This window comes from Gorilla gorilla, chromosome 18, assembly GCF_029281585.2.
Source record: "Gorilla gorilla gorilla isolate KB3781 chromosome 18, NHGRI_mGorGor1-v2.1_pri, whole genome shotgun sequence".
Lineage (NCBI taxonomy): Eukaryota > Metazoa > Chordata > Mammalia > Primates > Hominidae > Gorilla > Gorilla gorilla.
In genome coordinates this window covers 102,840,829-102,912,917 of record NC_073242.2, presented here as the reverse complement: position 1 = coordinate 102,912,917, position 72,089 = coordinate 102,840,829, and the positions used below count along the sequence as shown (strand labels likewise).

Below are 72,089 nucleotides of genomic sequence, written 5' to 3'. Positions count from 1 at the left end.
TCAGGCATGAATGGGTTTAAGCCACCCAGCCTGTAGCCCTGTAGCTACAGCAGCCCTGCAAACTAACATGAATGTCCTTTCCCTTTCAGGCTCCTCCTTCCCATTGCCTTCCTTGGGAGAAATTTGTCTCAGCTCCCTAACATTTCTTTCATTCTGGTCATCTGTAAACACACCCACCCTCCCTTCTTCAGGTTTTGGTACTGAGAGCCATCATTGCCTGCCTGCCTGACCCAGGTCTCTCTGGAGAAGGGGAGAGACCTGGAGTCCTGTTAAGAGTGAATCCCAAGACACTAACTATTAAGAAAGTTCTCATCCGCACACGATGTCGCATTCCACCATTTTCATTTTTCACAAAACGGTACATGTTTCAGGGAGACTTTTTGTATTTGTGCTTCTGTAGCACATTTCAGTTTACAAAGTAGTTTTGCAGATTTGACTTTGCTGAATCTTCCCACATTTCAAGTCAATGGTTTTTCAAGACACTGAGACTCAGAGAGGGTAAATAACTTGATGAAAATTACTCAGCTAGGAAGTGGCAGAGCTGGAATTTGAACCAAGGAGAAGATACATGTTGTCACTGACTCCCAGCTCAGGGTGGTTGGCGATGGCTGCTTTATGGGGTGGCTGATTTCTCTCTCCTCTGAGCTGAACTTGCGTGAACTTCCTATTGGTATGCGTCATTACCCCTGGCTTGGAGTTTGCTTGTGAATCATTATTACCCCAACTAAATTGGAAGCTCTTGGGAGGCAGGTTTTGGGCTGTGCTTGCTGTTTAGTTACAGTGTTTAGGGAACATCTGTTGATTGATTGGTTGGCTGGATGGGCTCTTTTACCAAAGGATACAGCACATCTCTTGGCATCTTGTTTTTCAAAGACACATGCAAAAATGACAGGGAGTTCAGGATGTTGATCTGGTCTTTTAGACAAAGGTTAGGAGGGGGAATGTATAAAAATAACACCATGGATTGGCATTATATTACAATAATTATAATTATTATACCCTTTATTTTTACAGCATCTCTCTCTCCCTCTCTCTAAGGGGCTCATAGTCCATTTGTAAGCAGTGGGCCTTATCCTGCTGCTAAATAGAAAATAAATTGCTTATCTCTTGGAAAAGAATTAACTCTTTCAGGGCACTGGGGTACCATTTAGTAAATTAGTAATCCTCTAAATGGCACTCTAGATATGTAACAACCCCTATATAAACCTGGAAAATGAACGTGTTCCCAGTGCTTAAAAGAAATCAGGGCATGCCAAACAGAAATCAGACAGCAAGCTTAAAATACAAATAATGTGCTTATCTCTCTTCCCTAATAAATTTGTGTTCATTCTCATGGAAATCTGTTTGTGACTAAAGATGAATCTATTTGCTAAAAGCTGGCACTTCTGATCTTTTAATCTACTAATATGAGAGCAATAAAGAGGAAGGGGCAGATGATAGGAAAACAGAGTGGTGGTGTTTATACACATGGGAGCTGCGGGAATTTGTTCAGCTAAACAGATTTTGAGAGACTGATGGATTTTTTCAAAGCCATTTGAAAGGCTGGCCATGATGGTTCCCTTAGGTCCTGAAAATGTTCATCTTCTTCCAAAATAGTGGCTGGTGAATTGGAATTAGCTGCATAGATCTCGTTGGAACCATTACTAAGGTAGGTAGAGGCAGGCACCACTATGAATCAATAGTAGCTATTTCCAACTTACAAATCCAACTCTCAATCTGTCAGAAATGAAGCTGATGAAATTAACACAAATTCGGAGCTTCTGGAGACTTTCCGTGGCAGGCATGGAGAAATGGGAATGGTTAATTGGTGCCAAATGGGTCTATTTTTCAAAAAAGCAGATTGACTACAGTTTTTCTGTCTTGTGTTCGTTTTCTGTCTCCCAAATTGATGGTCTGATCACCTCATCCCATGTAAAATTTCTGGAGTTCACCCATGGACTCAAATGCCTCTTGGACACACTCATTTGTCTAGATGTTGCTCCACTGAATTCTGATTGTAATTCAGTAACACGGTATTGATTGTTGAGACTTTCAGTTTATGTGCAATGAGATAGAATTTGGAAACTGGAGGTGTCTTATTGACTTTCTGATTTGCACTTCTGGGAAAGTCATTGGATGGTCAGATGGGGTGCTGCCAGGCAGTTTGGCAGTTCAGTAAATACTCTGTGGTTATTCCTCCGAATTGTGTACTGTTTCCATCAATGAACCCACACTTAGTTCCCATGTACTTATGAACAACACACTTGACTGCTAACAGCCATGCGTGTTCCTCCATCTCAACCCCGTGCCTACACTGTAACCTCTTTTGAAGCCTTGGCCCTTCTCCTTGTTTTTTTTTTTTTTTTTTTGTGGTTTTTTTTTTTTTTTTTTTGGCCCTCTCCCCTTCCTGCCCCACTGACAGTCAGCTGCCAGGGGCCTCCTTATACAAGCCTCAGCCTTTCAAGGCAAATATGCCGCATAAGTCCAATTTCAGCAATCCACACACCTCTGAGCCCCTCAAACTCCAAGGAGCACCCGTAAAGAGAAGAATCAGCAGGCTGCTAAAAAGAAATCAAAGCAGATCAGCAAAACGTCTTGAAAGGGGGAAGGAGGGATGACCACGTGGACTAACAGCCTCCATTTTCCAGGAGGCAATCTGACTGGCAACAAAAATAAACACTAATGAGAAAAATGTATATTCAGTCTAATTATATAATTGCAGTCTGCTTTTTATACATTACACAAGGACTGAAAGAGTGTAGCATCGGGAAGTAGCTCAGTGATTTCCCTCATGCATAGTATGCATTTCGCATTTAGTTGTTCTTTGGCACAAGTAGAGGTCCAAATAAACTGGGCTGGAGGATTCCATGTCCGTGATTCCTAAACGCACACTTCATCTCAAGATGAAGGTCAGTTGGAATAGCACGCTGAGCTCAAAGGTAGCAAACTCAGATGAACAAAGCTGGCATGAAAAAACAGAGCCACTAATCCATCTCCCAGGTGGCTCTTTTAATATTCCAAACTGTGTTTCATCATTCAGCAGCCTGTTCAACTAAGAAGCCCGGTCAGCATCACCCTTCTGCCGGCTGACTCTTCTAACTTTCTAGCAAGTAACACAGCTGATGGATTTCTCACCCCGCCTCTATTGCTGACACTAGACCCTCAGAGAGTTTTCCAGGAAAGAGAAAGCTAGATTCTATTAATTTGCTTTGGTTTAGGGAGGAAGGCAAAAACCCCCCAGGTTGTATCCTGTGATGGTCTGAGACAGATGTGCTGCTCTTGTCCAAATCTCCATCCTTTCCTTTTCGGCATTCTATCACTCACAGGTTTGCACTCTCAGTGCAATGGGAGCTGCTGGCTTCACTGCTTTGAGCCTCTGTCACCTTTGTCTCTGGTCCTGGCTGTCGCTTCTCTTGCTATTTTGTGAGTCTGATTTTCTCTCCAATGGAAAACACTGTCACTCTCTAGGTAGGTAGAAAGTTTCCAAAAAGAAAATTGTTGGGGCAATTACTACACATTTTATTCTCAAATTTTCAAGAAGATGCTGAAAATATGGAAAGAGTTTGGAGGTTCTGAAATTCTAATTTAACACAAATTTAGTAATAATAATTAAGGGTTATCATTAATGTGATTATTCCTCTACTTTATCACTATATCAAGAATTTTGCTTCATTCTTGAACTTTGTACAATCCAGAGGCAATCATAGATGCGTAATATAACTTGCATTTGATGTTTATTGTTTTTCCCTGTCAACATGGAAAAGTATTAATGCATTACAGTTCAAAATACATTTGGATGATTATTTCTTTTATCTAGTTATGTGCGTTTTGTAACTTGCTTCACATGCTCTCTCTTTCTGATTTTTGTTGCTTTGGTTCAAATGCCCAAGATTGTATTTGAGCCATTATGAGTTCATAGTGATTGATGGACTTATCCCAGTGACTGCATTATCAGCATCCACCCTTCTGCAGAGAAACATCTCTACCAGGGAAGAGCCCATTTTTGTTTTCCTCCATTTGCTGTTAATCTGACTTTGTGATAATGTCATCAAGCCTTATTCTGTACTTTTTCTTGATGAGCTGAAATTCTCTGGAGCTACGAGCTGCAGGCATGGGAGAGAGTGATAAACTGGAACCAGAGAATTAGGCAAATACACTTTTGACATTCCTCTGCCTTGGACATAAAATTGATGGACCCACATTTGCCATTTTTTTTTGGGTTTAGAGCAATCCCAGAACCACTTGACATTCAAATCAAACTCTATTAGAACACTCAACTCAAGAAAAAGATGCCAAGTAAAAAGTTGAACATTGATGTTGAAAGAGAATATCATCCTTATTATATCTGGTGTCCAGTGGCTTCAGAAAGTAGCATGATGATAAGAAAGACTACAGAAGAGTTTGCAAGGACCATTTTGGTTTGCAAATATTTTGAAAACTTAAAACGCATTCATGCTTAATGAGGAAACTTTGCAAACAGGGCAGACCTGGAAAATAGTGAGATTTGACTTTCTTTTGATTAATATTTCCCACTTGGAAACAGTTTTAGCCTCCACATACTAGTAAACATAGACTTGTTGGTGAAAATACCAATAATAATTATGTCATTTATGTAGAAATTACATACAGTAATTTTGACTATTTGGAATAAAATGTAAATGTCAAAAGTAATGGGGGGAAATGTCTCCTATAGGAAGAAAAGGATGTAACACAAAATGCACACACTAATACTGATGAGGTAAAAATCTTTGGGGGAGTCTCATTCACTGTATCTTAGGAATATTTCATTGAAAATATTTAAAAGAAAAATAATGCTTTGAGGCATGAAGGGATACGCTTCAATTTCCCACCACAATAACATATGAAAACCCCTTATTCCAATGTCAGATAAAAAGGCATGTTATACAAAATCCCTTTCCTAAAATTAGTTAATTGGTATAATACTTTTTGTAGTTTGCTAGTTAGACACCAAAAAGGGAACTGAGCATTTTGTCCTTGCCTTTGTTACTAGTTAATTGTGTGACCTTGAACCAGTCATTTAATCTCTCTGGCCCTAAGTTTTTTCATCTGCAAAATACGGTATTAGGTTGGTGCAAAAGCAATTGCGGTTTTTGCCTTTGAAAATAATGGCAAAACCCTCAATTACTTTTGCACCATCCTAATATTACTCCAAAATTAAGTTTCTACTATTTGTAAGAAGTCGTGTGCTTCCTACACATCAGAGCTTCCAGATTGGGGTGTCAGGCAGACTGCTGAGCTCCAGGCCTCCCCAGAGCCTGTGTAGCCAAACAACTGAAGAAGCTTCAATCTAAGAGAAGCAAGACCAGCTTGAATCAAGTTCAAGGCATCCGTGGAGGGAAGAAAGGTGTGATTTAGAGCTCAGGGGAGTCTGTGTCACTGGAGGGTCTTGGGAAGCTCTATGCCTCATCCAGGGAGAAGACGGGATCACTTTGGTGTTCATCTACCAGAGCATAGAAACAAACAGGAAGGAAGCCATTCCCCACCCCACCCTCCCCTGACTTCAGCCAGGATGTCACCTGGCTTCCTTGCATCAAAGTCACAAAGAACAGCGCAGCCAAAGCAAGGGGAGGTCCTGGTGAGTTGATGGTAGCAGAATTCACGGCTTCTTGTTAACCCTGGTAGCAGTGGCAGTGGGTGGGTAGCTGATACGGTTTGGCTGTGTCTGCACCTAAATCTTGAATTGTGTTCCCATAATTCCCACATGTTGTGGAAGGGACCTGGTGGGAGATAACTGAATCGTGGGGGTGGTTTCTCCCATACTGTTCTCCTGGTAATGAATATGTCTCACGAGATCTGATGGTTTTATAAGGGGAAACCCCTTTCACTTGGTTCTCATTCTCTCTTGTCTGCTGCCGTGTAAGACGTGCCTTTCACTTTCCACCATGATTGTGAGGCCTCCCCAGCCACATGGAACTCTGAGTCCCTTAAACCTCTTTTTTGTTGAGATGGAGTTTCACTCTTGTTGCCCAGGCTGGAGTGCAATGGTGTGATCTTGGCTCACCACAACCTCCACCTCCCAGGCTCAAGCGATTCTCCTGCCTCAGCCTCCCAAGCAGCTGGGATTACAGGCATGTGCCACCATGGCCAGCTATTTTTTGTAGAGACTGGGTTTCTCCGTGTTGGTCAGGCTGGCCTCAAACTCCCAACCTCAGGTGATTAGCCCACCTCGGCCTCCCAAAGTGTTGAGATTACAGGCGTGAACCACCGCGCCGGGCTACCTCCTTTTCTTTATAAATTACCCAGTCTCAGGTGTGTCTTTATCAGCAGTGTGAAAATGGACTAAAACATCAGCCATCCCTAGTGCACTGGGCCGTGGGAGAACTCACCACCCATTCAGGGAGCCTCAGCAGGTAACAGGGCTCTGGTGCAGACACCAGGGAGGATGCCCTTGAGGTCTGCAGAGGCCGCCCAGGCTTCAGCAGCAGATACCCCTGACCCCAAATAGCAGATTCCTAAGGTCCTGAGGGTGACTCATTGGTGAGTACCTGTGAGCTCCAACTCAGAATGGGGGAGAACTTGAGTGGAGGCCTTGGTTCTAGGATAGCAGGTGAGACACGAAATGGGAATTGTGACTCCTGACCATGGCTTTATCCCAGAGCTTCTCACCTCAGGCAGTTTTGCCCTTCAGGGGACATTTGACAATGCCTGGGAGGTAATTTTGGTTGTCACAAGTGAGGGGAGAGAAGTGCTAATGGCATCTAAGGACACAAGTTGCTACGGAGTACAGAACAGCCCCACCACAAAGAATGAATTGGGCCAGGCGCTGTGGCTCATACCTGTAATCCCAGCACTTTGGGAGGCCAAGGCAGGCAGATCACCTGAGGTCAGGAGTTCGAGACCAGCCTGCCCAACATGGCAAAATCCCATCTTTACTAAAAATACCAAAAATTAGCCAGGCCTGGTAGTGGGCACATGTAGTCCCAGCTACTTAGGAGGCTGAGGCAGGAGAATCACTTGAACCCGGGAGGTGGAGGTTGCAGTGAGCCGAGATCGCATCACTGCACTCCAGCTTAGGTGACAAGAGCGAAACTCCGTCTCAAAAAAGAACGAATTGGTTCAAAATATCAAGAGTCCCAAGCCTGAGAAACCTACTTTACCTCGTTTGTGCCAATCCATCATGCAGGTGTGACCTGGGAAATCTCTGCCTAGGTGCACCTGAAAGCTGAACACAATGCCAGCTAGCCAGCCAGCCAGTTCAAACAATAATGAGGATGATTCCATGATCCTAATAACATCATAATATCACTGATAACATGTATTGAGTCCTATTTACTTCCTGCCAGGCACTATTGATGCATTCCAGAGGTATTCATTCATTTAATCCACCCCACGACTCTAGTAGGCAGGTGTGACTCTTTCCTGCAATGCCCTGTGTAAATAGCCATGCTGGCCACTGACTGGACAGCGTCAGCCAAGCTGCTTGTTTTCCCAGTTTGAGTGGGTACCTCAGTCAGACCCACCCAGAGGACTGTTGAAGTCACTGACCTTCCTCACCTCCGCCATTGTCCCAGCAACTGGAGAACAGAAGGCCAGCCCGGCACTCCCAGCCCACTGTTCCACATCTTGAGATCAACCTCAATGATGTTATCTGATCACCTCCAAAAACACATTGTTGTTTTCTGCAGGAAAAAGCAACAACAACAAAAAAACACCATCCATAGATGAGTCAACACAGCACAAAGTCAAGTGGAAAGGGGTAGGGAGAGAAGCCAGGAACTTGAAATTTCTATTAAAATACATCATTAAAGCCTCCAAAGTCTGTTTTTGCCTCAGTTATTCAAGCAGATGCAGATTGTTTTTAAATGACGCAGATAACTGGGGCAGGGTAGCCCTAGCCTGTTTCCACAGGACCTTAGTAGATAAACTTAATTAGATGGACTAATTAGTCCTCAGTCCCTGCTTCAGGGGCTTTGGTTTCCTTAGAGGAACATCACAGACCTCCCGTTCACCTTTCATCTCAATCAATCCTCTTGTATTTACTAAGGGCCCCGGGAGTGGGGCACGAGAAGTGTAGATCATTCAATTTGTCGCAGCACATATTTTCAATATTATGATAAGAAGACAAGGGACCCTGCATTTTGTCAACTTTCGAGTCCAAGATCGATCAGCAAATAGATGGGCCTCCCCGTATTCTGAATTACAGTGTGTGTTTGGGCGGTTTATTGACAGTTGATAACTACTGACCACTAGTCCTGATAGAGTTACAAAGGTCAGGTCAAGGGAGGCCAGAGCCACAAAGGACGCCTCCTTCTCTTCCAGCTCGCCCCCCTCCCAGAAGGGACACGCAAGTCAATAACTAAGCCACCTGTAGGGTCTGAAGGCTTTTCCAGTCTTTCTCCCTCTGGCTGTGCCGTGACATAACCCCAGTGCAGCCTCGTCCTCTCTGGCTTTTACTCTGGCCACTGCCCTGGGAGTCACACAGGCGGCCCAGGAAGCCACGGCTCACCCAGTAGGCACTGTGCAGCCGCGGAGTGGGCTCAGCTCTGTCTCCCGCTGCAGGCTCACTCCCCAGGCCCTTCCAGAAGCATCATTGCCAGCACAGGCTGGGCGTCTGCTTCATAACCTCAGAGAGTTAAGGACACACAGAGGCAAAGAAAGTGGCAGGCTTTATGGCTCCCCTAGGAGCATGGTCCCCCTGTGTGTGCAAACTGCTCTTGGCAAGCAAAAGTTTAATTAAAAGCCTCTCAGAATGCCCCTCCAGCTGGGGTGGGCGTCGGTTGCCAGGAGGGGCCTTATCAAGTGGATTTGAAAACTTATAAACGATAGTCCTTGTTCCCAGGAAATGTCATCTGGTCTGCCTCATTGGGCGCCTTGCTGAGGAGGGGGTGCTGTGCATGTTTTTGATGCGGTATCTATTGTCTACCTGCAAGATGCAAATGATATTCAAATTCGGTTCCAGTGTACAGGCTGCGTGCGTATACCCCACAGCAGCCCTCAAGCAAGTGACTAATGGGAACATGTGTTCTTTCTATTTTTATAAGTCTGGGAGAACAAGGGGGTGGAGGGCTGAGCTTGTGGGGTTTCAAATCTCTCTTGCAGGGGACATGCCGCTGTCTGGAGTGATAGTAATACTCAGTGGCAGCTCCATGGCAGCGGGCCCTGACCTGCCTAGATGCTCTGCTCCACGGAGGACCTTGAGCTGAATAAATAGTCCTGCCTGTCCCTTCTATCCACCCAGCCAGGAGAGAAACCCAGGGACACAGCAGGGCTCTTAGGACAGTGGCGAGGCCCCAGCCTCTCCCTCCTGTGGCTTGGCCAGGAGTTAGTCTCAGCAGGACCTCATTGGGAGCTAGTAGAGTGATTATCTCAATATGATCTAGTTGGTACTGCAATGATCTGTGTTTTTAATTAGATGATTCTTAACTGTCTTTGTCAGGTCAGCTGTGGGGAGGCAGGGGCGCTTGAAATGACTTCAATAAAACCCATCTATCCGGAGCCTTGTGTAGCCTCTTGCAGCCCAACGTAGAAAAAAAAGAAGAAAAAAACCACACAGAACGATTCTAAGATGTTGTTAGGATCACAGATGGTTTCTGCTGCTCAGTCTCTGATGCTGACATTGCTGTGGGTGCAGCAGTGGGTCTTTCTGTATCTTAATGGCTTCTACTTATACCTTGATCCAGTGAACAGGAATTACATGGCAAAGAGGCATGAGGTGACAAACAACAGCTCTTGCATATGGGAAACATTCTCTTCATATGTGAATAACAGAATGCATGAATTTTGAAGTGCTGGGATTTGGAGGCATAAGAACAGATCAACTAGATCAGTGGATCACATAGGATTCCCAAGAGTCTTTTCAGAGAGGAAGGAAGTGGGTTGGGCTCTGGACTCCTCACCCCTTTGTCAAAGAGTCTCACTCCAATTGGTCTGCTTTATATTGTCTGTTTCATATCCAGTCTATCAAATGGAGTAATATGCTAACTCCAGCCACCTAATAGGGGCTGCCTAGATTGCTGTGCGGAAGACCCCAAGGCCAAGTCTTGGATGTATGAGAGAGAGAGCACTGTAATCAGTAGGTACAGGATGGGAGAATAATGGCCTAGAAACCATGCATTTGCTATCCCTAGTAACAAATTTCTTTTGAAAACAAGGCTCTGAGACTGTAAAAAGTTTGAAGACCACGAGACTCTATTTCTTGTGCTTAGACAGAAATCTTCATCCATACCTAGGCGGAGACGCATTTTGATTTTAAAGACGAAAATTTCACCTGTGCTCAGGGTAACCTCGGAACTCAGAACTCAGCAGTTCTGAAGAACCTCTTGGTATAAGAGAGCAACACGCTGCCTTCATAAACTCAAACCCAAACATTCCCCTTGTCAAGTGGAGGAGAATCTCGGGGATGAAACTAGAGTCCCAAGGTCTAGTTGCTTTTCCAGAGACAGAGACTCACCTCCAATGACACTACTGGGAGACCCCAGCTTGTCCCGTGAAGGCCATCGCCTGCCTCCTTACACTTGGTTTGAGGATTCTTGGGGGCCAGGTACTTAATACATTTCCAGTATTATAATCAAAGTACATCCCTTTGACCAAATTGCTGGGATTTTCTCTCCCAAGGAAATAAATCATGGAATTGTATATAAAAGATATTCATTATATCATTATTCTAAATAATAAAAACTGGGATTAACTGCATGTCTAACAATCAGTAATTAAATTTATAAATAATGGAACATTTATGGGATATATATGTACTTTTATAATCAGAAGACTGGTTTTTTTTGAGACAGTGTCTCCCTCTGTCACCCAGGCTGGAATGCAGTGGTGTGATCTTGGCTTACTGCAATGTACACCTCCTGGGTTCAAGTGATTCTCTCGCCTCAGCCTACTGAGTAGCTGAGATCACAGGTGCGTGCCACCATAGCCCAGCTAATTTTTGTATTTTTAGTAGAGATGGGGTTTTACCATATTGGTCGTGCTGGTCTTGAACTCCCAACCTCAGGTGATCCACCCGCCTCAGCCTCCCAAAATGCTGGGATTACAGGCGTGAGCCACCGTGCCTGGCTGACATTAAAAAAAAAATACAAAAAAAACAGATTCCCATAAAAATTAGAGTGCTTTATTTTTAAGAGTATCCCTAGAAACAGACTACCTTAGCATGTATAAAGGAAAAGCAAGGTGAATTTTCTGTCAATGCCGTTTAGGGTTGGTTAATAGACAAATTGCATAATTCAGGCTAAAAAGAAATCCACTCTTTCTCTGTAATTAGATGTTTGTCCTTCTTTATCACAAAACTTGCTTCAAATTTCCATTTCTCTTTACTTCTATGGAGACAGTGAACATCCACACCTTATGTTCTAGAGCAGGCACAATTGTGACCCACTAGCTGACCCATTTTGTCTCCAGTATGTCCCAACAATGTGCTGGGCACTGGAAACCCAAAGGTAATTAGCACAACATCCCTTCCTTTGAGGGACTTTTTGGGCTAAGTGGGTCACAGAAATGGAAACGATTAAGAAATAGTGCCATGTGTCACCTGGTTCAATGCACTGCCCACTTACTTCATGCCAGACATTGTCCTAAGTGTGTATGTGTCACCTCCCCTGTTCATGACCTGCAGCAAAGGCACTGTTGCCCCATTTCAGTGATGGGGACATTAATACCCCACAGGCTCAGCAGCACAACTGACAGGCAGAAGAGCCAGGGCTCCAACCCAATGTTTCTTGTTCTTACTCCTGTTATAACTCTTGAGCCAAAATGATGTTGGAATAGAAGAGGAAACTCTCTCTTCTGCCCGCAGAGCAGAAGCGCCATGTGCAAAGGGATTTTCTTTTGATCTGTTTTGTTTCCTGCTGTATCCCCAGCACCTAGAACAGTGCCCAGAAAGAATGTAAGATGGGTGTGGTGTAGCTGAGGTAGCTTTGCCAGGTTTAGTGGAGGAAATAAAGGACACCCATTTACATTTAAATTTTAGATAATGCATCATTTTTAGTTTAAGTATGTCTGATGCAATATTTAGGGCATTCTTTAATTAAATGGATTCATTGTTAATTGAAATTCACATGGCACTGGGCATTCTAGTGTACCTGGCAACCCCAAGCCAAGGCAGTGGATGGAAGGTTGTAATGAGTTGAGTGGAGGAGAGCCAGAAGGGTGACCCGTGCCTGTAATCCCAGTGCTTTGAGAGGCCAAAGAGGGAGGATCACCTGAGGCCAGGAGTTGAAGACCAGTCTGGGCGACATAGCAAGACCCTGTCTCTACAAAAAAAATTTTTTTAATTAGCCAAGTGTGGTGGTGCATGTTATATCCCAGCTACTTGGGAGGCTGAGGCAGGAGGATCGCTTGAGCCCGGCAGGTCAAGGCTGCAGTGAGCAGAGATCACACTACTGCGCTCCAGCCTGGGTGACAGAGCAAGGCCCTGTCTCGAACCAACAGAAAAGAGTGGAAGAGAAGGCTCTCATCAATTACACAAGTCAGGGAAGGCAGAGCCCCAAGCCGTCTGTGGGGGAGCGAGGATGGTTTTCCCAGGGAGCTGTGAGCAGCCTGGTAGGGACAACCAGACTAGAGAGCAGAGTTCCCACTGGGGGCCTATGGGTCGACATGTTTTGTTCCATCTTCAAATTTTAATTAGTTCTCGACGTTTAAAATCTGGCAATTTTACATTTTTAAAAATTGGCTTAAAAAAATCCGAAGGTCTTGGCCAGGTGTGGTGGCTCATGCCTGTAATCCCAGCACTTTGGGAGGTCAGGACAGGCGAATCACTTGAGGCCAGGAGTTCAAGACCAGTCTGGCCAACATGATGAAACCCCATCTCTGCTAAAAATCCAAAAATCAGCCGGGCATGGTGGCGGGCATCTGTAATCCCAGCTACTCAGGAGGCTAAGGCAGGAGAATTGCCTGAACCCTGGAGGCGGAGGTTGCAGTGAGTCGAGATTGCACCACTACACTCCAGCCTGGGCAACAAAGTGAGACTCCATCTCATAAAAAATATATATATATCTGAAGGTCTTTATTTCCAAATGACATTTGATAGGAGGTGAGTAGCAGCTGTCCCCTTGGGCATGGGGGAAGGCTGGACTCTATCGGTTTCACTCTTCTACAGCTTACTTTACCTACTTTGCTCTCTTGAACCATAGAACTTCTGTGCTGCTATCCCCAGAGTAGGGTGATTGGGAGAGTTGCTAGGTATGGCCTATAAAAATTGACAAAAGATGAAAAAGGAAGGAGGGCCCTGCCCCGGGTGTAAAGAGCCTGTAAACCATGCTAAGGGTTTTCCTCTAGACATGGAGAGGTCCACAGGGTGTTGTGTAAACCAGGCCAGTGGCATACCTGGATGTCCTTTAGAATATGACTTTGGTGGCCTCGTGAAGGAAGAATGGGAGCCGGCGGTGGCTGGAGTCTGTTGGAGGCCCCTGCGGTATTCATTGGATATTTAACATGTTGAGGCTGACGGGAAGAACGCAATAGAGAAGACAGTTCCAATAATTACTGTCTTCAGATGCTTATAGAAGGGCCTCAGACCCTCTGGAATCCAGAGGATTGGATTCAACTCCTGAGCAGGTTGTAAACATGTGAGCTTCGATGGAGAGTGTGGCAGGTTTAAGGCATAATGACATGTAGTGATCCATATTTATTCTATCTCTCTGTCTGTCTATTAATTTATTTATGGTGGGGAGGGAGGAGGAAGGCAACAGATGGAGTTATAAATGGACATGACCCTGCATTTGCTCTGCTAACTCCCCTTGGTTTAAGGAAACGTGGCTATTCCTTGGCCCTGCATGCCTGGCTGACCCAGGCTGTCCTCGCTGGTGGCTGGTGGCTGGGGGCAAATGCATTTGTAATGGAAGAGGTGAACTCACTGTCGGGGGTTCGAGGGAGTGCGGGGAGGTGTTTTCTTCTGCGGTAATAAGATTGTCAGGGCCCCTTCCTGGCTCGTGCATCGCAGGGACCGATGCAGGCTGCCAGAATGGGAAGCTCACTCTTCTTAATTAGTCCTAATGCAGTTGAGGCTGTTTTCTTAGCCTGACCAAAGGGAGTAGTAATTAATATGGTGGGAGAGACAGACGGAGAGTTCAAGGCCAGCATGTGTGCCCCCGACCCTGGGGTCACTGGGGAAGGCGAACCTAGAAGACAATAGCCTGGCTCCCGCAGGCCTGGACAAAGGCTGGTTCTGGTTCTCAAACCTCAGCTCGCTGTGGCCTTCCCGTTAATGAGAAATTCTGTCCTTTCATTCCTGGCAAAGGGACCCGGCTTAGTAGACCTCCCAAATAATATGTGTGTGTCTACGTGTGTGCATGCATGTGTGTGTGTTCTAAGGGATAATTTGTGTCCCACTTAAATAAATTCACGAGGCCTGGGGCGGTACCTGTTTCGGTTTTTTTTCTTTTTGAGACAGAGTCTCACTCTGTCGCCCAAGCAGGAGTGTAGTGACACAATCTTGGCTCACTGCAACCTCTGCCTCCTGGGTTCCAGTGATTCTCCTGCCTCAGCCTCCCGAGTAGCTGGGACTCCAGGCGTGTGCCACCACGCCCAGCTAATTTTTGTATTTTTTTTTTTAGTAGAGACAGGGTTTCACCATATTGGCCGGGCTGGTCTTGAACTCCTGACCTCGTGGTCTGCCCACGGCGGCCTCCCAAAGTGCTAGGATTACAGGCATGAGTCACTTTGTCCGGCCAAGCACCTATCTTAATGCTAGTCAGTGGCTACTGTTGCTGCTGGTAGGGCTGGATTTGTACCGCCAACATGCAGGGCACAGGACTCATTTCACCCTAGGTCTTGCACAGCATCCTGGAGCTAGGAGCTTGGAAATGAGCATGGCCTTTTGCAAGCTGGGAAGAGGCTATCTGGGTGGGAGCAGGTAGCTGGTGCCCAGGTACTGCTGCTGTTAGCAAGCTGGGTGGCAGGCAGGCCGCCGATACACACACAGTGAGGACAAAAGCCAGAGGCAGTGATAGCTCCACCTCCCAGCAAATCCCCACAGAGAGAGGGAATGAGGGCCCCAGAATGATGGTGAATGGGATGCAAACAACTGTCTCACTCATTACAGATGACCTTACCACTCACAAATGACAGGTAGACACAGAGCCACAAATAAGTGACAATATATTGCATTTGTAGTGCCTCTTCCTTGTTTGGAGATGCTGATCTTTCCAGCAACAAAATTTAGTTCTTTTTAGGTTTTGCCCTCTACTTTCCTTTGGCTTGTTCTTCTTCTCCTCTTTTTTTGCTTTAATTAAATATTGCTGCCTAACTCTTTCAGGTCAGCAGCAATGTCACCAGCATCAGCCATGAATCATGGCTGAGCTGACATTTTAAAAATGGCATCGTCAGGGTAGCAAGTGCAGGCCAGACACCCAGGCACAATGACTGGACCCCGTAAATTACACTAAAAGTCTAATCAGAATAATCAACACGTTGACATCTTTATGCATGTGGGCAGAACTCGGGGAAGGAAAAGGCGCTGACTTGGATTGCACTGAGATTTTGCTTACAGCAGATTCTGGCACCTTCTGAGGATGCAAAAAGAATCTTTAAGGTGTGTCTTTTGAGTATGCAGTGACTGCTTTCCCCACATTTACATGTTGTGGTTAAAAACAGATGTAATGAGTGTCTCTCAATAGCATGTTGGTTTATATGCAGCTCATGCAGCCGTCATATTTTTTTTTCCTGCAAACCTCCCACGTACACATATTTCTTCATCAGTGCACGTACGCATGAATGGCTCTCTCTCACACACACACACATGCACACACACACCCTATGATTATAATTTGAAGACATTCTTGGGTACTCTGGCTACAGAACTGCATTCAAACTCTGTCATTATGAGAATGGTTTTCATAATTCTGACCAGTTCTGTACTGATCCCCATTAATGTGATTTCCTGAGGCCAAACAGGATAGCCACCCTCCAGCCCAGGCCATTTATCACCTTTCTTGCTCCATTTTAGTTTTTGACCTTTACTTTTTTCTCTCTCAAACCTCCCCCTACCCTTGTCACCTCCTTTTTGTCTGTCTAGTTTGCAAACAGACAAACAAAACCTCCTAAAGCTTTGTCCTCCCTGACTCCAAGGGGTGCTCTTAGCCATATATAATGCAGAAAGAGCACCTCCCAGTGATTAATTGGCCCCACCAGGTCACAGGCACAGAGAGCCCATTTGTCACCAGTGAGCTCTGGCCATCACAACCAGGCTGTCCAGGCTCATGGGCGGCCCATTGCACACCAGCTGGGACTCACCAGTTAGTACCCACTGAGGTGTGGCCAGCCAGGGCCCAAGGGTGAGTGCTATGGGTTGGCTGGAAGGAAGAAGGGGGACACAGAAGGAAGAAAAAGTGAAAAAAAGAGGATCACCATTGACAGATGAGAAGCAGAAGCATTTTTTTTTTAATGGTAAGGAAGTAGGCTTTGTTTTTCTTTCACGGGTTTCTCATTTATTGAGCACTTACTGTGTTCCAAGAGTGAACAAGATATGGTCCCTTAATCTGGTAGTGGTTTGATAGATTAGACCCAACTGATTTTCGCAATGATCTCAAGAGAAGGATATAGCTGATATCTGTATGCTAATTTTTCAGATGGATAAACAGTGCCAGGATCTCTGTGATTTGCCCACAGCCAGATGATTATACCTCCTCCCCTAGAGCTTCTTTTGTTCCATCACACATGAGAGGGGTCCATCAGCTCGACCCATCTGCCATACCCTTGAGTCCTCCTGCAATGCCCTGACTATAGAACAGCCATCAAACCCATTAACTCCTGGATATAAACACCTAGGCTCTGGTTTCACTTTTGGCTTTTTCTACATACCAGCCATAAGGCCTTGGACAAATCACTTTAGCGCTTGGATCCTTAGTATTTTCATCTATAAAATAGGTTTCATGCCCTTAGAATTGTGATGATTATATGAGATTATAAAACTTGGGGTATTATGCTTGGCATAGATAAAGCAATTCATAAATTGCTAGGTGTGTAAGGTACCTATGTATGTATTTCTATAATCATTCTGTAAGGGCCGAGCTGTCTGGGTACCTGCAAGTGGCCCCAGCATCAGCACGCATCCCAAGGCACAAGACTGGGGAGAGAGATAACCAGAGATAGATGTCTACAAAGTACTTCCCAGGAATATACTTCCCCAGCTTCTCCCTCTCCACCCTCCTGCTACAGTGTTTCCTACAGCCAAGCATTTGCTCAAGAAGTACTTGCTGATCATTCCATTGGAAAGCACTGTGTTAGGTGCTATGCGCTGGTCAGGGCAGAGAGGGCAGGAGGCAGGAAAAGGGCAGTGACAGAAACACAGAAGAAGAGAGGGTGGGGACAGGCAAGATGCACTCCTGCTGGTGGTCTTTGGCCCAGTTATCAGACCCCCTCATGGGCATGTCCTGCTTTAGAAAGCTCCAGATAAGAAAGTCCAGCCCAGTGAACAATTTCAGGAAAGGGAGATTTCTATAGAATAACGAACTCTTTTGCTTTAAACAAACAAACCAAAAAAAGATGGTGAAAGATGGTGATTACTTTTAAGTCAGTAGTTCATACTAGTTCTTTTTTTCCTTTTTTTTCTCTTTTTTTTTTTTTTTTTTTTGACACAGGGTATCACTCTGTCTCCCAGACTCAAGTGCAGTGGCGCAATGATGGCTCACTGCAGCCTCAACCTCCTGGGCTCAAGTGCTCCTCCCATCTCAGCCTCCCAAGCGGCTGAGACTATAAGCATGGATCACCATGCCTCACCATGCCTCACCAATTTTTCATTTTTTGTAGAGACAGGGTCTTGCTACGTTGCCCAGGCCAGTCTCGAGCTCCTGGACTCAAGTGAACCTCCCACCTGGGCCTCCCGAAGTGCTGTGAACAAAACCATCAGTAGCCCAGATTGTTGAGTTGTTCCGCTTGTGAGTACATATGCAGAAGGTACAAGCTGAGCCATGTTCAAGCTACCAGAAGCCCCTGGAAGAGCAAAAGCTAGAAATGGCCTCTGTGTATCAGACACTTTTTCCTTATGAGGCACTGAGTTGGGCACCTTGCATGACAGATTTCACTCAAGTTACACAGTAATGCCACAGAGTAAGTGTCATTACCTCTGTTTTACAAATGAGTCAGGAAGCATGACTGGTGAGTGACTACTAGTGAGTGGTCTGAAGCCTTTCTGTTGGTCAGTATGCTTTCGGGGTGAAAGTAGTAAGAATCTGTTTCAAAGTGGCTTAAATAATATGAAACAGTTTTGTCTCACCAAACGACAAATGTAGTGGTAGGGTGGGCTCTCAGATGGGTGGATTCAGTGGCTCATTGGTGTCATCAAGAAATTTTTTCCATTTCTTCTGGATAATGCTCTCCTTGATGTGTTAGCTGGCCCTTCTTTCAGGTCCCCTTTGAATGGTAATATTGGCACAGAAATTAACATCTCACAGAGACCCAATATTGTCCAGAGATACAAAGGAAGCATCAATTTCTAGATCTCTCTCACATTTTTTTTTTTTTTTTGAGATGGAGTCTCGCCCTGTCTCACAAGCTAGAGTGTAGTGGTGTGATCTCAGCTCACTGCAACCTCCACCTCCCAGGTTCAAGCGATTCTCCTGCCTCAGCCCACTGAGTAGCTGGAATTACAGGTGTGCACCACTGCACCTGGCTAAGTTTTGTATTCTTAGTAGAGACAGGATTGTGCCATGTTGGCCAGGCTGCTCTCAAACTCCTGACCTAAGGTGATCTACCTGCCTCAGCCTCCCAAAGTGCTGGGATTACAAGCATGAGCCACTGTGCCTAGCCAATTTCTAAACCTTTTAACAGCAAACTTTTCCCCAGAATCCTTCAGCAGGCTTTCCTTCCACTGGGACACATAACCAGACCTAAACGCATCACTGACAAATGCATGAGATCACAGTCTGCCCAGTCTCACCAGCACCCAGCGTGGTGGAATGTGGAGGATAAGACCCTAGGGCAAGTCGAAAAAGGATGAAGGGGAACTGGGAGTTGAGGCAACAGTTACCTTTGTCAGCTGCAGCCAAGACTCCAACACTCTCTGAGAGCAAAAGAGGAAATGTTAGTCGTCTAGCTATAAAACTGTGTCTGTCCAATGCTCAGCAAAATTGAAGGAATTCTGATTTTTTTTTCCCTAACAGCTCTTGAATAACAAAGGGTGGTGTTATAGGATGAATTTTGTCCCTCCCCAGCCCCTGCAAAAAATCATATGTTGAAGTCCTAACCCTCAGTATCTCAGAATGGGAGTGGATTTGGGGATGGAGTCTTTGAAGAGGTAATTAAGTTAGAATGGTAAGGCCTGATCCAATTTGACTGGGATTCTTATAAGAAAGAAGGGGAGATTAGGACTCAGAGGGAAGACCATTTGAAGGCACAATGAGAAGACAGCCAAGGAGAGAGGCCCCAGGAAAAATCAACCCTGCCAACACCTTGATCTCAGATGTCTACCCTCCCAGAACCTGTAGCCTTCTTTCTCACAGAGAAAATGAATTTCTACAGCCTGAGCTATTTTGTTATGGAAGCCCAAGCAAACTAACCCAGGAGGATTGTCTGTTTCACAGTTTCCTTCAAATCCATAGTATTCACTGGAGATTGGGAATGACAGAGATGGTAGAGGGAGTTGGGAGGATGACTGCAATTATTAAGAGGAAGGAATAGAGCAAAGAGGCAGAGGAAGGAGGCACATGAGTATTTGAGAGGAAATGTGAATGCCTTTGGAAATTTGACCCTTTGGGCAGTAAATCTAGACATAAGTCTGGGTTCCAAGAAGTCATGAGGCCACTGACCTCTGGGAAGTTGGAAGGGAAAGTTGCTTTGGGGAGAAAAATGACTTTGATTTGGGGAAAAGTCTCTTTATTCTTTGTTAACTATGAAATCAATAATTTATGCATTTTCTGTGTGCCAGTCACTGTGCTTGGGCTGTGAGATGAATAGACAGGGTGGCCCCTGACTTCAGGGAATTGGTATTACTAAAAAAGAATAAGTTTAGCATGAGTGGTGGGAGGAAGATTGGTTTCAGACATTTTATTGCCAACCTCCAAAGCTCTGTTGTCAGGACGTTTAGGATATGCTGGAGCCATTGATTTGTAAAGACAGATGACCCCATCCAAGGGTTGAGCAGAGGAAAGTATCTGCAGAGGTAGCCTCCCAAATAGAAAAAAAAAATCTTCTGAAAACGTCCTGTTTTATTTCCACGAATTATCTTCTTGGGCTTCTTAAATGGGAGAAGAAAAGAACAAGATGCTTGGATTTAAAGTAGAAATAGGTAGAAAGCAAGAACATTCGGAAGATAACCTGTGCTGCCTGTTTGCCCCTGAAGCGTGGTAGAGGAAATGTACCTTTTGCATGAGGAAGCTCCAAGCAGGTGCCAGGTCTTATTGTATGTTGTGATTTGTCCTGGAATCTTGTAGGCCTTTGCTCAGATGGAGGAATCTAGGTGGGTTTCATGTAGGCTTTTCTGAAGTTCTTTGCAATCTAGGGCTTTATTCCCTCATTATAAGTCAAGGCAGGGCTTTGCCTCAAGTTTTGTCCTGGGCATGTGTGCTCCTGAAGAGAAAACCAAATCCTGAGCAACAAACCCATCCCCCACCCAGACAGAAGCCCTGGAGAGATGAAACTAGGGTGGCCCATCCATCAACAAACCTAGGTTCTGCCACAAGTGCAGATTCTGTATCGGTCAAATGAAACAGGAGGTTTATGGAGATCCACAAAGATGACAGTTTAGGTTCTCCTGCCTAGGATTTCTTGTCTTTTTTTCTGTTGATTTTTACTGGCATAAAATGTTGTACATTTTGTACATTTATCACTATGGTATGGATGTTTAGACGATGACTGTAAGTGAAATACGGATGTATCCTAAAGATATTTATGTAATTTAGCAAAATTATTTTGCAAATTCATTCAAAAGAATCTGCTCAGTTCACGTCTTGTTAGCATCACAAAACATTTCACAAATCACAGCTTAATGTGGGAACAAGTACACTTTACTTAAACATACCAAATATGTGAATGTACAAATAGTGTTTAAAATATTTTGTACAATAGATTGTGATCACTCTGTTAAAATACCAATTTCTAGAGAAAATTGATTTAACGAAAATATCTAATCACAGTGCCCCGTGAAAGCTGCATTTTTTTCAGTATCATTTAATTTTCAAGCCAAGAGATTTGGACGGTTGTCTCATTTTGTTTTCCTTTTATTTTTTTTCAATTCATTTGCTGAACAATCATCTTCTGAAACATCCCACTTCTGCTGTGGTATCAACTGGCATGTTACCAAAAAGATGTAAATGATTTAATTGAATTAGTTTAATTAGGTAAATTAACAGTTAAGCATATCGCACACAAGCTTGTTCTGTTTATACTACGTTATGGAGTTAATTTAGTGCAGAAGGAGAATGGGCATGACCAAAATTCCAATGAAATGAGCCAGATTAGCTGGCAGAGGGGAAAAAAATACAAAGATAACAGTTGCTGGAATTAAATCTGAGTAAATAATTTATGTGCTGGATTCATTATGTAATTTGAGTCATAGAGAACCAGTTGATAGTCAATGAATGTGCAAAAACGTTGCTACTGAGTGGAAGCGTGAAGACGACTGAAGAGTTTCTGACCTTTCCCGAAACATATTCCCAGGAAAATTCCAGCGGTCCTTGGTAATTTAGACAAACTGAGGCGACACCAGCCAGCTTGGTTAATCAAAAATCTGAAATAAAACAAAAAAACAAATGAACCATAGTGTGACTGCATTCAAGTATACGCCATGCCATTACATCAAACAAAGCAGGGTTATTCAGTCTTGGCAATATGGGCTTTGTTTGGGAGGACTGGCATTGGAGGGAGTTTCTAGGGCATTGTAGGATGCTTAGCAGCATCCCTGGCATCTACCCGATAATGCCAGTGACACCGCCTTCCCTGCAGTGGTGATAACCCAAATGTCTCAAGACATTGCCAGATGTCCCTTGGGCAGGGTTGTCAAAATAACCCCGGCTCAGAACCACTGAAATAAAACCATTAAATACTATCCAATATGAATCTTTAGGAATTCTGCTTTAGTAAATTATTCACAATGAGTTGTAACATTCATAGCACTTACATGGAATCTTATATAAAATTTAAAAATATTTATTACCTCAAGTATTTGAAACATTTCCTGGCTGGGCACAGTGGCTCATGCCTGTAATGTCAGCACTTTAGGAGGTTGAGGCAGGCTGATGGCTTGAGCCCAGGAGTTTGAAACAAGCCTGGACAACACAGTGAAACCCTGTCCCTAGAAAAAGTACAAAAAACTAGCCAGGAGTAGTGGTGCATGCCTTTAGTCCCAGGTACTTGGGAGACTGAGGTGGGAGGATTACTTGAGCTCAGGAGGTCGAGACTTCAGTGATCTGTGATCATGCCTCTGGACTCCAGCCTGGGTGACAGAGTGAGACCCTGTCTCCAGAAAAAAAAAATGATATATATAGGTTAATTCTCATTCATTCACTCAGCAATAAGCAGGTATTAACCACTAAGCACATAGTATCATTAGATTCAAAAAGTATCAACACCCTTATGGGCAAGGAGTTCCAGGCAGACTTGTGAATGAAGAAATCACATAGCCAAAGCTGGGCACGGAGGGGCGCACCTATGATCCCAGCTATTTGAGAGGCTGAGGCAGGTGGGAGGATGGCTTAAGCTCAGCAGTTCGAGTCCAGCCTGGGCAACATAGCGAGACCCCATCTCAAAAAAAAAATCATATGGCATATAGTAAATGCTAGCAAAGGTGGGAAGACTGAGGGAACCACATTTTTAAGAGAGCCCCAGCCTTACATAAATAGCTTTTAGTTCTGTGTGGCAGCAGGGGCGACCACCAAGGCATCAAAGGCTGAGCTGAGACATTCACTGATCTAGTGGCAATGAGAGAAATTGGGAGGTTTTAAGCAAAGGAATGTTACATACCGTCAGTGTTGACTTCTGGAAATAGCAAAGGTTTTAAAGTCACACTCACATGAGTCAAATACTGATGTTGTCACTTGCCAAGTGAGGCAAATTGCAGATTTCTGAGCCTCATGTCCATATCAATAAATAATAGCTACCTCATTGCAAATAGTGAGTGAGACAGTGTCTATGGCGCACTTAGCATACTATCTGCCCCATAAAAGTCACTCAATAATTATCAGTATTTCTTTCCTTCATTAGCCGGTCTGTCTCACTCAACATCTTGCTTGTACAGAACACAGTGGAAAGCCTACGTTTACAAGGTCTGCACTCCTCAACATCTGGGTTGTGTTGTCAAACGTCGCTAAAGTTGTCCAAAACCTTGCCACTGGATTTTGTTTACTCTAGAGCTGAGTGTTTAAATCCCTTAAATTGGTAACGTCAGTTTGACGTCCATGTTAATCTTCCACGAGATTTCAGGATCTGGAATTGGGAGGTGGCTTTCTCTACCACATCCCCAGGTTTGGAGCCAAATGTGGTCATTATTACCACAGAAATCAGGGAGGATGTGGAAAAGTATCCATTGGAAGAAGTGATTTTTTTTATACATATGTACAAAGGAATGTAAATGTTTTGCCAAGCAAGTTTCTGGCAACAGTGCCTCCAATGCCAGTATTTTCATTCTGTAAGGAAACAGCCACAACTAAACAGAGGGGATGGGAGACCTGTTTTACATTTGGAAATACCGACAAAGCCACATTCCCACTCCTTCTGCAAATGTATCACTAACGTACACAACACTTTGTATATATAATGGAAGGCGGGCTAAGCTGTTTTCTGTGGGATTCTGACAGGTCTCTTTCTTTTTCTCACACATACTCTGCAGTGATACATCTATAAATGAAGGGGACATTTCCAAGAACACATTTCATTGTCAGAAACATATACACACCATGTAGAACAAACACAGCCTGAACAAAGATGTCCTCTTCCACGCCCCCGCCGACTCCTTCCCTGGGTACCCACTTCTCATCATTTCCCGTGACAGGGGGACTCCCTCTTCCAGGTGATTGGGCCAGGTAGCTTCTGGGAGTTGAGCCTGTAGGGCGGCTGCCCCAAAGTCACTCAACAGCAGTCCTGGTACCACCATCTACCAGCTGCAACTGATGAGGAAATCAGACTCTTCCTTAATCCCTTCCACGCCCTGGGGCTTATTCTCAGAAGTTTATCTAACTTGTGAATGTTATGGCTATAATAACGTACAAGTTCTGATTAACCCAAAAGGGAAATAGTGAATTCCCAGTGGCCTCTGTCCATCTTTTAGGATTTAGAAGGTTCTAGAAGGAATGGTCAGCTGCTGTGCTTTATAGCTCTATCCCATGACCTACTGTCTTTCCTTGCATCCCACAGCCTTTTCTTTTTCCTTTTTTTTTTTTTTTTTTTTTTTTTGAGATGGAGTCTCGCTCTGTTGCCCAGGCTGGAGTGCAGTGGCGCGATCTCAGCTCACTGCAAGCTCCGCCTCCTGGGTTCACGCCATTCTCCTGCCTCAGCGTCCCGAGGAGCTGGGACTACAGGCACCTGCCACCATGCCCGGCTGATTTTTTATTTTTTTATTTATTTTTATTTTTTGTAGAGACGGGGTTTCACCATGTTAGCCAGGATGGTCTCGATCTCCCAACCTCGTGATCCACCCACTTCAGCCTCCCAAAGTACTGGGATTACAGCCGTGAGCCACCCCACCCAGCCTCTTTTTCCTTTTTAAAAAATTATTTTGAAATTATTTTAGACAACAAAAAATTTGCAAAAATTGTTCAGAGAGTTTCTGTATATTCCTCACCCAACTTCCCCAATGATAAAAATCCTAGATAACTGTGGTGCAACTATCAAAATTAAGAAATCAGCTGGGCATGGTGGTGCATACTTGGAATCCCAGGTACTCAGGAGGCTGAGGCAGGAGGATCACTTGAGCCCAGGAGTTTGAAGACAAACTGGGCAACATAGCAAGACCCTGTCTCCAAAAAAAAAAAAAAGAAAAGAAAAAAATTCCTTTTCTTAATTAATGGGTACAATACTAATACCAAAGTACAGATTGTATTTGGATTTCACCAGTGTTTTCACTCACGTCCTGTTTCTTGGATCCTATCCACAATCCTAAATGTAGGACAGCTTTTAGCTATGTTTCCTTCGTCTCCCTTAATCTATGACAGCCTCTCAGTCCTCCCTTGTTTTTCACACCTGGACACTTGAAAAGTATTGTTCCATGACTGGATAGAATGTATCTGAAGGTTCTCATGATTTGATTGAAGACATGCGTATGTTTTGGGCAGCAATAGCAGAGGTGACATGCCCTTCTCAGGGTATTATATGGCGGGTGCGTGATGTCAGTTTGGCTTATAACTGATAGTCCCTTTGGTCACTTGGGTAAGGTGGTATCTGCCAGGTTTTCATGCCGTAAAGTTACTATTTTTCCCTTTGAAACTGTTAAGTATATTTTGGGAGATACGTTGAGATGATGATAATATCCTACTTCTCAACTTTCTTTTTTTTTTTTTGTTTGAGACGGAGTCTTGCTCTGTCGCCCAGGCTGGAGTGCAGTGGCGCGATCTCTGCTCACTGCAAGCTCCGCCTCCCGGATTCACGCCATTCTCCTGCCTCAGCCTCCCTGGTAGCTGGGACTACAGGCGCCCGCCACCACGCCCGGCTAATTTTGTGTATTTTTAGTAGAGACGGGGTTTCACCATTTTAGCCAGGATGGTCTCGATCTCCTGACCTCGTGATCCGCCCGTCTCAGCCTCCCAAAGTGCTGGGATTACAGGCGTGAGCCACCGCGCCCGGCCGACTTCTCAACTTTCGTCTGCTAAATTGAGTACCCCTGGCAGCACCAGTCTTGCCTACGACATTTATGACTGTGGTATCCTCACAGGGACTTTTCCATGTTCTCCCTAAAGTTAGAAATTAATTTTCATAATGAATGAGTCCAATACTGGTTTTCTAGTCCTCCCATTCCATCTACGTTTATTCATCAGCACTCCCACAACCTTTGGGCTGACTGTCTGCAACATTTTTATTCTCACCTTGTAGAATTTCTCCTAATTTCCCACCCTGGTCCCTATAAAGGATTCTGTAAATATTTTCAGAAGTGGGAAAGAAGAGGAGAAAGAAGACAAGCAAAGGAATAAAAATGCCTACAGTGATCCCAGTCTGTGCTCACTGTGTGACTTTGAACAAGTCACTGTCCTTTGGGCTTCTGTTTTCTCTCTGTTTTTTTTTTTTTTTTTTTTTTTTTGAGATGGAGTCTTGCTCTTGTTGCCCAGGCTGGAGTACAATGGCATTATCTCTCGGCTCAGCACAACCTCCACCTCCCGGGTTCAAGCGATTCTCCTGCCCCAGCCTCCCGAGTAGCTGGGATTACAGGTGCCCATCACCTCACTCAGCTAATTTTTGTATTTTTAGTAGAGATGGGGTTTCACCATGTTGGCCAGGCTAGTCTTGAACTCCTGACCTCAGGTGATCCACCAACCTTGGCCTCCCAAAGTGCCGGGATTACAGGCATGAGCCACTGTGCCCAGCCCCATTTTCTCTTCTGAAAATGCCATCTCTAAGCCCCTTCCAGCTCTAAAATGCTGTGATCCTATGACAGGCAGCTGGGTTGTGATGGAATCTGCAGCTGGTGTCACCAAACTGCCCAACAGTGAGATGAACGAACATGGGGCAGTGACAGGACAGACAGGGGAATTCAGTAAGGGGAGGAAATGGTCTATGAATCTTTTACAAGCACTAGGGATACTGACATTAATAATACTTTCCACACGGAGAAATACATTGGAGGGAATGCTAAGGTTTGAGGAGGATGCAGCTCCATTTGGGATGAAGTCTTTTATCTTTGCCTGGCCCTTGAAACAGATGAATCAGCCCTTTTCTCCCCAGATTGAAGAATCCATAGTGTGTGTTTCCACCATCTGTTTCATTACTTTGAATCAGGCTTAATACCTGTTTAAGGCTTAATGGTTGCAGAATTATACTGGATGTAAATATAGTTTTTAACAGCGTGGCTTAAAAGCTGAAGTTTCACTTTTATCCTCTATATAAAGCTCACAAAACATGCAGACCTCAAGACTAAAAATTTTCTTAATGTCTTATAAGCCAAGTCTATTTCTTCTGGTTTGCAGCCCAGAACAACTTTGTATTGATATTTTAAATATACAATTAGAAATTACCGATTATTTTGCCTACCTTGCTAGCTGATTTTAGAATGTCGGTCATTATTTTAAAAAAACAAAATAAAAAACTGAGAGAGAAACATTTGGAACTACAAAAGGGAAGTTTGGCTCCCAGGAATGAACTGTGAATGCTGGATTGGGCTAGACACCCAGGAATTGATCATGGGTAGTGGTCTTTGTTAAAGAGAGAGAAGAATCCAGAGATGAGGAAAATCAAAATTTGTCCCCAGCTGGGGTTATTTGAGCCAGTTCTTGTGAAACTCCTTTCCTAGCTAGTCTGTTCTCACATCTGCTGGCTAATAGAGGAATGTACTGGTTTGGGATCCAGCCTCTTGTTTTGTTTTGTTTTGTTTCAGACGGGATCTCACTCTGTCACCCAGTCTAAAGTGCAGTGGCACAATCACAGCTCACTGCAGCCTCGACCTCCCAGGCTCAAGTTCTTTCCGCCTCAGCCTCCCAAGCAGCTGGGACCACAGGCACGTGCCCCCATGCCTGGTGGATTATTTTAAATTTTTGTAGAGATGGGGATCTCCCTATGTTGCTCAGGCTGGTCTCAAACTTCTGGGCTCAAGCAGTTCTCTCATCTTGGCCTCTCATTTCCCCCAGTGGGATCCTACTTCTTAATTACCCTTTTTAAATAAAGAACTTTTGAAATATCACTATAATAAAACTGCTTTGGTAAACATAAGTTGGAGAATCACAGGGAAAGTGAGGGTAGGAGAACGAGTGGCCAATTTGTCCCAACTTGTAGTGAAGATTCAGTGTTACTGATTAAACTGTAAGTTTAGTTCTTTACAGACAGGGACAAACATCTCTTAGTGACTGCTGTACTGTGAATTCCATACATAGTGCCTGGCACATAGTAGGTGGTCAATAATCTGTGATGAAGCAATAAATGGTTAAAAGGTAGAAATTATCTCTGTGTGGGTTATACCCTGAATTATGGTCCCTTTCATTTACCTTTCAGGTAATGGTTGGAGCTAGAGGTAACCTAAAAGGAGTAGCTACACTTGAAGGTCTATGCCTGAAGTTTATATACTACTTTGTAACAATATTTTTCATAATGTGTTTCTTGGAAGGTTAGTAGATATTATTCAGTAAAAGAGTCCTGTGGTCAAAGTGTGAACTGGGAAAGGTTAAACAGTTTTTTGTTTACTTTTGTTTTTAACTGCAGGACTTGTCAGGGCCTTTGATCATTTGCATGGGTGTTGGGATTTACCAAGGGAGGCATAAAAACTTTGAATATTGAATCTTTGTTTTCTTAAAGTATCCTTCATTCTAATAATCCAATGATCACAATTTGAGAAACATTGTTTATAATATGCAGAGCATTTTTACTTGGGTAAATCATCTTAGAACATTTGGTTTCTCCAGTCTTTGACCTTGAACTCATTACATACGTGTAGAAAAATTTCCAAATCAAATGCATAACATGAACAATGCCCCTAGGTATGCAAATACTTGTTCAGTGGATGGATAGATGGATGGATGGTTTAGTGACTGTATCAGAATAATATTGTTAGATAAATGACATCATCAGCACCAAGATCTGGGAGAGTGCTTGAGATTTCCCCAAAACCACAATGTTCTCACTTCGATTGCCTCTCTCCTCCACCCCAGCCCCCAGCATAGAGCTACTGATTGCCTTTTACTAATTGTAGGAGCTTCTAAGTGCTGTTTCCACATCTGGTCTCACTGCCCTCCAATCTGTCCACACGCAGGCCTGCTATGTCTTGGGGTCAATTACATGGCAGTCCTTCCACAAGGTGCCCAGAGCCCTCTCCAACACAGTCCCAACTCGCTCTTCCAGCCTCATCCTCCTTCACTCCCTTATGTACAGGTCACATTTCACCCAAACCAGCCTCCCCTCTGTTTCCCAAGTTTCCTTTGAACTTTCTCATTCCTGTGCTGTTCTTTGCTCTGTTCTGTGTCTGGAATGCCTGGGGAATCCCACGTAATTGATGTCAAGGGCCTGTTGAACTATTACCTATTTTTTCACTTTCATTCCAAACCATCTTCTTCATAAGAATGTCTCTAGTCCTGCTATTTTCTGAATCTCTGTGGCCTTCTCTGATATCATTCATAATCGCCAGTAATCCATCTATCTGCCCCATTTCCACCTTCCTGCCCAACACGCACACTGTATTGTGAACTCCTGCAAGGCAGCATTCTATACTTTTTCCCCCAGTACTTTGCACACAGTGGGCCCTTAGCTATAGTTGGTGAGTTGAGCGCTCCTGTTAAGATCCATAAATGCATCTGTATTATTGCTCTTCAACAGCGTAGCACAGAGAGACAGATATAGATCTTGCCCTAAGAAAACATGTTGCAAATAAGAAAGCCCAATTATCTTCTAGAATTTGGAAGAATCAAATGTACTAATAGGCTATGATGTTGCAGAAGTTCATTTTAAGTCTGTTGTTCGGAACCTGGGTGAAATATTCCCCCAGAAACAGTATCACGCGTGGTGGTTGTATCTCCCGCCAGCCCACAAAAGCCTATTTAACTTGTAATGTGTCTAAAGTCCAATACTAATAGCAGCCCCAGGGGTTCATCGGCCTCTTCTCTCAGGCCATCGGCAGTCTTAACACTACAGACCTTGCCCTGAGGCAAAGTATGAGGCCGGGATGGAAGAGGATAAGGTGGATGATGGAGGGAAAGGAAGGGGAGGGGAGGGAGTTGTCTACTGTAAGCAAGAATGAGGGAAGCACAAAGAACATGGCCATGACAAACTGAGCAAGGGTCCGGTCTGCCACGGCAATTCAGGTGGAATGGGTACAGTATGCACTAGTGCAGGGACTTCAGGGGACAAACACATTCTCTGACATTTACTTTTTTTTTTTTTTTTTTTTTGAAACAGTCTCTCACTCTGTTGCCCAGGGTGGAGTGCCGTGGCATGATTATGGCTCACCGTAGCCTTGACCTCCCAGGCTCAGATGATCCTCCCTTCTCAGCCTCCTGAGGTAGCTGGGACTACAGGTGTGCACCACTATGTCCGGCTAATTTTTGCATTTTTTGTAAAGACTGGGTTTCATCATGTTACCCAGGCTGTTCTCAAACTCCTGGGCTCAAGTGATCCACCTGCCTCACTCTCCCAAGTGCTGGGATTACAGACATAAGCCACAGATCCTGGCTGATATTTATTTTTATTGGAAAGTCTTTGGAAGACTGCCTATCTGTCTTAGAGGTCTTTAATTGCTCTTCCTTAAGTTTTAGCCCCAGTAGAAACTAAATACATCAACAAAGAAACCAAGAAAGACTTATTTCCACACATGGAGGCACCTGCTATCATGTAGACTGGAGGTCACACACTCAAATGTCTAAGGGGACAGGCAGGCCATAGAAATTCATGAAACACAACAAGAGTAAGGATGCTGGGCGTGGCAGTAACCTGCAGGGTACATGTCCCATAAAAAGGACCAGCTTGAACTAAGCTTCAGTCACATGTCCACCCAGGGTTCAAAATATTCCATGTTTTCAAGAGAAGCCATTGATCTGAATTTTTATGTACCATCTCCTGGATTTTATATGCTGATAGTTAATTTTAAAATTTTAAAACAAGGTAAACTTATACCCCAACACCCTCACAGGCGTACAGATACACTTATGGGTCCTACCCATGACATCTTTGCTGTATATGGTCATATTTCACTTAATGTGATCCTGAAAAAAAATAAAGAAGTATAAATGGAATTTTTGTGGAGAGAATCATATATTCCCATTTGATGGCCATTAAAATTTCAGAAAGGTATTCCCACAGATAAAGATTTTTGTTCAACAACACTCTTGAAAAATCATACTTCAGGGAATAGTTTATGTGCATATTTCAAAGGGCAGGTGCCAATTTCTGATGAAATTTTAACAATAATGCACCAATCTCCTATAAAATTTAATTGCTAACCTCTTTAAATCCCACTGTACAAGAAGTCAAAAAATTGAGGACATTTTTGGCCAGGGACTGAGGTTCTAAAGACGGAAATCCACATCAGCATTTCTGAAGTCAACTCTAGCTTGTGGTTATTCCCAGTCTCTTCGGATTCTCTATCACAGGGCCCTGTCTTTAAAATTCCAGCAGCATGAAAGCTGTCCAGTTGGTGGCCATCCGTGACATATTCAGAAGTGCTCAATGCCATCGGCAGCTCTAGGAGAGCAACCTGTATCCATCTTATGTATCAGAGCTCTGTGCTATGTTGGTGGGATGACAACTGGATATTTATAGCCTGGCATTTTGATTATTCGGTGCTGGGCTGTAGTTCTGCACCTGCCACTGTGAACCTGGGCAAGTTACTTCGAGTCTGTGTGCTTTAGTTTACCATCACCCATGGGTTGTTATGGGAAGGAGATGGAATCATGCTTGTGTGTGTAACACGCATGTTTTATACTCAGTAGATAGTAAATGCTGTGATTCTTCGTTCTTAGGAATACCGTTGGTATCATCAGAGGATGCAGCCTCTCTTGTTGGGTCCTTCCTCCATCTACTGGTTGTTATCCTTTCAGATCACACTGGTCCAAGAGCAGGAGATGGGACAGCACTCCTCTGGGCTGTGGCTACAAACTGAAGACTTTTTTCTTAATTGTGGATACATAGTAGTTATATATATATTTTGGGGGTACATAAGACACTTTTATACAGGCATACAATGCATAATAACCACATCAGGGTAAATGGGGTACCCATCACCTCATGCATTTAGCCTTTCTTTGTATTACAAACAATTCAGTCGTACTCTTGTAGTTTTGTTTTGTTTTGATTTGTTTTGTTTTGAGACAGAGTCTCTCTGTGTTGCCCAGGCTGGAGTGCAATGGTGTGATCTTGGCTCACTGCAGCCTCTGCCTCCCGGGTTCAAGTGATTCTCCTGCCTCAGCCTCCTGAGTAGCTGGCATTACAGGCAGCTGCTACCACGCCCAGCTAATTTTTGTATTTTTAGTAGAGATGGGGTTTCACCATGTTGGTCAGACTGGTCTCAAACTCCTGACCTCAAGTGATCCACCCACCTGGGCCTCCCAAAGTGCTGGGATTACAGGTGTGAGCCACCATGCCTGCCTCTTGCAGTTATTTTTGAATGTAAAATAAATTATTGTTGACTTTAGTCACCTTATGGTGCTGTCAAATACTAGATCTCATTTATTCTATCCAACTACATTTTTGTAGCCATTAACCATCCCCACTTCCCACCTGCACCCACCCCCCTGCCCCGCCCACTACCCTTACCAGCCTCTGGTAACCATCAACCTACTCTCTTTCTGTATCTCCGTGAGTTCAATTGTTGTTCATTTTTAGCTCCCACAAGTAAGTGAGAACATGTGAAGTTTGTCTTTCTGTCCCTGGCTATTTCACTTGACATAATGTCCTCCAGTTCCATCTGTGTTGCTGCAAATTATAGGATCTCATTCTTTTTATGGTTGAATAGTACTTCATTGTGTTATGTACCACATTTTCTTTATCCATTCGTCATGTACCCTTAGGTCACTTCCAAATCTTGGCTGTTGTGAACAGTGCTGCAATAAACATGAGAGTACAGATATTTCTTTGATATACTAATTTCCCTTCTTGGGGATTACAGCCAGCAGTGGGATTGCTGGACCATATGGTAGCTCTATTTTTCGTGTTTTGAAGAACCTCCAAACTGTTCTCCATAGTGGTTGTACTAATTTACATTCCCACCAGTGGTATGCAATGTTTCCTTTTCTCCACGTCCTTGCCAGCATTTGTTATTGCCTGTCTTTTGGATAAAAGCTGTTATAACTGGGGCATGAAGACAGTTCTTGAAAGGTGCAAGCATGTTCCAGGAGTCAAGATTTCTTACCATGTATCCAAGGCATGGCTGTCCCCAGACCAAATGAAACCATATTTTCTTGTCTTTGGCCATACCCAGGGTTGAGGACTCAGCCAGGATATCTCTTCTCCTTGCTGAGATATGTCACTGGGGTCTCCAGGGAACCCTAAGCTTTTAAATGTCAGGACATTTTCTCCTGGCTTATTCTCTGCAATGCTGTATCTTGGTGCTATAAACCAAAAGGTTTTAATAGTTGGCTTGGTAGCAAGTAAGCTGCTCATTTGGGTGAATGCTAATATAGCAGATAAGTTAACACTTCTACTTTACTGTGGCTGACCTTGACCAAATGAATGAATCCCTGGATTGAATGCAGAGAACGAAGTGTTTAAACTAACAGTGGGAGTCCCTTGCACAAGGCCATCCTGAAATGAATGGGGAGAGAGCCAACATTTTTTTGGTGGGGTGGGATAATCTTTGGCGTTCATGTCTATAAAGTTTGAGCAGGTCTGGCAGATGAGGACAACTTTGGTTGCCTCGCTGGAATTTGATGCCGCTTGTGGTCCTCTCCCATGGGAGAGGACCAAACACCTGAGTCCCATGCAAAGCCATGCCTGTCTCTTTTCTGAGCAAGGGCTCAGACCCTGGCACACAGCAGCATCTGGCCAATGACCCAACCCTGTGGGCCATTCCCTGGAAATGTCCAGGCCACCACTGTCCTGACTTCAAGCCTAGAGGGCCCCAAGTTCAGCTAGCTGGGAACGGATTTCCAAAGCCCCGCTCTGCTCGTGTTCCTCTCATTCCCAAAGGAGTAAGTATTCCCAGCCCAGAGGCTTCCAGACAATTGACACATATGGAACTGCAGCACTTCCAGCTGTTGGGATTCCGAGTTGCCTTTATTTCTTGGCTGGACTGCACTGGGGATGAAAAGGAAGGGTGGACGTGTCAATGAGGAACCAGTAGCAGCTGCATCTGCTGCTGGTTACAGTTATTGGCGTCCAAATACCTTTTTATGTCACCACATTGGCTTGAGACCTCAAGACCTTGTCAGGGACTCTGGCTTGTCCGAGTTGATTTCTTCTGCCCAAGTTCACCCTCTCTAGTCGATTCTGCTCCAAGATCATTTCATCCACACGTCTATTTTTATGGTGGACACAACAATAGACTTTTCTTTCTCCTGTGTCCACTCTGATATCATTTAATGCAGAAATGCCTATTAGGGGGTCAGAATGAACAACCATCTGTTTGGGTCCCAGGCCAAATCCCTCCGCCCAAGCAAAAAAAAAAAAACAAGTTTCACAGGTATCTGCAACCAGAGCTTCTTCCCCCACCCACCCCCATCCACTCCTGCAGCTCACCCATTTTCACTCCCATCCTTCTTGGCCTCCCCAGGGGTCCAAGTCTCCTGTTTCCATCACAAGAGAAGGTGGATGCACTTCCCCAACTGCTGTTTGCTTTCCCCAGCCTGTAGGAATCAGAGGTTGGGGTAGGAATTGATAAAAGCCAGCATTTTGCCATAAAAAGAATCTAAGAGGGCAATGGAAGGCCATTCGCACGATTCCCCAGGCTGCCTGTCTTTGAAAAGGAAGATCTGGCCAAACCTACAGAACTTGCTGCCTCTGGAGTTTACTCTTTATTTCACTCTGTGCTGCACATCCTTGTGTATGAATTAAAGATTAAAGTCAACTTAACCTGCATTTTGCTATATCTCTATATGCAGGAGAGGAGGGGAGGGAGTGAGTGTGTGTGTTCCGTGTGATCTCCTGGTTCTAACACCAGCCTAGGAGGTGGGAGACTAAAGGTGGAAAGCTCAGTGGTCTCTTCCTGACCCTGCCACTCCCTCATGCTGTGGTCTCTTGCAAGTCATTGAACTGGACTGTACCTCCATTTCTTGAACCATGGAATGAGCACAGTGACACCTTCTTGGACTACTGATGTGTCCTCTGCCAAGCTGTGTGGGTCTCAGAGCATTGATGATATCATACCACAGGCCATGGAACAAAGGACCCAAGGGGTGAACCACCATTCAGTGGAAAACCAGCATTCAGGCCCCTCCCTCATTTTCTGATGCAATCGGTTTTGGGTTGTACACAGCCGAACTGTCATTCCAGCTACTTTTAGTCACAAAGCATAGCGGCCGCATTTACAGTCCCTTAGAACAAGGCTTCTAACCTCTGCACGACTGACATTTGAGGCTGGATCATTCTCCGTGGTGGCTGGAGGTAGGGAGGTCCTGTGCATTGTAGAATGTTTAGCAGCATCCTTGGCCTCCACCCACTGAGTATCTCTAGCGCTCCCAAGTTGTAACAACCAAAAATGTATGTAAACATTGCCAAATACACCCTGTAGGAAAAAATCACCCTTTCTTTTGAGAACTGCTGCTACAGAATCAGCCATCCTTGGAGGAGGGCATCACCAAAACCCTGATTCAAGTAATTGTTACTCTAAGAAACTGAAACATGAGTGCCTAGACTAATTCAGTGCCATACTTAAAAATGGGAATGTCGCCAGATAATATAAACCAGCCCCAGCCAAAGCTCAAGATGATAAGGCTGCAAAAAGAAAATACATTCCCAACTCTTTCTTTCTGTTCTTTTGCAGACATCTTCATGCCACTAATATCCTGTTAGTGCAAATCACAGATCATTGACCTGAAATAGACCATCCTTCGGCCCTAAAATTGTAGGAACATCTTCTGAGCACTCAGAGTGTTCCAGATACAGGCAGGATTTGGGCAGGAGAGTATTTTACAGATGCATATGGGTTAGGTGTGCCCATTTGGCTCTGAATCTGTAGCTAAGTATCTATGTAACAAATGTTAAACAGAATTTGTAGCATTCCATACGAATTGTTGAGCCTGGAGCAGCTACGTGAAGCTGTCAGTATCTGCCAAAATGGGTATGTCTTTAGGATGAAACTTACTAAGTATCAAATAGTAAAGAAGCAGAAGCAGGCCCTAAAGGTGGACACTGTGATCATCTGAAATTGTCTTCAGTTTCAGAAAGGTACCCATTGGTCCTGCCTCGGCTGTAACTCTGTGACAGTTCCTGGGGCTGTAGAAGCTCCAAGGAAGGGCTTTGTAGATGGATGCAGTGATGCCTCCATCATTTACAAAGGATAGGAAAACCCACATGGTCAATAAGTTCTATGTCCACAACCAGAAATGCTTTACAAATGTGTCAGCACAGAAGGAAACAGCTCCTGGTGCCAACATGGGGGTGACTGTGAAACGGAGGAATTAGTTCGGGGCGTTCTTTGCAGCTGATGCACAGGCATCTGATGGGGCATCCTGAGGCCGGCTTCCCAGTCCAGATGTTTTTGTTCTGCTCCCTCCTCCTAGAGACGATGGAATGTGTGTTCCCTCTACCCCTCCTTTCGGCGTGTGCTCCTACGGGCATCTACGCTGATGCTGCTTGGAAACCACACATCCCTAGGAGGAATTGTTTGTGTGGCACTCTCCAACGTTCCCTGGGGCCAAGAAAAGATTTACATTTTGCTGTGGGTGTTCCACAAGTCCCAGGCATTTCCGCTCCTTTCAAGAAGATTCCAAATGAACATAAATCTTACTCCGGCTCTGACAGCCTCCAGTCATCTGTTTACCAAAATAAACTTTAAGCATACATTGAAAAATAATTCCTAGTGAAATATGCATCCCCATGGCATTCAAGCCTGGTATTTAATGTCTTTTTTATGGTTAATAATGCATCAAAAGCATCCCTAGTCTGAAGCTGTCATTACATTACATACATGATGTGCAGGGCCCTGTTGCAATGACTAAAAAACTTGGAGTTAGTTTTTATTTCTTAAAAAAAAACAAAACAAAAAAAACACTAATGTATAAATTACAGTGGCCTGTTTCCCTCTATCTGTGTTTCTTTTTAATAAATCTGTGTCTTGATGAGATCAATCCACTGAAAATACCTGGAGATGTTCTTTGCTTTATACAGATAAAGAGACATGCTATATAAACAACTCCAAAATCCTCTCATTAGATCTGGGTTCTGTTTGGAGAGCACCCTGGCCTTCCTTTTTTATGTTATTCTACTGGAAAAGAAAAATCAGCCAGGATCGCAGAAAGCAGTACAGCTAAGCCTTAGTCCTTCTTGGTAGATGTGGAAAAAAACAGAATAATTTCCATTCTGGCCCCTAAATTTAAAAAATTCAGGAAAGCCCCATTTGCCTTTGGTTCATTGCAAAACACACATGACTCTCAAAGTCCTTCTTTATTTCCTTTCCGGCTTTGGTCGCTGATGCTGAGAACAACACGGATGGTTGTAATGATGAGGATTAAAAGTTTCCTTCCTGAGTTATCTAGAGGCTCATATCAGCCTTGAAGAGCAACAGCCCCAGGTCCCATCACGGCCATTGGTAATGACCACATTCATGCCCAGAAGTGATTTCTCTGCCACCTTGGACCATTGCAAATGGTCTAAGGATGATGTGACTCCATGGGAACAACAAGCTCATAAGTGCTTGGAGGTTGGGCAGTCTGCTTAGCTTGATTTGTGGCTCTGAGGACCAAATGAGATAATTAGATAATGTATGTAAAGTGCTTCGAGTGGGCCTTCCACCTGGGAAACACTTAGGAAATGGTAACAGGACTTGGAGGGGTAGCAAAACAAGCTGCTAAGAGCATGGCTGTGGTCTCAGGTGGTCTGGGCTCGCGGGGACATCCTGAACCAAGAGACTTGGTGTCCTTATGCATAAAATGGGGATAATAATAGTACTTGCCTTTTTCTATTACATGCTTATAATGAAGATGAAAATGAGACATGTATAAGATGTGAAGTATCAACGGATGGCATCTATTAGCAATAATGATACCAACAACAATAATGGCAATTAGCTCTGCCTATCTTCATATATTTGCAAACCTGCAGGTGATGTGATTTAATGGTCTCTTTGCGGCTGCTTAGACTTGTAATTTCCTAATAACACTGCACGAACTTGGAGCCAAGATGCATCCTAGGAGGTCCTACGAGTTTTCCTCTGCGCAGATAGAGTGCATCCCTGTTTTAGGAAGTAAAGCACTCAAAGATGGTCACTTTCATGTCTTGCAGGTTTTACATTTTGATTGTTCATTCCAGGAAACCATTACAAACCACAGAATAGAGGTTGAAGTCCAGCCCTCTTCTGTGCCTTAAGGGGATCCTCTGTCCAGAGGCTACAGGCCAGCCTTGTCCAGGACTGAGCTAAGTGGGTTGAGGGGGTGGGAGGGGCTGGCCTCCTTTAGATGGCATTAGCTTTCCTCCAGCCCCTGAAGCTGGATTCTTGGCTAACCCAGACAGGCAGAGCACTTAGGAGACTGAATCCTCAGAGTTCCCACTGGTGCAAAAAGCATTTTTGGTTTTTTTCTCAGTGCTTTTCTAAGATCTGAATTTATGGGGTTCCCAAAGGGACTCCTACCCTTAAAATTCCCCACAGGAGTCTTTCTTCCATTTTTGCCTGGAAAAAAAAAATCCCAAGATCCAAAGACAGAGCATCCGTGACTCCAAATGCCACCAGCACCCAGACATTGTGGGCAGTCTGCACATTTGGCAAATTTGCCGATCCTTCCTTCCTGGCTCTTGGCCTGAACTCCAGTTTCTGGGCCCCTGTCTCCCAGGGGTTGACAGGCCTCACAATCCGGAGACAAACACTGCTCACTGTCCCTTTCAGGGCTGACTTAAGAAGTTACCATTTGGATGTGTTTGCCACCGGCCAGCCTTTCAGTGCTCAGCTCCCTCCAGCCCGCCCAGTTCAGACCCTTTCTTAGTTTTCCTATTGTTCAGCTCCACGGTACTTTTTAAGTGTCACAGCAAATTTGTGTTTCCAGTAAGAAAGCACCTTTTGCTTTTTGCCTTAAAAAAAAAATTGCATGTGGCCTTCATGATTCTAATTCCCACGGAAAACTTAACTGTATCCACAAGAAAAGGTACAAACGTGCACACAGACCCAGCCCGCAGACGCTCCTGCGCCTTCACACACCCTTGCAGATGCACAATTGCATACCGCAAAGCGGGCTAATGTTGATGCATCCAGGTTGGAAATGACAGGATATGGTGGAGGGCCAGTCACTTAATGAACCCCTGCGGGACCAGTCTTGGTTACTAACAATTTCTCTCCAACTCATCAAGCAGGAGAATCGCAGCCCTCAGTGTTTCACTCCATCACGTCCCCCACTGCCCCTTCTTCCTGCTCCACACAAACAAACCAATTACTGCAACGGATATAAATTGGACCCCCTTTCTGAAAATGCTCCCTCAACCTTTTTTCCACCCTTCCTTACTCAGTTCCAATCAGCCAGCCCACCAGGTGGACTGTGCGCCCACACGTGCACACACATGTACACACATGCACACATGTACACATGCACACATGGGTGTGTGCCTATTTACACTGTTGTGTATGTTCTCTGCTTCCAGTTCTTTAGTCCAGCCTGGTGTTAGCTCTCTCTATTACCTCTTAATCTACTGTCTTACGGAATACAGGTTAAGAATTACTTCTCTGTAATGTTTTTTTTTTTTTTTTTTATTTTCCATATGTACGACAGCCACCCCCAAGCCCTCCCCTCCCTCTGCCATACCTTAGGGTAACTTCCTGATTTATTCTTGGACAATGCTTTGTGTAACTCATATTGACATTAACAGCCCTCCCTCTCAGTTATCAATTGATTACTTAGATTGCAGGCTTTGTATACAGACCTGTCCCTGCTTTAAAAAAGGTATTAAAACATTGGATTGACAAACTCTTATAAGTTAAGGAGTGAGCAGTTTCATAGCTGGAAAATGAGCCACCGTGGGTAAGATGGCAGGACAGCTGTCTCAACCTCAGTGCTACTCAAAGCGGGTCCACAGGTCGTTCCTGGTCTGTTAACCATTTGATAGGGATTCTCAACAAGTTAAGTACAGAAATTCAGAGTTAAGAGTTTAAAGACTTTTGTAGCCATATGACATGACTGCAACATTCAAGCGACATTTTATTTTTCTAGTAATTCAACTGTTATGTAGTTTACAAAAGTATCAGGCCATGGGGAATTGGATATTAGCAACAAAAACAACTACCAAGTTGCCCTTCATGCTAGGTTATTTGAGAAGCAAGGTTCTCTATCATCAATGAAGACGTTCAAGTTTACCTGAGGAAACAAGGGTTCCCTTTGGAAGTTAGATCATTTTGGCTCAATTCAAGCTTTGTTTACAGATCCTTAACTGAGCGGATGGTGTGATCAAGAAAAGGCAGGAAAAGTTAAAACTAATGTGTATTTAAATAACAATCACAAAGAAACAAAGATAACCCAGTCTTGAAATGCAGATATGTGGGGAAAAAATCATATTTTACAAAGATTCTGCTTTGAAATAAGTTTTGGCCAACAAATCTATCATGTTCCTTTCCTGGACTAGTATTTTGACCACATTTCCATATAGAGAGTGACTCTTTTAAAATGCTGGAATCAGGTGGTCCTACTAACTTGCCTATGAAAAGCTGGATGCAGTTATTTTTTGGAGGAGGTTATTGTTAGTCTTTTGGCATCTACAAATCTCTGTGGAGTCAGACCCTTGTTGTAACAGGGCTCTCTATGTGTAAGCCTCCACACGCATTTCAAAGAGAGACGTTTGTTCCCTCTGGCATGAGGAACAATTACCCAATTATCTAAGCAGAATGATAGGTGTTTATGACAAATCGTAGGCTGGAGACATTTTAGAAATAATAATAACTTTGAATTTTTAGTACACTTTCCAGTTTTTATAAAGCACTTGTACCTCTGTTAATTCTCAGGATGCTCAGAGCCGGCCAGCCAAGGGGACAGGGCTGGGCTTTGTGCCTCCATTTTAAGGCAGGCATCTGTTATCTAGAACTCAGCACGTCCCCTGTCGCTGCGTGTCCATCCAAATGCTGCACAAGGCCCAAGGAGATTTCCAGGGAACAGAGAGAGAACCTCCCCTTGCAGCCATTTTTGCTCTGTGTGCCAGGAAAACCCACAAGGGGACACCGGTGGAATCTGACAGTCCTCTGGGCTTTTGAGGTGTGTGTGTGTGTGTGTGTGTGTGTGTTTTGTTTTTTGTTTTTTGTTTTTTGTTTTAAATGTACCTGTGGGTTTTATCGGCTGGATCGTGACTGGAGACAGTGCGGGAAAAAGGGAACACTGGGCATTAAAAATGACAAAGCACTTTCATTTGTGAGGGCCATCTGAGGAAGGTGGAAATGAACATATTTTTCTGAGGGAAAAGCAATTTCGCAAGCCCTGCCTGCGTACAGATGAGCGGGACCACAAACCAACTCAAAATGGCCACCGACATTCCCAGGGAAAGATAGATGATGGATGTTTTCTCATTAGGTGGCTGGGGACGGAATTTTATGCAAAATTCAAAGAAAGAAAAAAAAATCCCAGTTCCGCCCTTCTTCCTTTCATGAGGGCCTTCCTGTACCGGAGCCAGACAGACCCGGCCATGGAAGTGACCCAGAATTACTCGGAGGTGACGGGGATGGCTTCCGGGGCAGGTAGAGAAGCCAAACACCAGCAGGCCTGGTGGCTGGGAAACACAGTGTCCCCTCTGCGGAAGAACACAAGGTAATAAATGGCTTTTGCAGCAATTAAACACAAGAGCAAAGGTGAACCGCCAGCTCCTCAGCGTTATCCCTTTTTTAAGGACAACAAAGATGACCAAGAGCCACCAACCCGGAAAAGCCTTGCCCCTAACCAGGGACACAGGCAAATGTCTGTTTGTTTGTTTGTTTTATTCTATCAGTGAACTTTTCACTGCAGCTCCTTACGAGTTTCATAGATCAGATGTTCGGGAGCAGCCGGGGGAGTCCCATTCCATCTTGCATTTGCTAAAATGCATTTGGAATCACATTATTATAGATTATGCAAGATTGGAAGACGGCGAAGATGAAAATGTAGCCCGGGATGCTTCTGAGAGAAGGAAGTCAGACTGACCCCGTGGAGACCGAGCTGTGGACTCTTTGTTTGCCACAGATCTACTTGCCTGAGGGAATGGTTCAGCTCTTCCTTCCTTTTCATTCCCGTCTTGTGGGAGATGTGAAAACATGTAACAGGGAGAGAATATCCCCGCAAACTCCCGTCACACCAATAGCTCATGTACACACATACATGTGCACAAACAAAATGGGGCCACAGTTTTAGCATTTTGCTCAGACCTGCCACCTTGTTCATGCGGAAACTTGCTTATGAGAATGGGAAGTAAGGAAGGCAGGAACTTATATCTTCCCTGGTTAGCTGTGTGGCTTCAGGGCAATCACTTAACCTCTCTGGGCCTCAGTTTCCTCATCTGAAACAACAACAACAAAGCTTTGGGTGTGATAACCTTGGTGATTTTTTTTTTACAGATTTGACATTCTCTGATTCACTAAATTCATCTCTAAAGAAAAGCCTCGCTCAGGAAAGCTCGTGGGTTTTGTACATATGCGTGTGAGCACCTATGTCTGTATGTCTGTTACTGTGCATGCAGGCTTAGTTTTGCACAGGCAGTAATGCAATAACTCCATTTCATTCTTAAGCCCAGCCTCTGGGGGTGTACCCTCTGCTATCTACGCAGACACACACACACACACACCACCCACCACACTCCACGCACCACACACACACTCTTTCCACACACTTTTGATGGCCCTGTTATATCCAGACAGCTACATCTTCTGAAAATCATATTTAGGGTGATGCTGGAATGACACATCTCTCCAGTCCCCCAGCATGGAGACAAAAACAGCACTCGATTCCTGTTGGAGGCAGTGGAGGTAACCACGGCCCACTCAAGCGTGCAGGGAGATTGGCTGCGTGCTCCAGTGCACCGTAGCATGTCAATACTCCTGAATAAACTAATCAACCCATTTGCACCTTTGTGAAAACGCATCTTAGAGTCAATGAAATAGGTGTGGTAAAGAGAATACCAAGACTGAGTGGAGGAAAAAGAAGGATTATAAAAAACAAACTTGCTATCATGGGGTGCTGCGTGTCCCCAAGGTTGGAGAGATGTCTCGAATATCCAAGAAACTGGAGTCCCCTCTGCTTTCTTTCATGGGGCAAAGTATTTACCTCAGTGTTTCCACCCATGCCTCAGAGGAAAGGAACTCCCCAAGTTCCCATATCGTTTGTGACTATTGTTTAGTATAGAGAATATTCTAGCTTTCTAAAAATTAATTCCACAAAAATCCAGATACTCAGGTTCCCAACCCTTCCCTTTAACATTTTTGTAGGGCTGCTTAAGATCCACTGCCAGCCGGGCACAGTGGCTCAGGCCTGTAATCTTAGCACTTTGGGAGGCCAAGACGATTGGATCGCCTGAGGTCAGGAGTTCGAGACTGGCCTGGCCAACATGGTGAAACCCCGATTCTACTAAAAATACAAAAAAAAAAAAAAAAAAATTAGCAGTGGGCATGGTGGTGCATGCCTGTAGTCCCAGCTACTTGGGAGGCTGAGGCAGGAGAATTGCTTGAACCCAGGGGGCAGAGGTTGCACTGAGCTGAGATTGTGCCACTGCACTCCAGCCTGGGCAACTGAGTGAGACTCCATCTCAAAACAAAAACAAAAACAAAAAAAAACCACTGCCACTTACAGTGTACTTGTGCTGGCAAGAGAGCAACACCAGATGGAGGTCACAGTGTTATAGGAGTTCCCAGACAATAGGATCATGCCTCATGTACTACAAATGATGTGCTTATGGGTCGGCTTATGTAAGAAATGAGTCAGATGGCATCTGGGGATCCCATGCCATTTCTCTGATAAGTCTGGACACAAAGTATGGGGGGACCAGTGGTGTGCTTATAAATAGGCTCTCAAAAATTTTTAGAGATCCTCCTATGGATAATTTGCTGGTTTCTGTGTTATAAATGCTCCACCCTGACTTCCACAATAATAGCTGTATTTAATAACTGGCTCACACAACTCCTGAAAATTTAACAAACAGCTATCATGAGCCAGTGCAGACCGGCACCAGCACTCACAGAAATTCTCGTGGTGCCAGTTGGAATTACCAACAGTGCAGGCTCTTCCCCACTTCCCTAGAAATGCTGATGTGTTGTTTATCCTAGACACTGGTGAGAAGTTGCCTAAATGTCTGCTAGACACTTTTTCCCTGGTCTTTTCCTCTTTTTCTCCCATTTCCCTTTCCCTAAGAGGACACATCTAGGTCTGTGGCTTTAAATTCTGTTGACTTGCTGAAGACTCCTCAGTAATCTCTCCTGAACCCCAGACTCTCCATGTCAGCCTCTAACAGGCATCTCAAGTTTAGCACTTTTAAAACAGGCCTCTTGGCTGGGTGCAGTGGCTCACGCCTGTAATCCCAGCACTATGGGAGGCCTAGGTGGGTGGATCACCTGAGGTCAGGAGTTCAAGTCAAGCCTGGCCAGTGTGGTGAAACCCCATCTTTACTAAAAATATAAAAATTAGCCGGGCATGGTGGCCAACACCTGTAATCCCAGCTACTCAGGAGGCTGAGGCACAAGGATCACTTGAACCTGGGAGGCAGAGGTTGCAGTGAGCCAAGATTGCGCCATTGCACTCCAGTGTGGGTGGCAGAGGGAGACTCCGTCTCCAAAAGAAACAAAAGCAAAAACAAAACAGGCCTCTTGATGTCCCCCCCATTTCCAAGACCCCCCAAAGTCTTGCCCAGCTTAATAAATACCACCACTGCCCACCTGCTCAAGATAAGAACTGTTTTTCACCCTCCACTTCCAGTCTGTCAGTCAGACCCATTGACTTTCTCTCCAAACGCATCCCTGAATCCAGCCCTTTCCCACATCCCCACTGCTAATAGCCTGGTCCAAGCCACCATCACTGCTCACTGAACCACTGCAATTCTGTCTTTGCTTTTCTCATTTCTATTCTTGATCCTTGCAATCTGATTTCTATGCCATCGCCAAAGGTGATCTTCAGTATGCAAATCAAATGCTATCTCTTTCCTTCTCTCCCTCTCTCTCTACACACACATGCCTATACCCATTTTAAAACACCCTAGTGGCTTCACGTCACACTTAGAACTGCCTCTACTTACTCTTCCTCTGCCTCCTCTCAACCTCACCCAGTGACCCTCTGACCCCATCACTGCCTTCTAGGCATGTCACTCTTCTATTCCTCAGACACAAGTTAATTTCTGCCTTTGCATTTGATTTTCTGTCTGCCTGAGCGCCCAGATCTTTGCATGGCTGATAATCCTTACTTTTCAGGTCTCATCATAAATGTCACCTCCTCAGAGAGGCCTCCCTGATTATCTTTGGTATTTACTGTCTGTCTAGATTATGAACTCCATGAGTGCATAGACTGCTATTAGACATCCATGTAAGTACAAAGGCTATGACAAAGATGCCCCCAAATAGAGCAGCTGGATAAGCAAAGAAGTGAATTTGTTGCTCACAGGAGAGCCACTTAGGTTCATTTCCTTATGCTGCTTCCACACTGCAGGGGGCATTGCCACCACCTACAGGATCAGTGTTAAGGTCTGGGCAGAGAAGTAGTTGGCATCACTTAGGCTCATCTGTGCTGGTAAGAACTCATCCACATGGCCACACCTCACCACAAATGAGGTTAGGAAATGTAGGCCATCTGTGTACTCAGGAGGATACCCTGGTGCTTAGTGATATGGTTTGGCCCTGAGTCCCCACCCAACTCTCATCTTGAATTGTAATCCCTACATGTCGAGGGAGGGACCTGGTGGGAGGTGATTGGATTATGGCGGTGGTTTCCACCATGCTGTTCTCTTGATAGTGAGGGAGTTCTCACAAGATCTGGTTGTTTGATAAGAGTCTGGCACACTACCCCCTTCTGTCTCTCTCTCTCCTGCTGCCGTATAAGATGTACTTGCTTCCCCTTTGCCTTCTGCCATGATTGTAAGTTTCCTTTCCAGCCATGTAGAACTGTGAGTCAGTTAAATCTCTTTCCTTTATAAATTACCCAGTCTCAGGCAGTTCTTCATAGCAGTGTGAAAACAGACTAACACACTTAGTATGTGTTGAACGAATGAATGAAAAAAAATAAATGAGTCTTCTAGTTAACAATTAAACATGTCAATTCCCCTTTGAAAACTTTCATTAAAGCTGCAAAAGGAGGTTAGGAGGGTAAAATACAGCCTTCTCCAGTTTGAGCCTACATGGTATACTTGCACCGTGCAAGATATTCATAAATAAGCCAATCTTCAGTTATCATGGGTGTGACCTAATTCTCTGTCCTCTCCTCAGAGAGGACAGAGAGGCATAAGCCTCTTCCCATCATACAAACTAGAAAGGCGTGGAGAAAGATGCCCGCTGGGAGGCTAACAGGGAATATTGTGTCTTTCCATTTTCTAACTCCCCATCTTCCATTTAGGCCCTTCAGCCACTTTCCCATAACTTCAACAGAATTGCTACATTCCTCTAAGGCCCTGGCCTGTTTATTCCAGGTAGGGTGATGATTATGGAATAACAAAGGGAAAAGAAAACCCAAGAAGTGTATAGTAAGCATTGTTTTCTTCTAAACCTTGTCAAAAGTATAACTCTAAGATGTACATATAAGCATACTTAACAAAGTCCTGTGGGACAACTGGTATGTGGGGGAACAAATTGGTAGACGTCTTATATATCTGCACTTAAGGTAAGTAATTAGGGTCTATTCGTGGGACTTGTATACCATCCCTGGGGAGTTTTACACATCAGGGCCCCTGTTCCAAGCACCTGTGGTGAGGTTCAAGTCTATAGGCCTTTTTAAAGTATTAGGCACATAATCACTTATGAAAGAAAAACAGTTGGTGTCTTTTTATGTAGCCATATAGGGGCTTTAATAATTTCAGAAAAATAATCCATTTGCTAATAGTTAGGAGACAACAGCCTACTATGTGCCAGCTACATCTCTAGATGCTGTGGATAGGATAATGGGCAATTAGTTCAGAATTTCTTAAAGAAAAACAAGCAGAGCACGGTGCAGGGTGACCCTCTTGGCATGGGGGCCAGATGATTGGTTTTTGGGGGTGTTTTTGGAGACGGATCCTCACTTTGTCACCCAGGCTGGAGTGCAGTGGTGTGATCTCAGCTCACTGCAACCTCTGCTTCCCAGGTTCAAGTGATTCTCCTACCTCAGCCTCCTGAGTAGCTGGGACTACAGGCAAGCGCCTCCACACCTGGCTAATTTTTGTATTTTTAGTAGAGACAGGGTTTCTCCATGTTGGCCAGGCTCATCTCAAACTCCTGACAGAGGTGATCCACCTGCCTCGGCCTCCCAAAGTGCTGGGATTACTGGCATGAGCCACTGTGCTCAGCCCAGATGATCCTTTTTTGTGAGGGTGTCCTGTGCATTGTAGTGTGTTTGGCATTATCCCTGACATCTCCCCTCTAGAGACTACCCTAGATTCCAGATGCACTCGTAGCCCCAGGCATGGCCACTGAAAATGTCTCCAGATATTGCCGAATGTTCTCTATGGGGCGAAACCACCCCTTATTGAAAACCACTGCTCTAGTGATAAAGAGCATGGTCTTTGGGATGAGAGCTGGGTTCAAGTCCTGGCTTTACTAATGTGAACTTTCAATCCCAAGGCAAATGTCTTTACCCTTCTGGGCCTTGGTTTCCTTATCTGCCAAATGAGTTAATAAGAATGTGACATAATATGATATATGTAAGATGCTTAGGTCAGTGTCTGGCACATAGAAGTACACTGAAAATGTTATCTAAGGGGTACAGAGTTCAATTTACTTTGGGACCATGTCAAAGCCTCGATTAATATAAAATCTAGAAAGTTATTTACCATACCACTTTTTGTAATTTCAGTAGGGTTTTCTGTACCATTACAAGCATATCTCTGTCCTTCTGTCTCTGTTCATGTAAAGTATTATTTTAAAATATTAAATAGGGCTGGGTGCAGTGGCTCACACCTGTAATCCCAGCACTTTGGGAGGCCGAGGCAGGTGGATCACTTGTGGCTAAGAGTTCAAATGCAGCCTGGTCAACATGATGATACCCCATCTCTACTGAAAATACAAAAAATTAGCTGGGCGTGGTAGGGGGCACCTGTAATCTTAGCTACTTGGGAGGTTGAGGCACAAAAATCAGTTGAACCAGGAGGTGGAGTTTGCAGTGGGCCAAGATCGCACCACTGCACTCCAGCCTGGACAACAGAGCAAGACTCTGTCTCAAAAAGAAAAATATGTATATATATATCAAATATGTATCAGGTATGAGACAGAGACTGTCTCAAAAAAAAAAAAAAACAGAAAACAAAGATACGCTTCTGGAAACGCTCTTGACCTGCCTTATTCGACGTTTCATCTGTTAGAAGGTTGAGAGAGCCAACAGAGAAACTGCTAAATCTGGTCTTAATCCTAATAAATCAGAGGAACTGGTGGTGAAATCAATTGATGGGATCCATTTCGATAGGAATTTTATTTGGTTTTACTGTTATCAAAGTTACCTACATACACAGTTTTTAGATTCATACAGATATATGTATACATATATCACATATATGATATATATGATATATCATATATACTTTATAATATATAATACATATTTTATATGTATCTCATATATATCATATATATGATATATGTGAGATATATATATATATATATAATAGGATATCTGTAGTGTTGGCATACAGGTAGAAAACCACCAAAGAATTGATGTTCTTAATTGAACAATTCAGTACTTTCTAGCATTTTTCCTTTTGAAACAGTGCTTTTACCCACTGGATACTATGGTGACTCCCAAGAGAATGTGTTTTCCTGCAGGAACCATTGTCCTCTCGTTTTGGAGATTAGGTCCCAACTTTCATAGTTTATTCAATGTGATCAGAGCTAGGAAACAGCACACAGCATCAGAAGGAAGATTCACGTGAGAAGGAATGCATACGTCCAGTAGCAACTTGATTTTCTCGCCAGCGACTTTGAAGTTGTGAACAGCACAAATACCTTTGTTATGTGCTCATCTCTGCTTCAAATCTGAGTTCATAATTTTGATCTCAAAGGAACTAGCATATGAACAACTGTCTAGATTGGGAGTACTGAATGTAACATTTGTATGGAGGGAGGGGGAGGACCAGGAACTGCAGTATCAGGAACGGTAAAATACTGTCAGTGATCATGGGGGATGTCATGGGCCCAGTCATCAGCCCATTGAGACTGACAAGAACGTACTGACAAGCAACATACTGATTTGACCAAAGAAATATTCAGCTTAAATTGGAGGGAAGGGCCAGGTACAATGGCTCCCATCTGTAATCCCAACATTTGGGGAGGCTGAGATGGAAGGATTGCTTGAGCCCAGCCAGCCATGCTGAGCTGTGAGCCAATGAAACTTCTTTCCTGGCCAGGCATGGTGGCTCATACCTGTAACCCCAGCACTTTGGGAAGCCAAGGTGGGCAGGTCACCTGAGGTCAGGCGTTCAAGACCAGCCTGGCCAATGTGGTGAAACCCCATCTCTACTAAAAATACAAAAATTAGCTGGGGGTCATGGCAGGTGCCTGTAATCCCAGCTACTCAGGAGGCTGAGGCAGGAGAGTGACTTGAACCTGAGAAGTGGAGTTTGCATTGAGCAGAGATCAGGCCACTGCACTCCAGTCTGGGCAACAGAGTGAGACTGTCTCAAAAAAAAAAAAAAAAAACCAAAGATACACTTCTGGAAACGCTCTTGACCTGCCTTATTCGACGTTTCATCTGTTAGAAGGTTGAGAGAGCCAACAGAGAAACTGCTAAATCTGGTCTTAATCCTAATAAATCCAGAGGAACTGGTGGTGAAATCAATTGATGGGATCCATTTCAATAGGAATTTTATTTAGTTTTACTTTTATCAAAGTTACCTACATACACAGTTTTTAGATTTATATAGTCCTTCCAGCTTGTTGCAAAAATATATATAATTTCTCCCCCAAAATCCCCTATCTAGCTCCTACTCCCTTATGGATAAACTCTTTTAATGCTTTAAACTGATTCCTTAGAACTTTACCTCCATATCTCTCAATAAAATGCTTTTGTTGCTATTTCTCTTTTTCACTGTTTTTTTTTTTTTTTTTTTTTTTTTTGAGCAGGGTCTCATTCTGTCACCCAGGCTAAAGTACAGTGGTGTGATCTCAGCTTACTGCAGCCTCCACCTCCAGGGTTCAAGGGTCCCGTGCCTCAGCCTCCTGAGTAGCTGGGGCTATAGGCACACCCCACCACACCCAGCTGATTTTTGTGTTTTTGGGTAGAGATGGGGTTTTACCATGTTGGCCAGGCTGGTATCGAACTCCTGACCTCAAGTGAACCACCCACCTCAGCCTCCCAAAGTGCTGGGATTACAGCCGTGAGCCACTGCGCCTGGCCTCGCTGCTGTTTCTTGATTTTTATTTCTAGGCATTATCTACTGACTTCCCACTGTGAAAAATGAGGGCCCAGCTCTCTTTTAAATTCCCCTTCAAAAAACCCTCATAAAATTCCCATCTTGCCAATATCGTGATATTGTCATTTTTATCAGATCAATATTTAGCCTAGCTGAGCCATGTAGTATATTCTGTTTACTCTTCTTTTCCTGAATGACTCTGTTTTCAGTGGTTCTGTTTTTGCTTTTCTTAGTCTTCTGTCATTGACATATACCTGAAGTCTTCCCCGGTTGTGTGCATCATCTCTCAATGTATCCAGATATATTGGGCATTCTACTAATTTCGTCTTCTTATGAAAGTTCTTCTAGAGCCTTCTGATCTGCCCCCCTTGGCACTGGTTGATCTCTAAGCCTGGAGCCCAGCTGTTGCTTCCAGATGTCCCTCCCTGTCTATCATCCTGTAGATTCCTTTTTTCTCTTTGATATGTTAGAGTCTGTGTTCTGCATCCTATTTAATTTTGTCTCCACCTGGTAGTAGGTACTATTATGGGTTCCATTTTACAGATGAGCCAAACCAAGGCATGAGGAACTTAAGTAAAATTCCCTAAAGTCATAAGGTTTTGGCACAAGCAGCACAGCTAAGCCTCAAACTTAGAATCTAACACAAAGCCTAGATTTTTTTTTTTTTTTTTTGAGACAGAGTTTTACTCTGTCACCCAGACTGGAGTGCAGTGGCATGACCTTGGCTCACTGCAACCTCTGCCTCCTGGGTTCAAGCAGTTCTGCCTGAGCCTCCTGAGTAGCTGGGATTACAGGTGCCCATCACCATGGCTGGCTAATTTTTAGTAGACACAGGATTTCACCATGTTGGCCAGGCTAGTCTTGAACTCATCTGCATACCTTGGCCTCCCAAAGTGCTGGAATTACAGGCATGAGCCACCGCGTCTGGCCAAAACCTAGGGTCTTAATGACTCACTGGACAGTCACTGCACAAGCTGGGCCTGTCTGCCCAAGGTGGCTAAGGGCCTTGTGCAGGCTGTGCCTCCCACGCTCAGGTCAGTCTATTGCCACAGTCCTCTCCTAAAGCACTTTTACAGGCCCTGACTCACTGTCCCTCATGGCAGTTTCTTATTTCTGGGATTAGCTGGTTTAAAAAAAAAAAAAAAAAAAAATAGCTTCTGGGCATGTGACACTATTCTCGGGCCTTTAATGTCAGAAATAATGATGGCGTTAAATTGGAGCTCATTACCACGGAATGAGACCTCATTGAGCCCTCTTTTGGGGGGGTTATTTAATGATTTTTTTTAAAACCTCCTCAGTAACTCTGACATGGTACACCAGGGGGAGAAGTGGGTGTTTGGAGAAGCAAATTTTTAAATAATAAGAAAGATCTCCTTTCATCGATGAAAGAAAAGGGTCCATCATCCATTGTTCCCACCAAATGCTGGCTGTTCCTTTGTTACAGTCTCATGGAAATTTCCTGAGCCCCTTAAGCCACTAATACTGATTGTATCCCCAGCAGCAACAACACATACTTAAGGCATTATTTTCAGTGCAGCTTTTCCCGTAATGAGTCTGACAATCCTGCTTTATGATTTGTTGAGTGGTTAATTCAAAATATACCATTCTCTAGAACCAGATTTCCGGTGGAATCCCTGCTAGGCTTCCAGCCACCGGTGCAAAGCTTGGCATATCCAGTTTCAGAGGGCATCTTGGGACCCGATGAGATGATGGGGCTACCCTGTGCCTGCTGCTCCAGAAAGACAGCAGCAAGCCTCTGCTCCTGCCCTCCAGAAGCTTCTAACACTTCACTAGTGAACTCTCAGCACCATGGTGACCAGGAATGAATGCTCATCTTGAGAAAGCACCTGATGTCTTCACAGTACTGATGGCTTTCTAAGTTTAAGAGGGATATTAGCCACCAAGAGACGCTACAGAGGTGGTGGGGCCTTGAGACCACACCACCCGAGGAACAGGTAGAGGGACTGGGGTTATTTTTTAATCTGGAGAAGCAAAATATAAAGGTGAGGCATGCCAGTTACCTCCAGATACTTGATGCTTTATTTTTTTATTTTTTATTTATTTATTTTTTTTGAGACAGAGTCTCGCTCTGTCATCCAGGCTGGAGTGCAGTGGTGCAATCTCGGCTTACTGCAACCTCCGCCTCCCAAGTTCAAGTGATTCTCCTGCCTTAGCCTCCTGAGTAGCCGGGACTACAGGCGTGCACCACCACGCCTGGCTAATTTTTGTATTTTCAGTAGAGATGAGGTTTCACTGTGTTGGCCAGGCCGGTCTCGAACTCCTGACCTCAAGTGATCCACCCTCCTCTGCCTCCCAAAGCGTTGGGATTACAGGCACTAGCTGCCATGCCTGGATGATTTTTCAAAGAGGATTGTCCCCATTTTCCTGACTGGCCCCAAAGGGCAGAATGGGAACCAATGGGTGGAAATGATAGGAAATCAGATTTTCACTGCGGATAAAAAAGAACTTTCCAATAGAGCTGTTGGGAAACATCACAGCTTCCCTGTGAGCAGCTGTGTGTTGCCTTTTACTGGAACCATCAAGAGAGATGAGATGTCCACAGGTATCCTAGATGAGAATCACATACTAGGCCATAAGTAGGACTAACAATCTAAAATACACCTTCTAATTACATGGCTCCATGACTCTAAGAGGTACAGGTTTATGAATCACTTTTAAGATAAGAGAAAGACCTTTTGACAATTTTTAAGGAATAGATTTTCTAGATATAAGATGCTCCTTTAGACTAGGGGGCAGCAAACATTTTCTTAATGTGCCAGTGAGCAAATATTTCAGACCACATGGTCTTTTTTTGTGACTACTCCACCCTGTTCTAGTGCAAAAGCAGCCAGACAATACACAAACGAATCAGCAGGTCTGTGTTCCAGCAAAACTTTATTTACAAAGCAGGCAGTGGCTGGATTTAGTTTATGAGTGATAGTGTGCCACTGCCTGCTTTGGAGGATGCTGGGTGCTGGGAAGCACAAGAGGGACTCGAGGGGGAAAGGCCATGCTAACACCGCACGTATGTGTGAGTGTCACACTGATATACAATATACATATGCGCGTCTTTGCATATGGGGACGTGTATTTGTGTGAGTGTGATTTGGAGAGTGGTGAGGAGGGAAAGAAACAGAGCACATGGACGCCTGCAGAGAAACAAAACCTCTAAGACGCCGTGGCCATAGTCTGTGTGGGCCAGCTTTCTGTCGTCGTGATGTAAAGACGCCAGCCCCAGAGGTACCCCAAGGGGACGTGTTCACAGTGTCTGAAATTCCGACTGCTTCACTCTCTTTGCTTTGGGCATCTGCCTTGGGAAGGAAAAGATCGAACTAAATGTAACCATGTCCTGAAGGAGGGAAAACAGTTACTCAGATTGGTGCGTCAGATTGGCTGGTTGTCACAGAGGCCTTCTAATAGGGAAGTTGGGCCAGATTGGTGTCTGATGCAACCAGGAACATCAGGAAGTCTTCGACTCTCAGGAGGAAAGGAGCTAGCAGGGGGAGGTTGGGGAGGGCAGAAACTTGCCTGCCTGCCTGGCAGGTTGGCTTAGGGATAGCCCTCCATGGAGCCTCCAATCCCCTGCCAACTTACCCGTGGTGGTGAGGGGGTCATTTTAAACAGGATATTTCAAAAGCGGCTAGTGCAGGGACTAGGATATTTTTGGTTACTTGAGCTGGCATGGTTATATAGTTTCAAGGTGGCTAAAATACTGTAAATTCTAAGTTTCTTGGGGTCAACGTACTTTCTTGGAACCTTGGGTTTTCCCAGATCATTACCCTTTGGTGCTGTCTGACCACTTTCTTTGTCAATTGTCCATTCCTTCTAAATGCCTCCCTTTTCTTCACCCTGACTTTAAAAACCTGCTACCCTAGGAATACTCCACACAGGCCTGGATACACATAGACACTTCCTCAAGCATCCAAGAAGACCTGTGGCAGCCATTTGCTGCTGCTTCCTGTTTCCATGGTGGCCATTTTGTCACATCCAAGAAGAGGGCAAGAACAGCCTGCCGCATTGCTTCTCAAGTGCACTGTGTGGCACTGATTTTTTCCAATCATCTCTAAATAGAGGTTTCTCTCCCCCTCCTCCCAGCTCAGCATCCGAGGGCGCAATGAGCGTGCCCTGCATTTGAAATCTGACATCTCCCTCTCTCACTCATTCTCTCCATCTTCAGCTTGGCAGAGCGTTTAAAAATTGGTATCCCTTTAACTAGGCGAGCTATTCTTCTGCTGGGAGATGACCTTTTACACAGAAGATAGGACTGTCATACATGATCTCTGACATATGGAAGTTTCCTGGGTGTTCCAACAAGGAACAGTAAGTACCACACCAAAAGCAGTGGGTGTTTATGTGCGACTTGTGTATAAAGATATATTACATTACTATACATGGTTCTAAATAAATTATTACCAGTTCTTAAAAGTACTGCCAGCCCTCTTGAGGCAAATCTGTTCAATTTTTTGTTTTAATTGAAAAGAAAAATTTTGTCAGATTTAAAGACTCTTGGGGGAAAAGATGGGGGGCAAATTATTGAAAAGAGGCTATTTTTCCGTGGGTTTTGCAGGAATTAATTGTAGTCTCAAAGTTATGAAAATAACCTTTTTAAAAAAAAACAAAAACAAAAAAACCCTGCCACAGACTTGGGGAGTGAACCACTGAATGGCTTTTTCTTCTCCAAGATATGTTATCCTGAAGTCTTCAACATGACCCCTTGTTTCTTATAAGAAGCCTAATGTCTGATTTTCCCTCAGGCAGAACATTATTTGTTTTTTTTTTTTTTTGGCAAAATGTTAATCTATCTTGTCATGAAGTTGTGGGATTCACAAAGCAGAATGAAATGTGAAATTTCCAAAATGGGAGATGAGAAGGATCTGCTCACCTGCCACAAATCCACTGGGTGCTGCTCTCAGCTTTCGCGAATCTGAACTTCAGAAGCTTGTCAGTTGCTCAAATAATGCAGGGACCATGGGTTTTTAGTGCACCGTGGAAGCAGCACTCACACAGTCTCATATAATATGCTGTGAGAGAGAATGGATTGTGCCAGGGATGTACTGAGTCCTTGCAGTTCTCTCTAGTTTGTCAGTTAAGCAAGATGGCTGCTCTTGGAATGGAAGAACTGCTCGCTTTGCTGTTGTTGGTCGCCTTCTCAAAACTACTGGAGAAATGGATCCTGAGAGAATTCCTAGGTTACGCAAGGGAGATCACTAACAGATTTACTCACTGGGTGATGCTACCCCTGACAAAATAGAAGGAAATCCGATGTGGCAGGAGGCGTATGTAATCCCACCCTAAGCCAGTTCCAGGTAGCCCATCAGAATTCAGTGATGGCAGCCTGATTGTCACTCAGCAACTCCTCCAATCTCTAGAATCTTTTTTGTTTGTTTGTTTTTGCTTCCACATATATGGCCTGAGTTTCTGATTCTCAGGGTCATTGCCTAAGGACTGTGTAGGGTTCTTGAACACCTTCTTTAAGTAGCCACCTGTCAGATATAAACCTAGCAATAGGTCTGTCGCCGAGGCTGTAATTCTGACTTTAGAGTTCCTAATGTTGGGTTAAGAAAGGAATTGCTCCCTATGAAAATGCAAACACCTCCAGGAGGCTAAAACAATATTAATGTTATGTCCGTAATATTATTTTTATGGTTTGATAATAGTCTTACACCTAACCACTATATGCCTTATCTCGTCTCCCTATGATAACTCAGCAAAGCATATATTTAAAAAAAATAAGCAAACGGGGATTCAGAGCATTTAAGTTGCTTATTTTTACATGCACATCTAGTAAGGGGTGAACCTGGAATTCAAATCCAGATCTATCTCGTTAAAAAACTGGTGAACCTGACTCCTGTGGGTTGTTTAATAAGGTCCTTTCCTATCTGCTTACTAGTTGAAAGTTGTTTTGGTAAGAGAGTTAAACAGAGAGAGAGAGAGAGACAGACAGAGACGGGGGAGAGAAACAGAGAGAGAAAGAGAGCGAGAGTGAGCATTGGTTACTTTAGGGTCAAGAAGATGCTAAGAGAACATGGAATGGTGCTAAAGAAAACATTACCTGGTATAGTTTCGCCTGAGATGACCTACCCTTCGGTAGGTTCTTTAGTGGTTCTTTGTGTTAGATCAAACCGCATCATTTTGTAACCCCCCAACCCCCACCATTTCACACATCTTGGTCAAGTGAAACATTCCACGGGGGTTCGGGGCATGAGACACATCCTGCCCAACCACCTGACCACAAGGCACAGGAACATCCTTATCATACCCTGCTGGGAGAAAGTGCAAGGAACATCACCTTCCGTGGGAACAAAGGCCAAACTGCCTCATCATGGCAATGTCTTATCAATATCATCCCAGGCAGCAAGCCATCCTGCCCAGGCCCCTCCTGCCCATACCTGTGAGTACCCCAGCCTGTAAGCAGTGGTGGGCGCTGGCATTAGGCTGGTCCTCCACCTCTGGAGGTCTTATGCTGGACATAAAGCCTGCATTTGCTATATAGCTGCCACTTCCTCTCTGTGTGTGTCTTTCTTTAACCCTCACCTTCCCTTCAAAACCTAACACGTTGCTCAGTTGACTCGTAGCAGGATTCCTGAACCCTTTCCCAGGATCCTTTTTCTTGAAACTGAGGGACTGTTTTGACATGAGCTGGTTGCAGTTGGAGAGATTGGAGCTGCCAGGGCCTATAAGTGATAGCAGCCTTGGTGATGGTCAAGGCAGCAAGTGCCTCAGCTCCAAGACAGGCAGCCGTTTATTCATGCTCCTCCTGCAGATGTGCCAAAATGTGTCCAAACATGCAGGAGTGTTAATGGCCCTAATTGCTCAGCCACGGTCAGATGGAAAGTTTTAGTAATTTTTCCTATCTGAATTTTTTTTTCAATTGCAAAGCACAAAAATTGGAACTCTAAACGGCAGAAGCAAAAAGGGATGTGTGGGCTCATATAACTGAAAAACCCATGGGAACATCCTGTGGCTAGGGGTAGCATTTGATCAGGAGCCTAAACAAAGTCACCAAGTTTCTTCTCCTTTGTGTTGCTTGGAACTGTCCCCTCCGTGCTTGTTCTTTTCCTTCTTAGTGTCCCTTCTTAGCGTCATGAAATGCCTACAGCAGCTCAGATTCTATGTTGTCTCACTACAGATGCTCTAGGAAAGAGAGAACATTGTTTTCACAGAAGTCCCCGCAAAAGTCCCATGGGAACCCAGTGGGTCACGTGTTCACCCCTGAACCAATCAGGGTAACTTAGCAGGGATGCAAGATGCTGATTGGGCTGAGCCTGGAGTCAGCCCTGCCCAAAACACATTAATGGAAATGGGAAGAGAGAAATATTTCAAAATTGCTGCCGTCGGGTGAGGAATGAATGGATGCTGGAAGTCAAAAGGCAATGAATGTCCACTGAGCTGTCTGTCTAGATTTGTGGCTGCTGATGAACTAAACAGGAATGTTCCAGTCTCTTCCTTGGTGTATGCTGCTAGGCTCCTATCAGTAAGTGAGGCCTATGAGGTGAGAAACAGGGATGTCCAAGACTTTCTTTGATAGCAGCTGACTCAAGTTATGTGATACTGCAGGGCCAAGTTCATGCTGTGTACAGGATTGGTACTTAATCTTTAATGGTTCATCATACTTTTGTTTGTTTTGGAAAAAGAGAGTGCCTAAAACCTTGCTTCGCAAAGGGTGGCTCCAAGACTAACTGCATCAACTTCAAGTGAAAGCTGCTTAGAAACATGAAATCCTTGACCTCACCTCAGACCTGCTAAATCCAGGACGTTGCCTAGAGCAAGAGTCTGCAAATTCTTCTGTGAAGAGCCAAATAATAAATATTTCAGGCTTTGCAACCCATATGATCTCTGTTGTAACTACTCAAGCTGGCCTACTGTTAACAGCTCAAAAACAGCCCATAGACTATATGTAAACACAGGGGTGTGGCAGTGTTCCAATAAATCTTTATTTATAAAAACAGGGTGCAGGCCAGATTTGGTCCTTGGGCTGCAGTTTGCCAATTCCTGGCCAAGAGCATCTGACATCATGGCAGGAATTGAATTCACATGGTTGTTGCCTCTGTTTGGGGGTCTACATATCCAGATGGATTATTAGAACGTGATTCCAAAATAATCTGCTCATTCATTCATTTATTTCTTTGAAGTGTGTTCGTGGAGCACCCGCCATTTGGGAGGCCTTTAAAATGATCGCAGGATCCTGAATTTCCTGAGTGTCTACCACATGGCAGATACTCTTTGGAAGGCATGCATTCTTCTGGGTGTGCAGAAATGTGTGTTTGTGCAGAGCACGAGGCACTGCTGTTTTGTTAAAGAGCAGCATCGTTGGCAAGCAGGGTCCATTGTGCCCATCTCCCTGGGAAACCAGACACAGGCTCAGTCATGGAGAATAGAGCATCCTCAATTTGCCCGGATGCAGCTGTGAGGGGCAGAGTTGGAGGGGAGCTAACACTGCCCACCCCCCACCCCCCCAGTTCCTTCGGATCCACTTTCTTGTGCTTGCTCCACAAGGGATTTCAGGCAACAGAGAGAGGCCTCCACAAAGATGAGCCGCAAGAGCTCTGTTGCTGGATGCGGGGTCCCTCTGCGGCGATGCTATTCTCTTCCCTTTGCAGAAAATGTCAGCTCCGCTGCCTCTCCCCGGCAGCTCTCGTCTGTGTGCGTTCTTTCATTTTTCTCCAGAGATCCCTCCTGTCCAGGATGATTTTTATTTTACATTTGAAAAAGCGGAGGCTCTGCACGGAGCCTGAGTTACCAGCTCCAGGCCCAGTACCGCTCTACAGCCTCGGCTTTTTGCCTCGGGCTTCCTAAACCTTGCAGAGGGAGGGAGGGACATTTCTTTGTGCTGCCTGTCACTCCAGCTGCTGTTCCTGCTGCTGGATGGGTGGCCAGAGTTTCCAAACCCACTTCCCAGCTGAGGAGAAGCAAGTCGTTACTTCGTTTTGACCACTGATCACTTGAAAACTGTTGGCTTCACGTGCAGACAAATGACTTGCAGTTAAGTCATTGGGTCCCCAAGCCTTAAGAGAAGAGATTATTCAGTGCAACCCCCTCCTCCCCATGTGGGGATGTGGGGATGTGGGGAGCGGCCAAGCATGTGCTCTGTCATCTCCTGTGTTAGTTGAGGATCCCCCTTCCTTCTCAGTTTCATCCCCTGCCTCCTGTGTCCTGCCTCATTTAACTAAGAATTCACCAGTTCCTTCAGACTGCAACAGGTCTTCTTGCCTCCCCTTTCCATAATCAGAGCCAAGAGGGGCAACAGCACTGAGCTGTGGATAAGTATGGCAGGATTTCTCAGGGGTAGCCCTCATCCCAGCTCTTGGGTTTCATCAACCAGAGACACACATTTGTTTCTATTGAAAGTTGAAAAGAGTCCTACCACGTTCTGAACCTCACATACCCTCAAGGAAAGGATCAAGGAGTCAGCTCAAGGACACTTAGCCTAGATGCCATAGCGGGGCATGGCATAGATGTTTTCATCAAAAATCAGCCTACATTTATTGAACATCTATTAAGCCTTCTCTTGGGGGAAGTGGGGTAGTCTGCAAAAACATTCCAGCCAGCCTCCCTGGTTTCCTGATTACCTCCTGCCCCCCCACAATCCATTCCCCACACAGCAGCCTGAGTGGGCTTTTTAAAACATAAATCATATTATTCTCTTGCTGGAAACCTCCAAGGGCTCCAATCGCACTTAAACTAAAATCCATACCCTTTGTTCATTTTTCTGTTGGGTTGTTTGTCTTTTTCTTGCCAATTGGTAAGAGCCTTTTGTAGATTAGAGATATCAGTCATCTGTACTGCAAACATTCTTCTCAAATCTGTTATCTTCAGACTTTGTGTATAACATCTTCGTCGTATAAAAGTTTTACATTTTTATAAATTCAAATAGGTCCAGCTTTTCTTTTATGGCTTCTGAATTTTCTGACTTATGATGGATACCCTTCGTAATATAATCATACCTTATTGCACCTGGATTTTTCTTCTAAGAGGTTTATATTTTACATTTAAGTCCTTGCTCCATCTGGAATTTATTTCTGTATTTGGTCAGAAATGGGGGACTACTTTATTTTCCTCTAATCCAGAGGTTGACAAACTATGGCCCACAGGCCAGCTGCCTGTGTTTGTAAATAAAGTTTTATTGGAACACAGCCATGCCCACTCATTTATGTATTGTCTAGCTCTGCTCTCACACCATAATGGCAGAGTTGTGTACTAGCAGCAGAGACCATAATATTTTAGACCAAAGTCTAAACAAGCTTGTCCAACCCGCAGTCCACAGGTTACATGCGGCCCGGGATGGCTTTGAATGCGGCCTATCACAAATTTGTAGACTTTCTTTAACCATTTTGAGATTTATGCATGGACTTTTATTTTTTATTTATTTACTTATTTTTAGCACATCAACTATTGTTATTGTTAGTGTATGTTTTGTGTGGCCCAAGACAATTCTTCTTCTTTCAATGTGGCCCAGGGAAGCCAAAAGATTGGATATTCCTGCTCTAAAATATTTACTATCTGGCTCCGTATAGCAAAAGCTTGCCAATCTCTGCTCTAGATGACTAGCCATTGGTGCCAGCCCATTTTTTAAAAATAAATCACTTTCTGCCCTCTGAAATGAAATTCTGTCTTTGTAATAGATGAAATTCCAATGTATCCTAAGATCTTTCCCAGGATTTTTCCATTCTTTTCCACTCATCTCTTTGTCTCTCTCTCCCTCTCTGCCCAAACCACTTAGATTTGATTACTATGGCTTTATATACAGCTAGTCATATCCCTCATCACAATTTTTATTTTTCGTGCTTTTCATAGCTATTCATGAAATTACCCTACCAACAGAATCTAAGATATTTTTATCCGTTTCCAAAAATAATGAAAATCTTACTGGAATTCTGATTAGAATATCATTAAATTTATATATGTTTTCTGGGAAGAAAAGCTATTTTACAATATTAAGTCTTTCTATCTGAGAAGATATCTATTTGTTTAGTTCTTGTTTGGGGGGTCTTTCAATAAGATTTTATAGTTTATTCATATAGGTCTGCATCAGTCAGGGTCTGGAGAGAGAAACCACACCAGTAATTTAAACAGGGAAAATTTATGTAAGATTTTTAACTAGTAAAATAGTGGTTAACTACTAAAAGAGTTAAAAGAAGACTCTAAGGAAGATAGGAATAGTAAATGCAAGAAGCAGCTACTGTATCTAGGACTGAAAGAGGGTAAGCAAAGATAGAACAGAGAACCTAGGGTTGAAATTCAGACCTCACTGGTGAGGATAGAGTGACCCCAGGAATATATAACTCTGGGTACAAGTTCCTCATGTAGAGATGGGGTCTCACTGTGTTTCCCAGGCTGGTCTCAAACTCCTGGGCTCAAATCAGCCTCCCACCTTGGCCTCCCAAACAGTTGGGGATTACAGGTGTGAGTCCCTGCACCTGGCCACTCAAGTTCCTCTTACATTAAATTTCTCTCTAAGTATTTTTAAAGTTTTTTAAGCCTCTTAATCTCTTGTCATTTTTTCCCATTCTCGTTTCTGGGTGCTTAATGCTAGTAGAGAGTGAAGCAATTGATTTTTGTGTATTTATCTTTACTATCTTTACTAAGTTGTCTAATTTATTTGACTAGTGTTTCATTAGAGTCTCTTGGGCTTTCTAGGTATTCAGATATATCAACACAAAAGTGATAATTTTATCTACTTTTCTCAATATTGATGCCAGTGATTTTATTTTCTTGTGTCGGTGCATTTCACTAGTTCCACAGATAACATAACTTTAGCAAGTTATCTATTCTACTGAGTTCTTTAAAAAATGTTGAATTCCCTCTGTTCTTATTTTTTGTCTTGTAAATATGTCTAATTCTGAGAGATGTCTATGGATACCTCAACTCTTATTTTCATTAAAATCTTGTATTTTAAGCTCTTTTTTCCCTTATATACTTAACTGTTGTGTTGTGTGGTGCATAGAGGTTTATGGATATTATATGTCCTTTATCAGCTGTGCTTTTTAACATTATATAATGTCATTCTCCATTCTGTTTTATACCTTTAACCTTAAATTTCATTTTTTTCTGATGTCCACATTGCTACTTTTGCTTTCTCTTTTGCTTGGTTATGCTTCATCTGTACTTTCCATTTTCACCCTCCTTTGCCAGTTTTCATTGTAGAATCAATTAATGTAGCTATACTCTAGAGTTCCTCCAGGAGTTTCACAGTTACTGTGCTTTTAGTCTCCAAAATTTCTGGTGGTTATTTCCAGTGACTCTCAGTAGCCCTGGATGCTGCCTTCGGTCAGAAGTAAGCATTGCACATGCACTCTGCAATTTCCATCCTAATTTACCCCTGATTTGGCACAGGAATTAGTGCCCTGCAGAGTAGGATAAGTGCTTTAGCAGTGGACCCCAAATAAGACTCCACCCTTTGTCCCTTATTACCTTGGACATGTCTGACTTTATTTTTTTGCTCATGTTGACCCAACCTCTTGCTTCATGCCAAGACAGAAAAGACCAGCAGGGTCCTCTTCCTTTCTGCTTACATTAATAGCTTCCATGCATTGAGTTCTGGCTCTGTGGAGATAACTTTGCATACTCTATACACATTGTCTTACTTCATTCTCACAAGAATCCTGGGGAATATATTACTGTCTCTGCTATGTGGGTGAAGAGAGTTAGGTAGCCTGCCTATGGAGACACAGCCTGTAAGTAGCAGAGGTGGAACTTGGCTTTTATTCCATTTTATGTTGTATGCTGCTTTTCCCTTGTCCAGAGTCCGCCAGCCCACAATACAGCACTGAGATTGGGGCTTGTGGGGTGATAGATTGGGGCCTGTGCTGAGATTGGGGCTTGGGGGTCAATAGAAGCAAAAAGCCAAGGCATTCCAGAATGACCCAAAAATGGCTGCTTACCAACTTCAGCAGACTTCACTATAACCTCTACTTGCCCTTAACACCTTTACTCCTCCATGACTAAGAAATCAGGTATTATCGTTAAACATCTGAAAATTCAATAAAAACATCCTAAAAAAATTTGGGATTATGCGGATACAAGGGTATAGAAATCTCATCTCCCCCTCCCCAACATGCCATTGACAGATCCTCCTTCGTGGGATCGTCAGAATCATCCACACACTGAGTTCTTGGGACTGTACGAAACACTAGCATAAAAGAACCTCAAGGTGTACTGTCTTCTTCCTTGAGAGTTTTACACTTCAGTTAGAACATGTGCCCCCAAAAGGACAATCTTAAAAAGGTAGATGGCATGAAGCATGGGAAGGTACTACAGTAAGTATCTCAGAAGGTCAGAGGTGATATTCTCCCAGGGAAAGATTTAAGGGGATAATGCACTTGAGCTTGGCATAAAGAGAGATAAGAAACTGAGCAAGTGAAAAGAAAATTCTGAGATGAGAGCAATAAGAGCCAAAGCATGGGGGGAGGAATATGTCACATGGAGAAGGAACAGAGAGCAGACCAAGTTGGTCAAGGATGAGGGTTATGGTGGAAGAGAATACTGAGGTTAGTTTGGTGCAGATCAACCTCTGGTTAAAGACTTTGGCCCTTATCTTGCGGGAAGCAAGAAGCATGTCTTTTATCTTAAATTTATCTGTACGTATTTTTATAGTTTTTTTAACCTTTAGCATTTAACCTTTAGAATTTCTTAGAACAGCAAAACCAGGTACACAAGAGTTACTTACAGATAGTAATTTCACAGTGTCATACCTGGTGGATTGGAGTGGTGTGAGAAAGAGCAGTTTAGTAACCATATAAGAACAAAAACAAATATTTTACAAAAGAAAAACCTTAAAGGGCCAATCATTTGGTGGGGATGAATGATTAGTTTTATGTGTTATCAAGTAAATGCAAATTAAAACAACTATGTTACCCTTCCTTACTCCTGAAATGCAAAAAGATTTTAAAGTAATGATATTCCATGTTGTCAGAGGAAGCACGTTGACTCTTTCATAGGCTGTTAGTGGGAGTAGCAGACCTTTCAGGAAAGAAATGTGGACCATGCTTTCCCAAAATATCTGAGCCCTTTGACCTATTAGCTCGATCTGATGAATTAATCCTAACTAAGGATTAGTTAGGATAGTGACCACATAGTGACCATCAAGGAGGTCACTCCTTGATATAAGAATGTGTATAAGATTTTTTTTTTTTTTTTTTTTTGAGACAGAGTCTCTCTGTCACCCAGGCTGGAGTGCAGTGGTGCAATCTTGGCTCACTGCAAGCTCCGCCTCCCGGGTTCACGCCATTCTCCTGCCCCAGCCTCCTGAGTAGCTGGGACTACAGGCGCCCGCCACCACGCCCGGCTCATTTTTTGTATTTTTAGTAGAGATGGAGTTTCACCGTGTTAGCCAGGATGATCTCAATCTCCTGACCTCGTGATCTGCCCGCCTCAGCCTCCCAAAGTGCTGGGATTACAGGCGTGAGCCACCCCGCCCAGCCTGTATAAGATATTTAAATACAAAAATCTCCATTGCAGCATTGTTTATAATAGGAAAAAAAAAAAAACAGAAGTCACTTAAATGTTAAGGGATGGGGATTGGTTAAATAAATGGTGGTACCATGATGGTATGTTCATACGGCTGAGTACCAAGTAGCTACTGAAAGTGATGTCTGTGAATGGCAGCTGAGATGGAAAGATGTGCAGAGATAGTGGTGCTCATCTTTACACATTGATTTCCAATACCACCTCTGTCATGGAGCAAGCATCTAAATGTGCAAGGGTCTGTTTCTGTGCTCTCAGTTCTGTTCCATTGATCTAGTTGTCCATCTCTGTGCTGATACTGTCTTAATCACTGTGGCTTTATGGTAAGTCTTAATACCTGGTAGGTCTGAGTCCTCCTTGATGGTCACTATGTGGGGGACAGAGTGAAAGCAGGGAGACCACTGGGGACACTGTTGCAGCAATCAAAAGTAGCCATGGGCCAGGCATGGTGGCTCATGCCTGTAATCCCAGCACTTTGGGAGGCGGAGGTGGGTGGATCACTTGAGGTCAGGAGTTCAAGACCAGCCTGGCCAATATGGTGAAACTCTATCTCTACTAAAAATACAAAAATTAGCCAGGCATGGTGGCACATGCCTATAATCCCAGCTACTGGGGAGGCTGAGGCAGGAGAATCACTTGAAGATGAGGGGTGGAGGTTCCAGTGAGCCAAGATGGTGCCATTGCAGTCCAGACTGGGCAACAGAGTGACTCTCTCTCTCAAAAAAAAAAAAAAAAAAGCAGTCATGGTAGTGAAAATGTTTCTGAAAAAATTGGAGTTACTGTTTTGCAAAGCCCAGGAGATCAAAGGGCAATAATTAGAAGGTCTTACCGTAATATATTGGCAGCTTAGTAAAATGTCTTAGATCATGGAGCAACTCTCTGACCAGTTTTATAATTATCAAGACAGAGAAATCAGTTACTCAGCGGGACATTGAATGTAAGGTGGGTCATCTACTATGTCGTCCATTGACACAGAAGATGCACATCCTCCTCCTCACAACTGCCACATTCCATCCGCCTCTCAACCACGCCTCCTGGAAAGCGTAAATCTTCCCGTACAGTTGTTGCCATTATAAACACCATGAATTAAGATTTCAACATTGACTCAAGCCAATGATGCAAAAAGCACGACATGGCTGCTCACACAACAAACATGAAAAAGTCCCAGATGGCTGTGCCTTTTTAGAAGAACTAATAAATGATTTCAAGGGATTTCCTTCCTTTCATGAAAATGAAATGAATTAAAGTTCAGCAAGTAGGTGGTAGAAGCCTTGCTGACATGGCTGAAAAATTCTGTGGACGAGCTGAGTGAAGGTCAGAGAGAGAAAATGGTCCAGAACCTAAAAGAATTTTTCAAGCATTTTCTACAATGTTAAAGAATTTTAACAAGTCAGTAATGACCTTCTTAAATTTGAACTGTTCTAGGATTTAAAACTGTACTTCAGCAATTATGATCCAGCAACAGTTTAGAAAACTTCATTCTATAATATATAAAACTGTTGATTCTATAACAAAAAATTATATAAAGTCTAACATAAAAAGGCAGCTGTCTATATTGTTAAAAAGAAACCAAATGAAGAGTAAGCTATAACTTATCTTAAAGTTACCTGTAGTGGAAAGGAGGAGGAATAGGATAGCCATGATGGCAAGGAGATAGACTTCTCTGAATATACCTTCTTTTGTACATCTGACTTCAGACGTATGTAAATATTTACAGAGGTATAAACCAAAAGTAAAATTTAGAAAGCCATCCTTCAAATCAAAATCAACATGAAATAAATGAACACAACGGTGTATCCAATGGATGGCATGATCACAGAGAAGGATCCATCTAAATTATTTTAAAGCACAGTAATTTGATGTACATCCTTAAGGACAAAAAGACGTATAAAAAAATAGTAAGCTGTTTTCAGTAATGATATCGCTGATGGTTGGATTTCTGTTTTTCTGGGACTATTGGGTGTCTAGTGTGGGATAAAGCAAATAAGTATTTAGATTATTATCATGGATAATTGAGATTTTTTAGCATGAAGAAAAGGAGATACAGCTGAAGGATCAATAAAGTTAAATAAAAACTTGTAACTGAATTTGAATGGGAAGTATCAGTATAAACTTATAATGTATTTTATCTTAAATATCTCTAAATGCCTATATAGTTATATCACGTTATATATTATATGGAGTGTGTGTGTGTCTACAATTTTTGCTGTGTTCACTGAAAAGGCTTGGAAAGGGTGACTAACCCGTTAATAGTGACCAACCCTAACATCCAAATTATGGCTTCTAAATACTGCTTCTCACTAAAAGGACCCAGGGCTTTTTGGAGAAATGGCTAGTTTCAAATCTCAGGAAGGAAACATACAAGATGAGGCCAGAACATTTTGTCACATCAAAAAGGAAGGATGCATGAGTCAACTTGAAGTGCCATCAGCCAAAGACGACACAAAATGATTATCAAAAATAACTACCATGAATTTCAATCGATTGAAATGCACAGGTCAAATATGTTTAAATCCATGAGTTTATAATGATTCAAAATGAATGAAGGAAAATCAAAACCTCAAAGTAACCAAATGGGGGGAAAATTCATGCAATAGAAGTATTCCAGCTTTATTAAAAAGGAGGAAGAAGAGAAGGAGAAGGAGGAAGAAGAGAAAGAATGTTAGAATTAAGATGCCCATTTTGTGAACCTTAAAGAATTAACGGATGTAAGCAATTATTATAAATAACTATTCACATCAGGAAAAGAGATCAAAGCAGGCAATGAAATCCCTTGATAGAAATCCATACCACCACCTATGACACAGTCTTGCCAAAGAAGTTAACCTGGTCAAGCCATTGGATCTAATCACCAATTTACCAGAGGGAAAGGAGACAGCAGAACAGGTAAACATCACCATAAGAATGCAATCTGCAAAATCAGACTGTGTGAAACTCTATAGCACTAATGACCCAGTTTCTTCAACAACAATTTTTTTAAAAATCCAGGACAAAAAGAGATTGAAAGTTCACCACATTGATTAAAGAGACTTAAAAAGACCTATCGACCGTTGCAATGTAAGGACATTATTGGATCCTAATTCAGGCTTCAAAAGTAAAATGTATAGGACAATCAGAGAAATTTGAATATTGCCTGGATGTTTTATGACATTAAGGAAATCTTTTTAGGTGTGATCATGGTATGATGGTTATGTTTTTAAACTGTATCATTGTTTTAGAGATGCATGCTGAAATAGTTACAGATGAAATGGTAAGTCTGAGATTTGTTTCAAGATAATAAAGTGAAGGAGAGTGGGAGGAATAGATGAACCAGGACTGGCCTTGAATGGCCAATGACCAAGCCTGGCCTTGAATGGCCGATGACAAGACTGGCCTTGATCATTGTTGAAGCTAAGCAATGAATACATGGAGGTTTGTTATTTTCTATAACAAAAAAAACTAAGTCATAATTTATATAATTTCATATACTATACAATTATTTATATGTCTGTATATATGTTTAAAAATTCCAAACATGTCATTCTTTAAGAAATAACCCACCTGCTCTCTTTTGCTTCACGTTTTTCCTGTCGCCGGCTCCCTCATTTTCTGCGCTAACTGCTTTTCTTGCCTCTGCGTCGATAGGTGATTCTGATGGACCTGCAGAAGGGCTGGAGGATCTGGCAAATCTGCCGTATCCCAGTTTATCCCGTGCATGCTGCATTCCATCCCCGTTCTCATCCCAAGAGTGCACGTACTATGTAGCTTTGATTTTTGCAGATCCTGTCAATCTCGTGTGCAATAACATAGCATTTATTTTAGCAGCATAACTTTCTTCAATAGCTTTGTAAGTGATTTGAGTCCAAAGTTTGCACAATCATTAATAGTCTGAAGGGTTAACTCAAAATTTCCAGCTACACTTTCTTGTATTGTGTAGGGAAATCATACATCACAGTAATGTCAGAGATGGGAGTTTGTGAAGCCCTCTTTGTAAATTTCTGAACCAAAGACGTGTTCAGAGGCATGGCCTGAGGCACAGAAGGATAATTTTATCATGTACCGCCTCATTTTATTCTTTGAACACAGATAATCTCATGCACCTGTCCTTAGCAGAACCTATACTTTCTGCTTTAATTTTTCTTTGGCAATCCAGTTCATTTGGTGATAGTTCGGTTTTCTGGCTAGCAGGATTTGAACTGGAAGGGGACAGGATCCCCGGGGAGTTTCCACATCCTGACCTGCTAAGACTCTTTGGGGTCACCCCTGAAGGAATCTCTCATGGACAGGACAGTATTAAGAGGCTCTTCCATATTGCCCCACAAAGGTCCATCTCCTGAGGACCATTTGCCACTGCATGCTCGTGGCTCCTAGGTCAATGGGGGTAGAATGCATTTGGTCTCTTCCTATTTTATCCATCTCACCCAAAATTCCTGACCTGAGAGTGATGCTTCATGAAACATAGCACAGTTCGGCCAAAGGGCTAGGAAATGAATAGCCACCCAATTGGTGAGAAGTGGAAGGTGAAAAGCAGTCGACAATTTCTCTCTCTTAAAGAAAATGGATCTGGAGACTTTGGAACCACCCCCCCAAACCTCCTCACCAGCGCCCCACAAATATAAGTCCCCAGGCCCAGGTGTCTCTAATTCTTCACACTGGAAAAGTTAGAAGCCTCAGGACCAGTGGCAACTACAGGTGTGTCTCTGGATGTTCAACTCATTAAACTCTGTGAAAGCAACTTGACAGCATCTGGGATGTGTTTTGTCATTAGGGGTGGGATTGGGACTGTTATTTATTTTAGCCAGGAAGAGGTGTGTGTGAAGGTGTCTGCATGCGAGGGTGTATGTTTCGGATGTAGGTGTCACTGAGTTTGTGTTAATGGATGGGTGCGAGCTTTTTGAGGGTTTCATTACTATTTTTGTTTTGTGTTGGTCCTACTAAAGAAATGCCCCTAAGCCCCAGGACTTTGACTCATCTGGAAATTCTGTGCTTCTCTCCAGTGTCACCGGAATCATCCAAGGTCCTGTCCTTCCTCAAAATCATGGGCCATCTTGGCCATGGTTATTCTGAGCAGCCAGAGAAAATCATCTCTGAAATTTACATTTCCCTTTCCTTTTACCTAGAGGAGCAACTTGTCATTCTAATTAAACAACAACTTCATTACAGGATGCAAGGAATAAAACCTTTGAATTAACTTTGACTAAATTCTAGTTTAAATAAAGTCTTGCAAATAATTACTTGAGTATAAATTATTTACCCATTAATTCTTTATTTGAATTTGGGGGAATTCAAATACGTTTTCTGGCAAGAGCTTCGTGACAAATGAATTGTGTAATTAGTAGTAAACGTGTTATTCTTATAATTTCTAATGTATGATAAGCAGAGCGCAGATATTTCTGTCTCACATGTTCCTTTTAAACCCTTTATCGCCCTTAAAAAAAAAACCTTGTTTAATAGATCACAGACATGATCTTTTAAACTGTTTTCAGTAGTTATGCAAAATCTTCACAAAAGTACTGGTAGGCGGACTACAGGGACTTCTGGACTTTAATCAGCCATGAGAGTAGACAGGATTTAGAAGTCATTTCTCAACTCGGGATCACCTGCAGAAAATGAAAAAGTCCCAGGGAAGACTGCTGAGTATAAAATGCCATTGTGTACATAGACTTTTATGGACTCTGAAAAGCCCTTTGACTTCTTGGAAATAGAAGCTATGTTGGAAGTGGAAAGAGTAGAAAAATTCGCGTGACATGTGCATGTGAACGCAGCACTGATGTTTAGGCTTGAAAAAGAGTGAAGAGGTCCAGGAAGGGGGCTCATAGCCACTGAAAATCTTAACTGCTTGCCCAGAGGGGCTGGGCCAAGACCTTGAATGGGAGGGAAAGGGCATCGCGATCAGCGAGAGAGACTTTGAACTATTTACCAGTGACATTCACTTCAGGGCCCCAAACCAGGCAGCAATAAACCAGGAAGTGGAGCAAGGTATGGAAAATGGGCTTAGCATGAGGATGAAGAAACCATATTTAAAGGAAGCATGATAAAGGAAAGCTCCTGTTCCATAGAAGCTGCCTCTGTGAGCCTCACTAGTGCTTGCTACAGCAAACCAAGATGGGCTGAGGGGTACACCAGGTGCACCAGTTCCTGTTGGTGGATGGAGCTTCCTGCCCTGCCTGTGCCACTTCTTATCATTTAACACTGGGAAACTCACCTAACTTACCTGGTACTCGGTTTTTTTACCTGTAAAATTGGAGGTTGGCAGGAAGTGGAGGTTGCAGTGAGCCGAGTTGGTGCCACTGCACTCCAGCCTGGGCAATAGGGCGAGACTCTGTCTCAAAAAATAAAATAAAAAATTGGGGGTTGGAATGACTGACCTTAAGAACCTTTGCATATACAACATTCTACAATTCAATGATAAGGTCTTTTGTTTTGAGATGGAGTCTCGCTCTGTCGCCCAGGCTGGAGTGCAGTGGTGCGATCTCGGCTCACTGCAACCTCCGCCTCCTGGGTTCAAGCGATTCTCCTGCCTCATCCTCTCGAGTAGCTAGGACTACAGGCACGCACCACCACATATTTTTAGTAGAGACAGGTTTTCACCATGTCGGCCAGGCTGGTCTTGAACTCCTGACCTCAGGTGATCCACCCACCTTGGCCTCCCAAAGTGCTGGGATTACAGCCATGAGCCACCACACCTGGCCAATGATGAGGTCTTAAGAGAGAAAAACTTGGCTTCCCAAAAGGATCCCAACCAGGAGAGCATTATGTCAAAGAGCTTCTTTGCTCCCTTCATTCCCAAGCATCTTGCACCTCTTGGTTGTCAGCCACCCATACATCCATCACAGATTGTCCAGAAAACAGGGAAGAACCCATTATGTCTGAGATGACTGGAAAAAGAGAAAGTGAAGGACAGACCTGTGGCCAGTGAGGCATATATTGGTTGAGTTTTTAAGCATTCACGTGCCAAAAGAAAGGAGCCAGCAGTGTCCATGACAGTCCAAGATGGCCGTTTGATTGGATCAGGATGGTGAGCTGTGCATGGCACCATGGGGATAGAAGCCTCCTGCAGTTGACTGTCATAACCCGGTAATCACACTGACAGCCCCAGTATATATAGTAGGGGAAAAAGTACAGCCTGGAAATTTGAGTTGAGCTTGCATCGTATTATGGGGTTAGCACACGGGCTTTACTGACCCCCAGCTAGCCACTCCAGGGAGCTCTGAGCTTCCTATTCGTGTTTATGTGTCACCCAAATGACACCCCATTAATGGCACATGTATGTGCCAGCTTTGCCTTGTCGCCACTGCCCTGAAGCTCTCACATGTCTTAAACCTGCCTCCCATATGCTCGAACTTTCATTAATACTTTTGTTCAGGGAGAACGCAGTCTGCTAAAAAATAAAAATAAAAAAATCAAATGGCTTTGATGAGAGGATGCATGTGACTTGTCAGATGTAGCCATTCTGACTCCCGAAGCTGACACCCAGGTGAAAATGCAGCTGAGTTACAGCAGCATGTGCCAGGTGGCATGAAAGCCATCACCATATGATGATCAGTTTTCTCCCTTGACTG

General features: G+C 43.7%; 1 long non-coding RNA gene across 1 annotated transcript; it reads right to left on the bottom strand.

The window, feature by feature from the left end:
* Positions 1 to 21,373: 21,373 nt before the first annotated feature.
* Positions 21,374 to 55,381, bottom strand: LOC129527714 (uncharacterized). The gene is made up of 2 exons (XR_008672765.2): positions 54,968 to 55,381; positions 21,374 to 21,604 (listed from the first exon to the last, which is right to left on the bottom strand). It is a non-coding gene; the product is annotated as an uncharacterized lncRNA (long non-coding RNA).
* Positions 55,382 to 72,089: the final 16,708 nt, after the last annotated feature.